The sequence below is a fragment of the Castor canadensis genome, chromosome 7 (genome assembly GCF_047511655.1).
Source record: "Castor canadensis chromosome 7, mCasCan1.hap1v2, whole genome shotgun sequence".
In the NCBI taxonomy this organism is placed as follows: Eukaryota; Metazoa; Chordata; class Mammalia; order Rodentia; family Castoridae; genus Castor; species Castor canadensis.
In genome coordinates this window covers 160,403,757-160,475,354 of record NC_133392.1, presented here as the reverse complement: position 1 = coordinate 160,475,354, position 71,598 = coordinate 160,403,757, and the positions used below count along the sequence as shown (strand labels likewise).

Below are 71,598 nucleotides of genomic sequence, written 5' to 3'. Positions count from 1 at the left end.
AGTGGGTCCATGTGGGAGCTCCTCGTGTCCATGTACTCCCTGCTAGGCTGGGGTGACACCACAGGCTTACTGGGGAGTTAGATGGGTAGGCCCAGATGCTGAGTTAGAGAACTGAGCCCCCAGCCCCAAGTGAGGCCCAGCAGGCGGCTGGGAGAGTAGGGGTAGTGATGGGGTCAGTCAGGACTGGACAAAGAGGAACAGGGGTTGTCTGTGTACAGGGGTTGGACCATGGACTTGGCCCAGTGCGAGGCTCAGCAAAGACACCAGAAGAAGATGGAGGAGGGAACTCAAGGTGCTAGCCATAGTCCTCTCTGTTACCTTTCCTCACCCCTTTTTTTCTTAACCATATTGGTTTTGTTTTCTTTCCATTTTGAACAATTCATCTCCTTAGTTTCCTTCAATAAACTGTAATTTAGATAGAAACGCTACCAACAAAGGCTAAACACAAAAATCCACCTGACCTGACTGATAAATCACACGGGAGGGAGAACGTTGAGCACATGAGGAGCCTTGAACCCAGTGTGGCCTCAGCTGGCCGAGGAGGTTCGCGAACTACCTGAAGGGAGGACAGCAGCACACAGGTCCTGGAGGTGGGTCACAGTCAGGTCTGATGACTTCATTCTCTCCTTTCTCATGGGAGGAAGGGACTGGCCAGGGCCACAGGATATGCAGTGGCAGAAGCAGACCATGGAGCAGGTGTGGAATTTGGGGAGTACTTTTGGGTCATATGCTGTGCTCTCTTTAAAGGCCTGGCTGAATACACTTCGGGGGTCTTCAATGTTCTTGGCTAATTAATATAAGCAACCTCTGTTGAAACGGGCTAGACAAACAGAGAGAGACATGAAGGGTCAGATAAAATTTGCAAAGTGACAAGCACAGATCGGTAAGCAGCTGAGATCACCTGAATCCTGTCTCCATGGGACCTGCGTTTCTCTAGTTTCTCAATGAGAGCTAAAATATGCTACCCAAAGAGGTTCGGAAGCATCCTCTGCGGGGGCCTGGGGAGCCCCCTGCTCGCCCCTTTTGCTCCTCATCATTCCAGCTTCAACAGAATCTTGGGGTTAATTCTACAAATCCCAAAGCCAGGGCTGGGAGGGTGGCTGCTAGCCTCGCCTCGCCCCTCTTGGGACTTCTCAGTCCTCTTTTTGATTTCTGCGCAGTGACTAATGCTACTTGACTAGTTGCCAAATATTCTATTTTGGCTGCTGTGTGCATGTGACTGAGCTGTGACAACAAGTCTGCCTTCCTTCACACCAACAGAGGCGTGGAGGCATGAATAACGATCTCGTGGATATTTTTGGTGTGGGTCAGAATTCTGTTTCGTTTTTAAATGTTCTCTTTTTCCTGCTTTCAAAACCAGAGTGAGGCCTGAACAGAGCAGCTGAGATTTGTGAAGAAGGGTCATGGAGGGAGGCTTCGATGCCAGGGTCTGTGGGAAGGGACATGGGGACCTTCAGTATCCCTGTCTCCCTCCATCCCTTCATTCACACACAGACTTCCCACACAGTGATCTTGTGTGCCCAAAGAGGCAAACCCTGGTTTTTGAGTGACATTGATTGAAACACGTGAAGTCAGTCTCAGCGTTTATTAAGTATGAAGAGTGTTGTGCGACACCGAGGCTCCAACCTGCATATTGAAGATTGAACAGCACCGGATTAATAACTTCTGAGGCCTTGGGACCCCACAGTAGCCAGCAGGGAGGCCTCGGGGAAGAGCAAATAAATCAATGAGGCCAATTATATGTCATTTACAATTTAAATAAACCCCTGTGACCACATTAACATCTCAGTCAAAAGTGGAGGTGCGGCTCAGTGAGGGCCGGAGTTATTATTTGGGACCAGGTCAGCCTCCTTCCACTCCTTCACTCGACCCCAGGAAAGGAAGCAGGTGGGTGAGGATGTGGAATGGGCAGGGAGGCCCAGCTGACCTGAAGGAAGTCAGTGTTGGGCGGGCAGTGCATCTGTGTGAGGGTCAGAAATGAGGTGGACTGTGGAGCCCTTGCCACGGGATGGGGTGAAGGCAGATATTGGAACACACTCTATGGCCCCGAGGGTTCAGGTGTTCAGGAAAAATCATTAGAAAGTCTTGGGAGCCTTTCTTAGCTATTGTTTTTCCAGAACCAGCCTGGGATTGGCAACTACTAAAAGGACGGCTGAAAAACTGCCTAGTGTGACTGTCCACCTGTGTGCTGCTGGCCGGAAGTAGGAGTCAGCATTTCCATCACTGTAGAGTGGTGTTCTGCTCGTGTGTGTGCGTGTGTGAAACAGACAGAAAAGGAGAGAGAATGCATGTGTGTGAGAGAGAGTGTGTGTTTGTGTGAGAGACAGAGAGAGTGAATGTGAGAGAGAATGTGTGTGTGTGAGAGAGAGAGAAACAGAGAGAGAAAAGGAGAGAGAATGCATATGCGAGAGAGAGTGTGTGTGTATGTCTGTGTGACATACAGAGAGAGAGAGAGAGAGAGAGAGAGAGGGAGAGAGAGAGAGAGAGTGTGAGAAACAGAGAGACTACATCAGGACCCCTCCCTCTCCTCCAGCCTCCAGGACTGAGGAAGGACTATTTCTACAGACAGGTGGCCAAGAGGCTCAATCATCTCACCCTTTGGATGGATTTTGACTAGGTTCTTGTGAGCCCTGATGTCATCGCCACCATGCCTTTGCTTCTTCCCATACTTAGTTGAGAGCAGGCTGTTTCACCTCCTTGCTGTCTCTCCTGAGCTTGCACTCAGCTTGGAGCAGTGTGGGATCCAGGAAGAACGTCACACAGGCAATCCATGACCATCTTCCACTGGGGGGAGAACAGGAAAGGCCTGCCCTTCAGACCAGTCACTGGGCTCCAGCTTCTGGTCTGTCTTTCCCCCGTGAGGGCTGTTGAACTGAGGATGCTTCTCCAAGTCTACTGAAGAGTTGGCAAAAAGGAGCCTCACTCACCGAGGACCACAAGGGACCTCCCAGGTCCCCTGGACTTTTCTTAGGAATCTGACCTCTTTGTCCAAGGTAAGACTTTTCCAAAGCCTTGGATTCATGGATCTAAGGTCTCATGTATACTCAGGAGACATGAAGAGAGCACAAAGAGCCAGAAAAAGAACCAGCGCTTTTTATCCCAGTCGCCCCCAGGAAACGCATTTTCTTGGGGCGCTGAAGGAGGGAAGATGCTTCTCTTGTGAGTTTTCCTGGGTGATATGAGCGTCCTTGAAGGAAAAATATATTTTCCTAAGACATACTGCTCTACCAGCTTGTAACAAATCACCAGGGGACTTGATCATGAATGGTCACCCTGGTGTCTGGGCACAGAGTCAGGGTCAGCCATGGCCATGGCTGGGAGGCACCATCCACTCTTTAGAGTTGGTCTTTTCATTATACACCTGTCCCCAGGGAGTAGAACTTCTGGCCTGCCTCCCCCAGACCTTCCAAAGGTCTGCTCTAGGCAACACAGTCTTCCACCCCCTCCTGGGTAACTCGGTGTCTCTGCTCTTGAAGGTGCAGCCCTGAGAACCTGATGCAGATGGATGCCCTGTGGTGACCTTCCCCAGTGTAGCTCCTACTGCCTGGAGCCTCACCACCCAGCTCAGCCCCAAACCTCTAACGTTGACTTGGACCTCTCTACCTCTGTGGGGTCTTTGGACTCCAATCTGACACTACTGGAGAGTCCTGAGCCTTTTACTGTGGTCAGAATATCTTCTGGATAGAAGGCACCTGAAGTCCCCCCAGAGTTCATCTTTGTGTCTCCAGCCCTAGGGAACCCCTTCCACTTGCTCTGGGCTTGTGTGTCTCTCCCACAAGGATGGTCAATTCTTCTCTGTCCTGCATCTCTTGCTAGGAGCAGCAGCCTTTCAAAATGGGCGAGGTTGTTGGGGGCAGCAGAGGGTACTTAAGGCCACTGGGAAAGGGAGGTAGAGAGACCTGAAGGCCCAAGGTCCAGCTCCATCTATGGGCAAGCCCCTCCCCTGGAAAAGCTGAAGAATCGATCTGCCAAACTGTGTCCTGTTGTGCATTGAAAAGACACCCAGTCTGCGCTGCCCCTTGACCTTCTTTTTTTGCACACGTGTTCAGAGTGGCAGAAATTTCTTCTTCATTTCTGTGTCCCCCCATAAAGATTCCTCACAAGTCAGTGCCTGCCCATCCTTGAGCGAGGGTCACCCTCGTGTTTATTGCTCATCTTATCTCAGCAAAACCCTTTTGGTCCTTGCACGTCCTGCTGTTTGTGTGTGTGTGTGTGTGTGTGTGTGTGTGTGTGTGTGTGTGTGTGTCAGGGTGGCAGGGAGCAGGGCTCAGCTGACCTCCTCTTTGGGGAAGGGAGTAGAAGATTGTGGAAGTGGGTGTGATTTAATTAAATTCTAATTTTAGTCACCAAAATTTTTGTTGGAATAATCTAGATCTTCCATGAGCTCAGCCTGAAGACAAGCAGTCGACCAGCTGCTGACAGGTGTATGCAGTCTCCTTCAGCTGCTGCCAGCGCTCTGCAGAGGGGCTGAGGACTGGCTGTATTGTGCCCACAAATGGCAAGGGCTCTCCCTCCCTTTTCTTTCCCTCTAAGACCATGTAGCTTGGTGGGGAGCCAAGGTCAAGTGAAATAAGTAAATGCAGAACCATGCATTGACCAAAGGTGGGATGAAGTGCACGTCTTTCCCAGAGTAGGGTATATCCTCCACCACTGGGACATCCTGTCTGAGTGGGGTATGGCTGCAGCAAGACAGTTAATATGGTCTAGAGACTGTGGGAGACCCCTCACCTGGGGCCTGCACCCAGTGACGGCTCAGCCCTGGTCCCAGGGTCAGGGTCCCATCCCGCAGCTGGCTCATGGAGTGCTGTACACTGTCTATGGTTCTAGCCCCTAGGCTGACCTTTCTGGCTCTGTGAAATCCTATTCAGCTTGGCATTTGTGCAGTGTGAATAGGACACGAGTCTTGCAATTCAGTGACTAGGAAAGAGAAGAAGGAAAAAGAGAAATCAAATCCCTCCTCAGAATTCCCACTCTGTAGCGTGGGCTGTGGATCGTGACTTCTTCCATAGAGGAGAAAAGAGGCACTTTATGGTGGTGACGCCTGACAAACTCCTTTGGCAGGTGACCAAGGTCAACTTCAGCAGTGAGGAGCCCTGTGGAGAGCACAGAGCTGTGGGTGTGATGGGTGAAGTGGCACGTCACCTCTACGGTCTGCCCCAAAACCCAGAGGCTAGTCTAATCATGAGAAAACAATCAGAAAAATCCCAAGAGAGGGACCTTCTACAGACACCTGAGCAGCCCTCCTCAAAACTGTCAAGGTCCTAACAAACAGAAGCTGAGAAACTGAAAGGTGACATGATGAGTGAATGTCACATGCGAGCCCAGAAAGCACCTTGGAGGAGAAAATGGATAATAGGCAAAAGCTAAGGAGACCCCAAAGCAGTGTGGGCTTTGGTTATTAATATGTCTGTAGAGTCATTGATTATCACTAGCGGATCACGTTAACATAGCATGCCAATAAAAGGGGAGCAGGGTATGGGGCAGATGGAGCTCTGGGAACTACTTGTGCAGTTTTTTTGTGTATCCAAAACTGTTCTAAAATAAAAAGCTATTTAAAAATTTCCTTCCATCTACCCAGAGTGGTCAAATTCACAGAGACAGTAGAATGCTGGTTGCCAGGAACTGGAGGTGGGGTGGGGTGGGGGTAGTGTTTACTGAGTGCACAGTTTAAATTTTGCAAAATGAAAAGTGTTCCGTGGGTGGGTGGTAGTGATGGCTGCACGACAATATGAACAGGCTCAATGCCACTGAACTGTGCACAAAAAATGGGTAAGGTACCCAAATCTTCATCTTGCCACTGTAGCCCTTTCTGCTTGCCCACTTTTGTGTGTGTCAGGAGTGTCATGAAAACCTGCCCGCATATGTACTCCATGGTGTGGGGGTCCTGGCTCAGGAACAAGAGTCACAACCCCACCTTGCACTGGAAAAGCACGTGTTGACCTTCTGTGTAGCTGCCACAGCCCTGTGGGTCCAGCCAGGGTGAGCTGCTTTTAGCTGCATTTTCCATAAGACTCCCAGACTCCTACAGGCATCTCACGGGAGAATGTGTGGCCATCTACAGTCAATCTGAAAAGCTTCCTTTAACACAATGGAGGAGAGTTGGTCTATCGCTGTCATAAACACTTCTGATTCCTCTACAAACGTGTAACGGGGAGGACACGTGAGGGCTGAGATGAGCCGTGAGTGCTGGGCACCCCCAGCCTGGAGTGGAGAACATGCAACACAGTCTTTGCCCCATTGCCCTTCCCCACTCTCTCGTGGTGACTGTTTTCACCTGATGGTGTCCTGCTCCCTGCCATCCCCTCCAGGGTGACAGCTTTTCACTGGTTCTGCGGAAGATTTCCTTTGTGTATGATAAATAGTCCTCATTTTCTTTCCAACAATCCCACGGCCAATAAAAAGCAATAAAAAAGCGAACTAACACACAAATTGTATCCCCAAAGAGCTGTAAAGACCTAAGATATTGCTGCACGTGACGATCAGATAAGATTCTTTGCCTTTAAACAAATAACCCTCATTAACAAAGAAGAGTATTCAAATGAGGAGGCCGTGGGGCCTGGCAGGCGGCCAGCAGGGTGGTTGAGGAAGCTGGCTCTCTCAGGCTCTGACCCTCACATGCATTTAGAGTGGCCAGAGATGCTTGTTGGGGGGTGGCATAGGACACAGGGACTCACCTGGCAGATTTGTGCTATAGTGATGGCAATGTCACTGTGTTGGTTTTAGATTGGTGAGGGTGACATTTCTGCAGCTTTTTAGACTCCTGGGCATGGGAGCATGTGACTTTCCTGATTAACCAGAGAAGCACCAGGCAGAGAAAGCAGGAGCTATGTCTTCTTCGGTCGTCCTCACTCAGCCCTTGTGAGGGATAAATTGCTCTTGATACATATGAGGAGTCAGAGTAGCAGCATAGCCAAGGTCTCTCCCCAGTTGCAGACCACATCTCCTGGGCTGGAGTTAAGGTCAACAGACGGCCATGAATGGGAGATGAGGGAGAAGCTGGAGCAGTTTACAAGCTGAGTGTTGAGTGGCAGAGAAGGCTGCCAATGAGAGGCATCTTGGAGGCGGGACTTGAAGATTCTGAGTCTGGAGATCAGGTGGGCAGAGGGAAGAGGTGGGAGAAGAAGTGGGGCTTGGGAGAAGAGTTGGATCAAATGGGGAATGCAAGTGCGATGGCTTACTGTAGGTGTCAGCTTGACTGGATGGAGGAACACCTAGAGTGTGGTGAAGAGGTACTTCTGAGTGTGTCTGTGTCCGTGTGTCCAGAAGAAGTTGGTGTGAGTGGGTGGTCCTGGGGAGATCTGCCCTCAGTAATGATAGTCACCATCCAGTGAGCTGGGAATCTGGACCAAATGAAATGTCCTCTCTTTCCTGGAGCTGGGACACTCTTCCTCTCCTGACCTTGGACACCAAGAGCCACAGTGTCTGCCTTCACTGGACATGGCGGCCAGCACATCAGAGGTCATCTAGTCCAGAGCCCATCACTCACTCTCTGGCTTATATAACTGTGTCTCATGTGTCCAGGGCTGCAACCTGGACAAGTTCATTTTCCCAGGGAGGTCCTGAATACCACTTCCTTGCACTCCAGTAGGGCTTCTGAGGGACAAGAGGTGTGCGAGGCTGTGTGGCAGGGCTAACAGAACCCAATGGATGGCATCAGATGCAAAGGCAAAGTCTAACACCAGCCCAAAAGAAAGTCTGCAGGCAAAGGCTGCCTGGCTGCAACTAAGGGAGGTGTGACCACACATTCTGCACCTCTGTGCCGCTGCCCTCTGACCTGCCCAGGCCCCTAGCCAGCTGTTCTGACTAAGACAGCATTGCAAGACACACCACGCCCATCCACGTAATTCTGGTGTCAGGAGTGGGCTGGAACTTTGAAAAATTCTAAGCACAAACTTCATTTTGGCACAAAAAGACATTTCTGGATAGTTCAGCTAAGTAAGAACCCATTTCACAGGGGCCCTCAGCCCAGGAGTCCTGGATGAGCGAGGACCTAGTCTTCGATGGGGCATTCTGGAAAGGTGAGAAGCCAGGAAACACAAGATACTGCAGAGTCAAGCAAACATGGGCAGCCTCTAATTAGTTTCAGCCTTATCACAAAAGCTGGACTTCGGGCTGTGTCAGGCTACCTTGGGGGGTGATATCAAAGCAGATGAGAGGACTGTGGGTGCAAACAAGGAAAGCAGTGCTGACACCCATGTGCTGTGTTGGGTCGGGATCTCCCATCGGAGTGATCTTTGAAGTCCTCTTGTGACATGACCAGCCATGGCACAGGGATTCTATCGAACACAGGGTGGCACCCAACATCAAGGCCCAGCTCTGAGGATCAGCAACGGGAGGCTATTTCTGGGGCAGGCTCTGCTACCTCTCCTGAGATGTGTCAGCAGAGTGTTTGTTTAATTCTGTCCTCCATTCCTCCATGTTTACATACTGAGTTGATTTAAACCACTGCACGCTGTCATGTGCACTGGGCGGGGTGGGGGGGGGGTGAGGAGGTGCAAATGCAGACCCTGCCTCATTTTACAGCCAGCGGGAAGGAGGATCCACGACAGGGACAGAAGTTGACTACTCATGGTGGGACTAAGTACCCTGCATTCTCACGGGCACGCGGCACATGGTTTGATCATTTGCCTCCCTTCTACATGGTGGGTGTTGCTTCTTTTCATACAGGTGGGGGTTATGAGGATCTGAAAACAGTATACCCATTGTCAAGACTCTGACCTTGGCCGTCTGTCTTCCATCCCATGGGGCTGACTTTGTGCAGTGTTACCTTGTGAAACGAGGCAACACTTGAACAGGAGTGTGGGACAAAAGAGCTCCCTGAGGCTGCCTCCCCTATACCTGTCAGACATAGTGTGAGTCACACAGAGAGCACAGACAGGGTGGGCTTATACAGGAGGACTGCCCCTGGGAAAAGAATTCCTAGTGGATAGAATGGCAACAAGAGCCCACAAGTGAAGCTGGGAGAGGCTCTGGCCATGGTCACAGAATTGTATGTGGCCTGCAGTCCAGCCACATGTAGGGGAAGCACAAAGAACAAGACCAAAGAGCTATGGGGGAGCTGGGTCATACCATGCATGCCCTTGGGGAGCTGGTCCCGTGCCATGGACAGCAGATCACCATCCATCCATCCATCCATGTCATGAATGTCCAGAAATGGCAGGGCTGTGGAGTGAGAGTGGGAGACCAGGCACTGTGTCCTGGTGGGGGCCAATAGCACGGGGCCTGCCCATCTCTGCCCTTTAGTTAATGGACACTCCTTGGAACATCCCACAGAGATGGGAGTCTCCTTGACTCAGACCCAGGACTTGGTGCTTGCTTTACCCGTGTGCTCTTTCTCTCTTTTAGCCTCAACTTGACAGGGACCTCAGATAGGACTTGCCTGCCCACTCCAATCTGTGCCTCACTCTCTCTGTCATAGACTGCTTATCATCATACCTTTGCCTGAAGCAGGAAATTTAGGGAAAGTACCCAAACTAAGTCATGGGGAACAGGTGGTTTCTTCACAGATTGTCTAATGGGGAACAGGTGGTCTAACTCCACTCAGCACTGCCCCAAAATGCCTCTTTTGAAATGGCATTTTCATCTGGACCATACTGGGCATGGATATAAGGGCTTGTAATTATAGCTCCCTGAATTCACATGTGCAGTCAATTACCAAACATCTAGGTACCACCCAAACCTTCTCCTCGTGCTCACTTGTTGTAGCATATCAATACCCATCCAACCAAGGCACTGGTGTACTTGAGCCACAAGAGCTGCTCTTAAGCCCCTTGCTCAGAGCCCACTCCCCGCTTCCTTGGGAGCATACTTTCCTGCTTTCTCAAGAAAACCTGGCTGCTATTTTGCAATCTGTGTCTCTGCTTAATTCTTTGTTTGGGATGGGAAGGACCTAAGAACTTCTGGACCAGGGTCTTCTGAGACCACCCACTAGTAACAGGTCCAGTCTGGTGCGTATTTCATTATTGTTTTAACTAACATTCCGGGTATCTAGGATGCAGGGCGTCTGGGCATGTATGTTCATGGCTACCTGGACCCCATCTGTGGCTTGACTCCTGACAAATCTTTGCCCCATTTTAATGTTCACTATTTCTTAAGATTTGCACAAGTTCTTCATGTGTTACAGTACACCTTGTCCTGTAATTTTCAGACCTGTCTCTATTCTCTGTGTTGTCGTTTGCCTCTGATCACCTGATGTACAATGGTTATAATTCGAGATGGTCAAAGGTATGGACCATTTCCTGCATCGTTTCTGCTTTAGTTTCCTGGTTGTTCCATCTGAGGGGCTGGGGACATGGACCAAGCGGTAGAGCACTTACCTAGAAAGAGCAAGGCACTGAGTTTGAACCCCAGTACCTCCAAAAAAAAGTTTCATGTTATCCTGATGTACTAAGGGTGGGCTATGATTTCACTCACATATTTTCAAGTTTTATTTTTCAGATCTGCCTGGGTTTTTTGGTTTTTTTTTCTGTATATGTTGTACTTTCCTCTGAGATGGCTAGACATGACTTAGCAGGTGTCCCACAGATTCTGAATGCTTCTGTGTCACTTAGGATGAAAATCTATGGTGGGAAACCCAATGACCTAGGAGAAGAGACTGGAACAGGACAAGCGTCTTGTGAGGAGCTGGGGCAACCGTTCCACGCTGTTCCAGATTCTGCAGAGACTCAGGCTCCTCATTCCTAGGGTGTGAGCCGAGCCCTCGTGACTCCAGATGAAGCTCGAGTGTCCAGCCAGATTCCCGGTAGCATGGCGGAGCAGATAACGGAGAGGAGGTTCTGATGCTTTCTGAGCCACCCTTGGCATTCTGCTCCATCCTTTGGCTAGACCCCATCATAAAGGACTTACGAATGCCATGTAGTTCAGGCAAAACCCAGATATCAGAGTGGACATCTGGCAGGCTTTGCCACACTACCTCTTGCTAGTTGTGCATATGCACACATATTTCTGGGATTTAAATTTTGTTCTGTACATCCAGTTGTGTATCCAAACAGCCCCCATTACCATGGATACGTCTTGATATCCAGCAGGGCGAGGCATGCACTATCTTCTACTTCCTGGCTTCTTCTTGGTGATTCTTTGACTTCTATTCTTCCCGATGAATTTTAGATAGACTTAGTGTATCAAATGTGACAGCATTTCTGACTGTGAATTTTACTGAAATGAGAGCTCAATTTGAGGAAGGGTTAACTTGCCACATTATTGCTTTCCCACCTAGGAACACAGTATTCCCTTCCATTTAGTCAGCTCTTTTATGTCCTACAGCCATTTTTATAACTAGTTTTCCTAGCTCATCTTTCCTTAGGCTTATGTCTGAGTATCCTGTAGCTTTTGTGGTTTTGGTAAATCTTTTTCTCCTATGGCACTTTTTAGCTGGACATACAGAAATACTTTTGCATTTTTATATTAATCCACACACTAAATCACCTGTTAGTTTTAACAGGTAGTTGGTAGAATCTCCTGGAATTTCTCTGCAGTCCATTCATCTGTTAACCAGAATGGCAGTTCTGGTTTTTGTCCCGATGATCCTCGTAGTCTGTTAATCCTGTGTTTCACATGGATTTGCCCAACACCTCCAGAAAAGCTTCAGGAAGGCGCAATGGAGCAGTAGAACTTCATTCTGGAACATTCTGGAGATGCCCCATTTCATGACCCTAAAGCTGTGCCATGAAATTCAATGCTTTGGACTCCTCGCCCGCCTTCCTTTCCCCTCCTCCTCCTTTCCCGTTTCTCCTGTCTCTGAGACCTCCTCCTTAGCAAGAACAAGATGTTTTTCTCTTGTGTTGTGGATTTGCCAGAGGCTCTGGTTCATTGTTGCCTTGTTCCCTTCCATCTCTTTTCACAAGCGCTGGGTGCTGAACTCCGCAGGGTGGGGGAGGCCTCCTTCTGACCTGGCCACCTGTCCTGTATGCAGGTGAATCCACTTCAGTCAGAGCCCTAGACACCTCTGCTGCCGCTCACTCCCCACAATGAATAAACTGAATAAACGCATCTGACCAGGATGTACTTATGGCTAGACACTGTGAGATGGGATTTTCAAATATTTTCAAAAATTTTGCATCTGTGTTCTTTGTGAGACTAGCCTGCAATTTTCTTCTCTCACAATGTCCTTGCCCAGTTTTGATATCAAATTATGCTGGTGTCAAAATGAGTCAGGTATTTTATTTGCTTCGTCTATTTTCTGGAACAATTTGTATAGGAAAATAATTTTCTGTTCCTTGAAGCTTTTGTAAAACTCTCCTTGAAAAAATAAAATCACCTGAACCTGGTGTCTGAATGAGTTTTATAAATTTTGTTTTGCCGAAAATGCTATTTCTTCTAGATTTTCAAATTTATGGGCAGAGCGATTGTTCATATTATGCTTAGGGTTTTAAACATCTGCTGCGTCTGTGGTTACGAGCTCCCAAGTTCGTAGTGCTGTTCTAATGACCTCTTTTTTTAACCTTGATTTTGCCAGTCTGTTGACTCTCCCATTTATTTCCAAAGAGACAACTTTGATTTTTATCGGTCATCCACATTTTGTTTGTCATTGGGCTTTGCTGAATTCTGTGCTCACCTGATATTTCCTTTCTCGTTCTCTCTGTGGACTTTACCTCCTCTTTAGCAGGTTCTTGAGTGATTAGGTTATTTATTTTACAGCTTTATTTTTAAAATGCAGTAAGAGCTACAAGTCTATTTCTAGGTATTGCTTTATCTGTGTTCTGAGTTCTGAGACCAAGGGGTGTTTCTTTCGAGCAGTTCTAAACATTTTGTTATTGCTTCTTTAATCCACGAGTTATCGTACACACACATATTTTAGTGCATCTTTTTCTGCTTATTGCTAATGTCTCTCTCTTATTTGGCTTTTAGCATACTTCCTTTAAATGGCAGATAGAAGGATTTTTTATTATCTAATTAGGTGGTCCCTGACTTTCATAGGTAGTTTTAATTAAGTCACATTTATTGTAGCGACATCTTTATCTTCTGTTTTCTCCTTGTGCTGATTCTGGTTGTTTAGATGAAGTGTTTTTTTATATTTTTCCCCTTCAGTTTGGAAATTATTATATCTCTCCATATATTTTAGCTAATTGTTAACACAATGACTTTATTTTTTATAACAAACCCTGAAGTTATTTGATATTTCCTTCCTTCTTCAGTTGCCCCCACCCCGCAGACATCATTACCTGGCATTTTAATTCAATATTCCCACATACAAATTTCTAATTGGTGGTGAAATACATTCAGCAAAATACTTTTCAGTTTCTTGGCTCAGGCTACTCCTTTCCTTTTGTTCACTTTTCTTCTTGCTGAACTAAATCCTTTAATAGCTTTCTCTCAATAATCTGAAGGAGGCAAAGCACGTACATTCTGTACTCTGAAAGTATTTTCACTTTCTTCTGCCCAGGGACTTTCCCTTGATCCCGGTTTCATCCATGAGCCTGGATGGGGTTACCTGGGTACATCTCAACCTCAGGTAGACTCTTGTCCCACAGTCCTTGTCCCCTTCCTACTTCAGGCTTCTGTTTTAGGACCGTGGAGACATGGAGAGCCTTCTTTGCTTTTTGAACATTGATACCTATCTATCTATCCATCTATCTGTGCTCTGTTGGAGAAGGGGGAGTGGTTAAAGTCTGAACTCAGATGCAAAGCTGCCTGAAAGTCCAGCCCCATATCCCTCCAGAGCCTGGCTCACTGGAGGTGTCCATGAATGGATATACAAAGTAGACTCCATCTCTCCAATCCCATGTGCTGTAGTGGGCTGTGAGTTCCCTTCTTCTGAGGGTGCAGAGTGGAGCCTTCCAGATCCTCTTCCTCTTCCTCTTGCTCCTCCTCATTCTCTCCCTCCCCTTCTCAGTCCCCCTCCCCCTCCTCCTCATTAACAGACATTATTTATTTGGCAGTACTGGTGACTGAACTCAGGGCCTTGCTAGGCAAGTGCTCTACCGTGTGAGCTGGGCCCCAGTCCCACGCTGGCTTCTTTATCCAGCACAGCAGCCTGATGAGAGCAGGGCACCCTGGCAGAGCAGGGGTGTGAGGCAAGTGCTGCAGAGGGAGCCACAGGCTGCTCCAGATGGGACGATGGTACTGCTTTCCTATGGGACATTCAGGGAAGCCATGGCAGACCCAGGGAAAGATGGCCACTTTGGTGATGCTGACTTGTGACCCCGCTGGGGCTGAGTGGACGTCTGTGCCACATGGCAGGACAAGACAGTGAGCACGTGCATTTCCTGGAACAACATTTCAACAGATTCTCAGACAGGCGGGTCCCCAATGAAATGTGTCCTAGCTGGTGTTTCTGGCCACTGCCCCATCTGTCTGGGGTCTTCTCTGAGAGGCCAGGGCTGCACTGAAGCCTCTCTTGGAGTTGCACCAACTTTTCACACCTAGCGACCAACATGTTGCCAAAAAGCAATCTGGGTTTTGGTGGTGTCATGTCGTGCCAGGGAAAGAGATCTGGAATCCCCCAACCTGGAACACTGCAAGCCACTATTAAAAAATGTCATTTATAGATCAATTTGCCCCATCGACTCAAATCCAAACAGCCTAGGACTGCAACTGCATGAAATCTGAAAATATTTGTGTTAAAAGCTCTTTGGTAAACGCCCCCCGTGGTGCTTTTAGGGCATGGGATGAGAAAAGCTGGTTCGTTTCAGTGCGCCCCTGTATGATTTGGGGAGGGCAGGGGATGTGCCCAGCGGAGCACATCCAGGTCTCCGTGCAAGTGTTCAGCCACGGCAGAACATCCGTGCCACGTGCTAAGGGGAATGACAAGGACCCAACGTGCAACACAATTCACGTCCGGGCAATTGAAAAAGTGCTCAGACTTTGTCCCTGCAAGAATTCATTGACTTCGCCTCATTGTTTTTTGGTATGTGGGGGGTGGTCCTGTGCTGGCACGCCGAAAACCAAAGTACTCAGACACCAGTTTGATGCCCAGCGACCTGCAGGGCCCTCTCCAGAGGAGAGCAGCCCCCAAAGTCCTTCGCTGTCGTCTTTTAGGCAAACTACTATCTGTTCGCTCTGCACAGGGCAGAAAGGCAAGTTCAGTACGAAAGGCTTTTCAGAAGTAAATACAGCGAGGACGTTTGTCAGGACAGCGCCGGAGTTTCTTGAGGGACTTTCCGTGGCATTTGCTGCTAGGCCACAGGGGAATGACATGTTTTAGAACATGTGTGCATCCCATGGACAAGGAACATACATGGCTGACTTTTCGGCTTCTCCTGCCAACCTTCCCCTGAGCCTGCCGGTCCTCCGCGCAGACCCCAGCAGTCCTGGTCTTGTGCTTGCTTGGCCAACTGCTCTTCCTCCTGAGCAGGCCAGGAGGCCCCCCAGTCTTTCGGCCTCTCTCTGGCCTTCCAGATAGGGTCTTGCACCTCTACCCAGGCTGGCCTGAGACTGTAACCTCCTACCTCTGCCTCCTGAGTAGAATGGATTATAGATGTGCATTACCATGCCGACTCAATCTCATTTTCTTGATTTTATTATTCATATGTGCATACAAAGCTTGAGTCATTTCTCCCCCCTGCCCCCACCCCCTCCCTTACCACCCACTCCGCCCCCTCCCTCTCCCCTCCCCACCCCCTTGATACCCAGCAGAAACTATTTTGCCCTTATCTCTAATTTTGTTGTAGAGAGAGTATAAGCAATAATAGGAAGGAACAAGGGGTTTTGCTGGTTGAGATAAGGATAGCTATACAGGGCATTGACTCACATTGATTTCCTGTGCGTGGGTGTTACCTTCTAGGTTAATTCTTTTTCATCCAACCTTTTCTCTAGTTCCTGGTCCCCTTCTCCTATTGGCCTCAGTTGCTTTTAAGGTATCTGCTTTAGTTTCTCTGCGTTAAGGGCAACAAATACTAGCTAGATTTTTAGGTGTCTTACCTATCCTCACCCCTCCCTTGTGTGCTCTCGCTTTTATCATGTGCTCATAGTCCAATCCCCTTGCTGTGTTTGCCCTTGATCTAATGTCCACATATGAGGGAGAACATACGATTTTTGGTCTTTTGGGCCAGGCTAACCTCACTCAGAATGATGTTCTCCCATTCCATCCATTTACCAGCGAATGATAACAGTTCGTTCTTCTTCACGGCTGCATAGAATTCCATTGTGTATAGATACCACATTTTCTTTCAATCTCATTTTTAACACAGCCCAAACCCTTCAGTGAAGACAGCCTGAAAATTTGAATGGCATTAGGCTGTTTGGAGGCAAGAGCTGTCAATTTTAAAAAAACAGTAGAAACTGCTGTGAGCCAAAGTCCAAGCAAACAACCACAGCAGCCAGAAGTCAGCCATGTTGACATCTCTCTCACCACAGGATGTAGCCCATTATTTACTACATACCTCGGAATCGTACTCCCCATTCATTCATGAAATAATTTCGGGCTTGGGTAAAGTGTTTCTGAACTGTGCCAGAAGTGAGGAGACTGTGGAGAACATTCCAGAAAAGACACTTACCATAATTCAATATGCACTCTTGTGAAGGGGGCAGTGACTTCAAGAAACAAGTCGACAGGGAAGAAGATAATGACATTGGCTATGAAATAAACAAAAAGGGCAGTGAGGCGACTGGACGCGGGGCGGGAGAGGGCACTAAACCCTGCGTCCCCTGTGGTGGGTTTTCCCTGGGGACCCCTCCTCTCTTCAGCCATGGTTCCTATTGCATGCTTGTTTCCTGCGTCCACGTCAGTCCATGGCCCCCTGACAGCCAGCCTGTCCTGCAGTAGTTCCCATTTCTGAGGGAACGAATCAATGTATCCTGGAGACCTTTGCTGGCTGGCCCTGTTTCCTGCCGGCATTGGGATAACCTTAATCGCCTTTCCTCTCTGATTTCCACGTGCAGCCATAGGCAGTTTCTGTTACAATTTCACATCGCAGAATAAATCTTTAATTGTCCTTTACCCACGCCCAGGGAACAACAGGAACCTTCGCTCCCAACTAAATTACTTCCCAAGGGGGGAGTCTGTCTTCACCTTCTTTATCCATTCTGACGATCAATGTACTTGAGTGCCTGAGTCTAGCCTGTACTCCACAAACGCTGGCCACTATCTTGGGGTCACTGCTATTCCCCCCACAGCAGGAGACAGTGTGGCTCTGTCAGAAGATGCCTGGAAATTCCCCATCCCAGACATGGCTGACCAGGGTTTGGTGAACGCAGGCCAGGAGACCTTTGCATTTTGGGGTTTCCTTCCTTGGTGGTCCTTGTTCACATTCAGGCAGAACATCGAGAAAGGAGAAGTACGGGCCACAGACAGAACAGGAAAGAGAAGAGAGTCTCAAAGGGTTCTTGGGAAGCTGGAAGGCTGCCAAGGACCTTCCAGGACCCAAAGGTCTGCTCCCCCTTCCTTCCCTCTCCCTCCTCCTCTCTTCCTTCTCCCTCCCTCCAGTGTCCTTCTCATGGAGAGAATTGGCACAATGAAAGAAAATGAAGTCTCCACAGTTCCCACACCGGGATGAAGGACCTACTTCCTGCCTGCCAGTAACCACCATGTGCTGGAAGCTCAGGGTGGGCCAGGCTTTGGGGAGCACCTTTCCGTGGGGCTCTGCCAGCAGGGGAGTGGGGACAGAGGATGAGCTGTCTCAGTGGTGCAGGGCAAGGTGGGGCAGGAAGCACCTGTTGGCTGGGCAGAGATGACTTAGGAAGGGCAGCAGGTGGAGGACAGGGCCCTGTGGAAATGGAAACGGCTCCCTGTTCTCACATCTGCTCTGTCATGCCATTTCTCAAATGCCTGATGACTGCTGGTCTCACCTGCAGCCTTCTTAGGCCATACTGTGCAACACACAGCTGGCTGATGTCCCATCTCCTCTTAGTTTGGAGGGAGGCAGGGAGGCAGGGAAGGACTGGCTGTTGCTGTGGATCAATGTGACATGCCTTGGCATTTACAACTGGGCTTCTTCTATTAGCACATACAATTGTGCAAAATAATGTCACCATGGCACTTCCATGCAGGCACATACATACTTTAATCGTATTTGCTCTCTCTGTTGCCCTCTCTTACTCCCCCTCCTTCCCTTTCCCCTTCCACATCCTTAACAGCCTCCCTTTCACTTTTATGTCTTTTTCTTCCCCAGATCCTACATGTGAGAGAAAATATCTGACATCTGTCTTTCTGAGTCGGGCTTGTTTCACTTAACATGACGATCTCCAGTGCCATCCATTTTCCTGCAATCAATACAATTTCATTCATCTGTGTGGCTGAACCATATTTCACCGTGTATTCATACCACATTTTCTTTAATCATTCATGGGTTGATGGGCAGCTAGGCTGATTCCATAACTCAGCTATTGGGCATAGTCCCATGCTCAACATGAGTGCGCAGGTGTCTCCAAAGTAAGCTGACTTTGACTCAGCCAGAAGTGGTATAGCAGGACCATATGGTGGTTCTATTTTTAGTTTTTTGAGGAATCTCCATACTGATTTCCATGGTGGCTGCACTAATTTGCATTCCCACCAACAGTGTATAAGGGTTCCTTTCCCCCACATTCTCACCAGCGCTTGTTTCTTTTCTTGGTGAATCTTGACGAAGTTACTCAATATTTTTGAACTCACATTTCCCCATCTGTGAAAGGAAAGCTGTAATTAACCTCTACCTGGTGGGGACATAGACCCAGTGAGCTAGGGTTTTCGAAGACCCTGCAGACTTGAAGGTGCTCTTTAATGCTCGCTGGTGATGGTGACTGTGTGCTGGTGACTGTTACATGTTTAAATGTAAACACAGAGGTGCTGTCATATTTTGCCTTTCCTTTGTATCCTAGTGAGTCTTTGTCCTATTAGGAACACAGGTCAGGGGGTCATTTTTGATAGGTGAGCATAGAGTATGAATCTATTTATCAAATACCTGCTAAATGTTCCCTCCACTTGTCTCTGTGGACAACACAAAAATGAACAAGACACTGTCTTGATAGAGCCACCTCCTTTTTCTTCCAACAACTCCATTTTTCTGATGATAGTTGGTTTCCAGAATAATCGTCCTCAACGATAGCCATGTCCTAATTCTTGGAATGTGTGAAGGTGCTACCTCACAGAGAAAAGCAGAATTAAGACTGCAGGTCGGTGGTCAGCTCACCTTCAGGTGCGGAGATTATCCTGAATTATTGGAGTGGTCCAGTGTACTCACAGGGTTCTTACAAGTGGAAGAAGGTGTTAGGAGAAATGAGAGAGAGAGAGAGAGAGAGAGAGAGAGAGAGAGAATCATGAAAACGGTCACTGATGATGCTGTCCTTGAAGGTGGAGGGGCGCTAGCCAAGGAACGTGGGTAGCCTCCACAAGTTGGGAGACGTAAGGAGCTGGACGCCCCCCTGAAGCCTCCAGAAGGGATCAGCTCTACCTACACCTTGACTTGAACCTTCAGAGCTATGAGTAAATAAATCTACGTTGCTTTGTGCTACTATTTTGTGGTGGCTTGCTGTGTCAGCCGTAGACACTAACATGTTGGTAATCATGCCTTTCTTCCTTCAAAGCATTTATTTACTCAGCAAGTGTTTATTGAGGGCTCAGCTGGTATCAACCACGGAATCAGTACTAACTAGGAAATGCTGGGGGCGGGAGGAGATGCAATCAGTCCCTGCCCTGGTGAGCTCCCAGTCTTTTTGGGAGACAGTGCTTGTCGCGTAGTGTAAGGTCACAAAGAAATGCATGCTGAACAGGACAAGGTCATGGCATGTGGCTTCTGTGATCCTGGCAATTGAAGAGTTGTCAGAAAGTCACCCTACCCCACCCAACATGTCCTCCCCCCAGAGTCAGAGCACAGTGGGGCTAGACTTGGAGGTAGAAGCTGCCTGGTCCCCAAGGAGCTGGGTGCTAAGTAGGGGCCTACTACATCAGAGCAAAGCACTTGGTCAGTCACCCTTGAAATTCTACTTCTGGCCTTTCTAGGCTGGCTGGATGGGCAGGATGCTCCCTTCTGTCTTCCATCAATCAGTAGAAAAGCCATCTGAGACATTTACCAGCACAGCTAATCAGTTAAGCATTCAATTAATGAGGCAATCATTCCTTGCACTTGATTTTCCTTACAGTGAGTTTATTTTAGTTTCTGATGTAGGAAAAAAACAGGTGCTTACATTTAGCCTCATCAACTTCCTGTTGCTGTTTGATTCATGTATTATTTTTAAAATAGGTCTATTTTGGGGGAAAATGTGACCTGAAAAAAACCCACTGGTATTTACTCCCTAGCAGTGCTGTTTTTGTTGTTGTAATGATGGTGTTTTTTTTCCCCCAGCACAGGAAAGACTTAAACCGTAAATGAAGCCACAGCAAATCACACCCACCACTGTTGTTCACCTCTTTGTTTCTTCTCAGGAGTTCTTTTTCCTTTCTGACAGGGAAGGAATCTAAATTCAAATTTACTAGGAGTTTCTGAACTAGGTTGGCCTCCAGTGGAAGGCCAGGTTTTAAATGGTGACTCTTACTTGATATTCATGTGCAGGTGACTTGGAGACCCCTCCTCGTGGGCTCAGGACCACTGGAATCCCAGACCTGGTAACAGGAGGCCAGGAAGGAGCCCCAGCAAACTAGGATAGGAACTGCTGACCTACTGGTCTCTACCTCCAGGACCACAGTCTTCGGGTCCCCACACTGAAATGCTGCCTGGTGAACTGGAGTTGTCCTCAGAGTGCATGTAAACTGACCTAACGACGTTCAAGCTCGCCAAACTCCAGAATCTTACTCTAAAAGGAAGAAATGTGTGCTCTCTCTCCTTCTCCAGGTAAATGCTGGGGGTCTCCGCCAATCACATTGCACTTCTATTTTCTCCTCCAATCACATTTCATTTCTTCTGTCTCCTCCAATCACATTGCATTCCCTGTCTCCTCCACTTGCAGTGGATTTTGGCTGTCTGCTGGCCAGAGAGGACCCCTCCACCCTCCCTGTCTGTTTTCCTTTGTCCTTTGCATATGAACAGTTGATGTAAGGGGATGCTCTCTAAGCCATGGTGGAGTTCCTCTGTGTGTTCCCATAGAAACCAAACAGTGAAATATGTGAAGAATTTTTTAAAGTTAGCCCAAGATTTATCCTTCAAAGATTTAGGGTTTTTCTAGCTTGTGCTTTGGAACAACACTTTTGGAAAAGGAATCAATAAGATCTCCTTATCTATCCTCCACTCTCTCCCACACATTCACAGATTGGTTTTATTTTATTTATTTTTTTAAAGTATCAACAAAAATGTTACTTTTGTGGCATTTCCCACACAAACCCTTGAGGGCTGAAAAAAAAGTCATTTAAAAACAAAGTTCTTTTCCCCAGCCTCAGAAGGTGGAAACAAAAAGAGATATTTCTTTCTTTCGATGTAAAGCAATTTAGAATTGCTCCTGGGGCTAGATTATTTGGAATTTGTCCGCCAAGGAAACAAGCTTGGTCACCACCCTTGGATGCTGCGATGACATCCCATGGGGATGCAGAAGACAAATAAATACTTGAAGAGGCAGAGGCTTTGCACACGGCACCCTGAGTAGCCGCTGCTTTTTCGGCCTCTTTCCAATTCAAATAAATTACCCTTGGTCCACAGAAACCTCTTAAGGGCATGGTGGCTGCAGCTGGAGAATCAAGAAGACATAAAATTAGGGCCTTTGTCACTGTCGCTTGATTTCATTAATGGGCATTAGTTCTGGGCAGTGTGTATGGATGGCTCAGGCAGATGCACAGGACAGAGCCAGACAGCTCCCAACATAGCAGCGAGGCCAGGAGAGGTGAAGACTTCCAGTGTCATTTTGGCATCCTTGGGAGGCCCTGCGTGTCCTACCCCACCCCAGGGACTGGCCCCCAGTGGGTGTTGTGGCTATGGGCGCCTCAGCTGCCTCCCTCCCTTGGGAGATCTGCTTTTAACTGCAGGGAGATATCTGATGGCGGGGGAGGTTGCACCCCAAAACGGACTGCCACAGGTAAGAAAGGCCATCCCATGCAGCAGGGAAGAGTCCTCAGTCTTCACCCAAGGATCAGACTGGGCCATGCTCGGTCTGCACACTCCTTGTAGGACACAGGCAGAAAGTCTCTTCCTGCCAGCTCCCCCTCCTTCCCTTACGGGTGTCCCAGAACCGTTGTCCCTCCTGGAACTCAGCCCTGTCTCTGCTACTGGGAAGCCTGACCGGCAGATGGCCCTTCTAGCTGGATTTTGTAAAAATGCCTTCTGTTATGGGGTGAATTGTGCCCCCAAAGATCTTGAGGTCCTGACTCCTTGTACCTGTGCAGGTGACTTAGAAATAGTCTTTGGGATTGTCAGGTTAAGATGAGGCCACTGTGATGGCTGTACCCCATGACTGGTATCCTTTGAGAAGGACCCTGTCTTTGGCCAACCTCTGGTCCTGATTATAAATCCCTCAGTCCCTGTTATCCTGGTGTGGAGCTCCATCTCTCTCCCCTCTGCAACAGTCTAGAATAAAATCTTACTGTTTTTACGAGGGCCAGAATAAATGTTTCCTTAAACATCTTTAAAAAGGGGGAAATTGAGACACTGAGACAGATAGTCACAGGGAGGGAGACGGACACACACGCAGGGAGAAGGCGTGAAAGATGGGCTGCTGTGAGCCCAGAAGTACCAAGGATAGATAGCCAAACACCAGAAGCTGGGGAGAAGCCTGGGCCAGTCTCCTCTCCACCGTGACCTTGTACTTCTGGCCTCCAGAGCTGTGAGAAGATCCGTTCCTGTGGTTAAGCCCCCCAGGCTGTGGCACTTTCGATATGGAGTGAGGGCTTACTACCTGACTCCTACAGACGCCAATTCTATGGCATTGGGTTTTGGCAGAAGCCAAGACTTTCATTGAAGGCTGACTGACGAGGAGACTGGAGGCAGCTCACATCTGTGTCCTGCTCAGCCAGTAGTGATGGGATTTCAGCAGCCCGATTAAGTGAGGTGGTTGTAACCAGGAGTCTTAGCCAATAGTCCACATCTGGCGCTTTACAAGTCCAGGTGGAGCTTGGGGACAATCCCCATCCGTCTTGTGGCTGTTGAGGGCAGCCTCACTTCCCTCTAGATTCTCAAGGCCTGTTCTCATTCCTCAGGTTCTGAGACTTTTGGTCCCAGCAGACCCTCAAGGCCGTTTTAGGTCAGGTTCTGAGGTTCTGCACCTACATGCTGAAAGCCGTTAGACAGTTTTTACTAGCAGGGGGGTTACTGTTTTATGGCTTAGTGTCTCTTTGTTTCAGCAGCCCTAGGGGCTTCTGTTTTTAAGTTATACCTTTGCATCCCTGGGACTGTCCCCTGCCCTTTCCTCTGAACCTTTGCCTCTTCTTGGGTAAATCTGACAAGTCTCAGGAGGCTGAGACCCAGAAAACTTGTCCCAAGAGCTGAGGTCCAGCTGTACATGGGAGGGGATGGTGAGCAGAGCCCAGGGTGGGGGGTGAAGGATCCACTGGGCAGGAGGGACCACTGGCAGGGTGCAGAAGTGAGTCCCTGTGGAACTGGTTCTTTCTTCATTTGTGCATCTATATGGAGCTGTCACAACCGGGAGACGCGGTGTTCTGGGGACTTCGTGAGCCTGGCTGCAGCTCGAGTCTGTCAGGATGACGGGTGAGAGGAGTGCTGCCCAGCTAGCGCAGCCTGTTAGCACACTTTCCCCATCTGAAGGAGGCAGCTCTCTGCACACTAAATGATCTCAGGGCCTTTTGAACGCTTTCCCACGTGAATAGCGATGTTCACCCGGGTGTCAGCCATCAGGCAAACGTAATTGGCTCTGGAAAGTGTTACATTGTGAATTAAGCTGACTGATGGGGAAATGTCAGTTTATTAGCATTTTTCCTTTGGATGATAATTTTCCATCTATGAGGATGAGTTACAAAAGAGGTTCTGAAGGCGTCAGCTCAGGAGGATGGAGCTGTGTTAATAAAGGCTGCCTTTCCTTCCTCCTCTCTGTTTTTGAATATTTGATCTCTATATGGAGACTTGGTTCCATGCTGTTGGCCTGTGGTTGAGTGAGAAGTGGAGAGAACAGGTTGTTTGGCATCAGGCCAACTCAGGACCTCTTCTCACCAGGTCACCTGGGCTGGGCAGCAGCTCACTTAGCGGCAGCTGTGTTAAGGGAGGAAGTGGAGGAGATGTGGGGAAAGATGGGTAGGTGGTACCCAGATCTCAGTGAGGGGGGGTTGATGGACTCCAAACCACGCTGTTGGTGCTTTTATCTTACGTCCTAATTAGTGAGGATGTTTCAACATTTGCTTTGAATCCCCATTTGCCCAGGAACCAATCCTCAGTGGACATCCTGAAGGCTCCTTGTGCCCCATGACCTGGTCCCTGCAATGTCCACTGAGGAGACCCCACCTCCGTGTTTACTGCCACGAAGTCTCACTCTAGGCAGGGGCTGGCCCATGCTTTTGAACGTTAAGCCACATCACGACACTCTTTGGCTTGCTCCTCAGCTTTCAGCAGTTTCCAGACCATCCCTTGGCTCCCATGTTCCCTCCCACCCCCACCTTCTTCTTGGAGTATGGCCTCTAAGCCCTTGCTCGTGCCATTCCCTCCTCCAGGCACCGCATCTCCCAGAAGATCCTTTGGCTGTCTGTCTCCCACCTCTGGTGGTGTCATAAGTGTCCCTCACTCCCTCCACAGACCTCTCTGCTTACCTTGCTCTATTTTTCTGCCTGTAATGAATCACCACAGATGTATCTGGCATTTGTTTCATATGCATTGCAGCATCTCACACATGCTGGAAACTTCCACAGGAGGAACCCTGCCCTGTGCCTGGGCCATGGGTGGCGATGGCTCACGAGGGGGCAGCTCACTGAAGACCATCTATGGGCAAGTTGATCATGTCACAGCCACCACAGCAGATAGCACATTGCCCTAAAAACGCTTGTTGTGACGATAATACACCAACTCCTTCAGGAGGGCTCACTTCCTACAGAACGTCCCTCAGTTTCTTCCATAAGGAGCACAGATACGCCTGACATCTGGCAATGTGGCACCCTGCCCTCTGGTCCTGGGGATGATGGCATGGGGCCCTTTGCTCTGTACTCTTAAGCAAGAGGACATGGGCCTAAGTGGCCTCCAGCCCTGTGAGGCTGATGTTACTGCCCCATCAAACTGAAGGTCAGAGTGTGTGCATCAGTGTGGCGTATGTCACGCTTTGTAGAGTCTCAGATATCGGTCAGATCCATCTGTCCCTCCAGCTTCCAGAGCCTGGGCAACAGGCCATGGTCAGATTCTTCCTCCTCTTAAGTCAACGCGCGCATGCTTGGTTTGTCGTGTTTCCCTGTGAGACACTGTGTCTGTATGATTGTGTGTGAGAGCAGGTGTGCGTGTGTGCAAGTTCAAGAAGGGGTAGGAGTGCCTGCGGGAGCGTGAGTGTGTACAGTGGTTTGTGTGAATGTGTGTGAGCATATATGCTTCTGTGAGAGGCATCGTGAGACCGTGTGTGTGGGAGGGAGGTGTGGGGTATGTGTACATATGTGTGAATGTGTGCATGAGTTTGTAGATAAAATTGTGTATGAGATGTGTGGGTGTGCAAGTGTGAGTCAGTGTGTGCGTGAGTCTGTGTAACATGTACATGAGATGCATGTGGACCCAGATACAATGTGCATATGGTGTGTGTGTGGGGGGGGTTGTGCAGACACATTCATGTGGTCTGTGGGTAAACAAAGATTACACAGTGCATCTGTGCACGTACATGCATGTGGTTTGTGTGCAAACACTAGGCGATGCATATGTGCACATACACGGTGGTGTATGTGTAAACAGGCACATGATATAGGTGCATAGACTGATGCATGTGTATAAACAGATATATAGCTGTGCATAAGAAGTGTGTATTAACATGCATGTTATATATATATCTATGGATACATGGTAAGTTTACGTGTCCATAAGCACACATGTGGTTTGTGTGTGTGTGTAAGTGGAGTGTGTATAGACTTGTGTATTTTATATATGGTGTGTGTAATCATGATTAGATATGCACAGGCTGTGTGTGGTGTGTGTAAACATGTTTATGACATGTGGGGTGTGAATGTATGTGGGGGCATTGGGGAGAGGCCTGGCTGGTCAGCATGCAAACATGGACAGGTCTCCTCACCTGCAGGAGGACAAGCCCGTGCAGAGGACGGCATGTGTTGGGTGCCACCCCAGGGGGTGGAGAGCTGTGCTGTGCCCTCAGTCACAGGGTGGGCGTCAAGGGAACTCACACACACTTGGGGCCTAGCCTGTGTTGGTGATGGCTTTTAAGGTGACTGCCTGGCTCCTTTCTTTATACTTCCGTGTATGTGGGATTTCACAGCAGACACAGCCAGAGGCTCTCGCTGACAGTGGAACTGTCCACCTTGCCACAACTCTAAGTAGCTCGAGAAGATACAGCCCTTTTGTTGAAGACACTCACACAACTCAGCTCAGCTTTGATTTTTTTACCTTCTGTCTGAAATTTCTATTTTGCAGAGAACTGGTCGGCCCTTGAGGGCATTCAGGTGCCAGCAGAATCTTCCTTGTGTTGTTGCCGTGGCTCACAGAGATGTGGACACTTCTGCCCCTGTGACTGTCATGACCTCAGCCCAGGAGCAGGTTTCTGGCACAGGAGGGGCCTGGTGAAGATGGCTCAGGGATCATCCTCTGCCAGATAATTGTGACATGTGTGTGGGAGAGAACCTGAGTCTCTGAACTCTGGTATTTCATAGTACAGGGTCTTTGGCTTCTAATTACATAAAAACTCTCTGAAATAGTAAGAATAATCTGTTGGTCTGTGTCCCCAGTTCCTGACACAGAGTTCTGAAATCTTGTGAAATGTCCTGCATGACAGAGGGGGACACCTTTTGTTTTAATTAGGTGACTTTTGGTGGCTCTGAATGGGGGATGGTCACCAGAAAGACAGAGCCAGGATTAGAAGTTTGGAACTCTGAGCTCTACCCCACCCCTACCTCCCAAGGAGGGGAAGGTGGAGGTTGAGATAAAAACCCATCATGCCCACACAACAAATCCTCTGTAGAAATCCCTGAAATACGGGGTTCAGAGCTTCTGGATTGCTGAAGATGTCAGAGTGCATGGGTAGCAGTGCACCCAGAGGGGACATCAGGGATTTGTGCCCCTTTCCAGACCTTGCCCCATGCATCTCTCTACCTGTTTGTCAATATCCTTTATAACGTCCTCTATTAGCACAGTAAATTGATAAGCATGCATGTTTCCCTGAGCTCTGTGAGCTGGTCTAGCAGGAGAATATAACCTGAAGTTGGGGTGTCTAGGTGTGCTATCTGTAGTTAGTTGGACAGAAGCTGTAGATGGCCAGACTTGCAATCTGAAGTGGGGCAACCATGGGGCTGGCCCTCAGGTGATGGAACCTGACTCAGTCTCCAGGTAGTGTCAGGATTGAATTAAATTATGGGATACCTGTTGGAGCTGCTGGAGAATTGTCTGGTGTGTGTGGGAACCCCCACATCTGCTGTCAGGAGTGAAGTGCTGAGAGGGAGATGTGACGGGAGGAGAGAGTCCGCTTGCTTCTCTGCCACTTTGTGCACAATCCCAGCAGGACACAGCCTGTGCAGAGAGCTCAGAGTCCAGGTCCCACACGAATTGCTGATGGGAATGATGAAAGATGCCTCCTCTGCCCCTAAATTGAAATCCTGACCCCACTAGTGATGGTTCTGGGGGGTGAGGGTGACTAGGACATGCAGATTAGATCCCAATGCATGGGATCATGTCTTTGTAAAAGGGGCTGGTGAGCTGCCCTGCCTGCCACCTTGTGAGGACACAGCAAATTGGCGCCATCTGTGAATCAAACACAGGACCTGCTCTGCCAGCACCTTGACCTTGGACTTGAAGCCACCATAACTGAGAAGGATGATGTTTTGTGGTTCATAAGTTCCTAGTTGTGGCTCTGGTTGTGGCATCCATCCCTGGTGATGAACACCCTCCACCATGAATTTTTCTCCACCAAGGAGCTAAATTTCTGCCCGTCAAGTTTGACAGCCACTGTCTTCCTCATGTCAGCCCCCCATGTTCCGGGGGGCCTGCAGGTTTGCTGGCTTCTGGGAGTGTGCAGACTGTTGACTTCTTCCCTTCTGACCCATTGCCGAGAGACCATGGCCTTCCTGACAGAGGAGCCACCTCCACCACCGTGGCCAGGGAACGTGGCCACATGACATGGTAGGCCAAGGGACCAAGAGCACATTCAGGCATTCTCTCAGCTGAGAAGTTTTCTGATGCAGCACAAGTTCCAATCTGGCCTTGCTAGTCCCAGTGCCATGAGGAAGTCTCATCAGAGAATGAAATACACGTGGAACAGAGCCATGCTGGCCCTGGGTGAGAGGAGAAACTGGAACTTCGTGAGCCTCTGAAATTTGGGCTTGTTTGTTACTGCAGCCATTTGAGCATGTGCTCAAATCCTCATCTGGAATGAAGTCAACCACCCTAGAGAGACAGCTTGGGATCCCTGTGGACCCCAGCACTGGAGGTTTTCTACAGAGGGACAGTGACCAGAATCTACACTTCCCGACAGGGACACCCATGCTGTTCAGTGACATAGGGATGGCTTTGGTACTTAAGTGCACATTTCCTCATCTGAAATACTTATTGAATATCACACACCCTGTAAAGAAGCTGACACAATTGGTGGCACATATATTGGAATGTTAGCAAGACAGAATGATCAGACAAAAAGTCTAGAAACAACAGGATCACTAGCTCTGCTCCTGGTGAGTTCTGGGGACCAGTCCAGCCCAACATTTCCTCTTCAAACCCTGGGCACCTTGTCTCTCATTTTGGTGACAGACATGCCCAATCACTCTGCCATTGCCAGGGTACTCATACTTGTCATCTCAGCTCATATCCCTCCCAACCTTACAGGTGGGTAGGACAGATCTCATCCTCTAGTAGGGGCTGCGGGGGTGGAGAGAGGTCAGTGGCTTCACAGACCAGGAAGCAATGAAGTTCTGATGGAGGTAGGGGAACTTGTTACAAATTCTCCCTCATCTAGGTCATGCCCATTTCTCTCAATGTGTGTTCTGCAGAAACTACTCATGTGGATGATAACAGGTGTTCTCGGAATATGGGAATGCTGGGATGTGTGAAGCAGGCTTTATCACTGTGGGGTGTCTTAGAGATTTTGCCATTCAGTGGTGCATTGTGGGTCTCTAAGGAGCCACTGAGATTCTGTTACCAATTGAATTTGAGTCTCAACTGGTCATCCCTTTGCAGTAGTGTCCTGTTTCAATATGGCAGCTGCTCTGTGACTTCTGCTTTATTGGTGGTGGCCAGATGGCTTGCTCTAGGGATAGAATGGTTGAGGACATGACCAAACAAGATCTGAAATGTGTTGTGATTGGCTTTTCTCTGTTTCACCAGGAAGCCATGTAGATCAGACCAGGTTCCTAGCCCTGTTTAGGACAGCCTGGGCCAGCCAATCCCCCAACTGGCCCGTAGATATATGGGAAGTAGCTTTCACAAGCTGTATAACTCTGTGGTAGCAGCTGACCTAAGTGTACAGGACCGTGGGGGGCCCTTTGTTCATTTAGTAGCTGCAGAACACACTGGGGGAAATCCAGAGCCTGATCCAAGACCCTTCCAGAAAACATGGCCACAGCACGGCAGAGGCATTTCCTGTTGATACGTATGCTGACGGAGCAGGGTAGGGACAGGGGGGAGTACCCCTCCCCATGTACCCATGTTTTAGGTACATTCTAGTCCTGCAGTCGTCCTCTGGAATTTCCATGGGAAAGGAGCTTGGGCTGGAGTTGGGCATCTTTCCTTGCCTGCGTGCCACAGGTGCATCTTTGTGTGAGTTCAGGTCTGTTGGACAGAGGTCACCACTGCCCATCCGCTGAGAGGCGCCCTCAGGGTCACAGCTTTGCAGAGTTACAGTGTGTGACCCTTGCTGTGGGCCACAGGAAGCACTTAGCAGTCCATTTGGAGCACCTCCACCTACAGGGGATGTAATCACAACTTTTGTTGTGATCCTTTGGGCTCTGAGGTTGGCCATGTAGCTTGTTCCTTGGGATACGAATTCCCATTCATGAGATGATGGCATCTCTCCTGAGCCCTTGTTACTTAATGTAAGAAAGAACTTGAGCTGTGTCCTAGCCTCTGGACTCTTGCCCAGACCCTGAATTTGAATGAAATAGAGAAGACCATTTTCATGGCTAGTATGTTCTGCATTTCCACAATGAGAGGCACCAGCTGTTCCCCAAAGTGACCTGTCTGGCACAGAGTGGAGCATGTTGGTGGCTTCTCAGATAGTGGATCTCAAGGGTGAGGTGTTGATGGAGCCACTGCTTCCTTTGGGAATGTTGGAGGATGGGCCACTTCTTACCTTGTCTCCAGGGCCCCCCTCATGTCTTCCCTACCAGAAGCCATCCATGGGATGTGTCTCCAGGATAGTGGAAGGGAGAAGGTACCAGCAAGTGCAGAGCCCGAGTCCTGGTGGAATAGGACCACACATTCAGCATCATCCAACTTTGTGAGGTCTTCATCTGCAGAAAAAACTCTCACTTCTCCCATGGCAAGAAATCATAGCAGAAGCGGCTGATAACTCACAACAGATGAAGGGTGACCTATCTGAAATTTGTAATCCGTCAACCCTGCCACTCCCCTGGCATTTTCTTTCCTTCTGGCTCCAAGGGAGGTCGTTTTTCAACCATTGCAAGCCCTATCAGACAACAGGGAGGAAGAGAGACAACTTGGCTGCCTTTTAGCCCCAGCCCTTAAAGGGGTAGTGAGGGTTGACCCCACCATCACAGCTTCCATCTCCCATCATTATTTGTGCCATGTGACAGTGCAGGCTCTGTGTTGGAAAGGGGTTGGGAGTCCCAGGTCTCTGTACTGAAAAGAATTCTGTAATATGGCAAGCCAGTACCTATATTGGCTTTTCCTTGTCCTCCCAGGACCTCAGAGTGTGCTGGTGTTTGGAGATAAGGTTTTTAAAGAGGTGATTAAGTTAAAATGAGGTCAGCAGAGTGGCCCCTAATCCAATTAGACTGCTGTCCTGACAAGAAGATAAGGGTAGGACGGTCACACTGGGGAAAGATGGCATGAGGAGACAGGGAGAAGAGGTACCTACAAGCCAAGGAGAGAGGCCTTAGGAGGAACCAGCCCCAAGACATCTCCATCCCAAACTTCTAGCCTTGAGCACCGTGAGAAATTAATGTCCATTGTTTAAACCACTTGGTCTATGATATTTATTATAGTGGACACAGGATGCTAATACTGTGTTAGTCAGTCTTTGCCTTACTGTAACCAAATACTGACATAAACAACTTAAGTGAAGGCAAGATTTATTTTGTCTCATGGTCACACGGTGTCAATCCATCAAGGCAAAGATGTCATGGTAGAGTAAAGCATTTCAGATCGTGGTGACCAGGAAGCAGAGAAAGAGAAAAGGACTGCAGACCAGGTCTCTAACCTTAAATGTCATACCCACTGTGACCTACTTCCTCCAGGTAGGTCCCACCTGGCAAAATAACACCACCGGCTGGGCACCAAGACTTCAACACATTAGCCTGTTGGGGATATTTCATAGCAAAACCACAACAAACACCCTAGTCATAACTAGACTATGCAGAGAAGAGGCTGTGATTACAGAATCTGTCCCATCAGGGCAAACTAAAGCCATCCCCAACACAACTTCCTCTTGATTGTGTCCCTGAGGCTAATGGCCATTCTACCAGTACTTGAACCAAGAGTCAAGAGTCTGTGTGACAGAGGACTCAAGTCAAAGGTGACAGTTTGAGGAGCCCAAAGGTTTATTTCCATGGGCTTTCTGGTGAGTCCTTCAGCCATCTCATCACAGAGTCCACCATGGCTGCCATGTTTTTATGAGGCCCTAGTGACTTCAAAGGACTGGTTCTAAGCAGATTGCCACCATGGGAGGTCCTTGCTTCTTTCTCAAGGCATCTAGGCAGCCAGATACCAAAGGTAACATAACCGTGCTCCTCAATCTGCTGGTGACATCCTAGGTCTAATCACCTCTGGCCATCCACTTGCTCCAAACACTCCAGGAGACTCCCTCAGTCTCCTATTCACATGGTATGTAAGATACATGAAAAAAATAACGGGCGTGTGGAAGCTATGGTAGAATTACAGGAATACTTCATGTAGTGTCTATAAATGAGGCAAAAGGAAAGGCTGATGTTTATACAATGATATGAAAGAGAGGTCAGATATCTGAGAACACAGAAATGAAAACGATAACAACTCACATATCTGCATCCTACAAAGTATTTTTGCAGGCTGAGGGTATAAACAGATTTCAAAAAGCTTTGCTTGACTTCATTAAGCTTGTGGGGAACTGTTAGAATAGCTTCGTTATGTAATCTTCACTTTTCAGGCTCAGAGAGATTTGTAAGTGCCCACCCTCAATGCAGCTCATGGAGATCCAGAGCCTGGATACCAATGGTGATCATTTTGCTCCAAATTCTCTTGCACCTATTCTCAGCAGTGCTCCAGGGAATCCATGGAGCAGGTAAAAAAGAGGGAAAGGCAGGTGGGGCAAGTGGCACCTGGAAACAAGCCTTAGTGGACAGAGGGCTGAGTCCTAGAGAGGCCACACATGGAGCATGGGGCCCGGGGAAGAGCCCTGAAAAGAGCCAGAGCCCAGGAGGTTGACCTCAGAGGGACTCCTCAGTGATCAGTTGTTAAATGATTTGTTGAGTGAGGGATTCATGGCAGCTGCCTGAGCCACAGAACCCACTGCATGCCTGCTCAGGATGGTCTCATGTACCTACACACCTGCATTACCAAAACCAGGTTTCAACTTATGTTGGGAAATGGAACTGTAACCTAGCCAGTGGCTCATTCCAGGTGTATGGGAGTTACCCTTCACTTGTTATCTTCCTTATCCCACACACCTAGTCATGGACAGGTCTTGCTGATTTTACTTCCCATCTTGTCTCTGTCATGTTTTAACTGTTCTTTATCTTCATAGCCAACCACCATAATGAGTTCAACAGCATCATGAAGTAAACATAAATTCTTGTACACATCATCGTTGACTCACACTCTGCAAATTCCCTTTGGCTCTTTACTCTCCCCCACTGTTAGTAGTAATGATCTGTCATTGCTGGGTGTATGCCTTGTCCATTGCCTGTGGCTGGGACCATCCCCCACCTTTCCACCTTTCATGCCTCTAAATCCCACTACCATAAACAATTTCTTAGTGAGAGACTTCCTAAGCATCGCAGACAGGTCTGTGACCAAACTTCTGAGATCTCATCCCTGGTGTTGGAGGATGCCTGGGCCAGACATCAGTTCATCTTTCTGATCTGTAGAAATCGACAGTCTGGACATTGGTTGTTTAATGGCTATGTGTGTCACGAGCTGAACACTTGTGCACCCTCAAATTCATTTGTTGAACTCCAAACCTCCAGTGTTTATATTTGGAAATAAGGTCTCTACTGAAGTATTAAAGTGAAATGAGGTCATTACAGTGAAGCCCTGGTTTTGGTGAGGTTAGTGCACTTATAAGAAGAGACACCAGAGAGCTCTCTGGCCCAACTTTCTCTACATGGGACTGTGCTGAGAAAAGGACACTGTGAGATGGCAACCAAGCAGAGCCAGCAAGAGAGTTTTTACCAAAACTGACCCCACTGGAATCCTGATCCCAGACTTCCAGATTCCTGAGCCGTGAGAAAATACATTTCTGCAGTTTAAGTCTCCAATCTGAGATACTTCACTGTGGCAGCTAGAGCAGACTGAAGCATATGAATTATAAACACTTTGCATTCTTACTTTGATTATGGTGTCTCATAAGACAATCTTAGAAGAAAGCTCTTGTTCTAATGTAATCAAGATATCAAGTCCTTTAAAATGACTTTTCTTTCACGTTTTGTTTAAAAAAATACCTCTTGCTCTGAAGGTGGGGTTTCCTGTGTTTTATTTGGAAAGAAATTGCATTATTGGTTTTTCACGTTTAAACATTTAATCCACTCGATATGTATTTATGTGTGTGACAGAGGAGTGATTCTTCCTGGATCCCAGTGTTTCTACCCCTGGGAGAGAGCCCCGTGTGGGCGATCTGCAGTCTTCTCCATGCCTCTTTCCCAACACAGGGAACTTGAAAGTCCATCATATTGGTAACTTTGGGAAGTAGCTGTGGCTCTCTGAATACTCTATGGTCTTTCTGGGGTGGTCCATGAGCTCCCAGAGGGAGGCCTGCCCCTTCTGGAGTTTATGGAACTGGATGAGAAGGCCTGGCCATTTCTTGGATGTAGCTCGCAGATCTACATGCTCCTTTCTATGTTTCATCAGTCTGTTTTCTGTTGTTGTAATAAAATACCTAAACCTAGGTACTTTACAAAGAAAAGAAATGTATTTATCTCACACTTTTGGAGGCAGTAGCCCCACCGGTTTGGCCTCTAGCAAGGGTCTTCTAGCTACATTACAATATGGTGGGAGAGATCACATGGCAGAAGCATTCAGGACCAACTTTGTTCTTTTATAACGACCTGCTCTCATGGAAGCTGTCTGGGGTCCTGCAAGAAATACATTAACTTCTGAGGGCAGCACCCCAATGACCTAATTAACTGCTGAGGGCAGCACCCCAATGACCTAACCACCTCCCAGTAGACTCCTCCTCATCAAAGTTCCACACTACCCCTCACATCAGCACAGTGAGGACCGAGCTCCCAACACGTGGACCTTGGTGACACACTCAAAGCCTGTTCGCACGTTCTAACTACAGTGTATGCAAACCCACATCCTCAGCTCGTAGCAAAGGCGGTGCCTGGGCCCTTGAGATGACCTGGTTCTGTAGTTGTTTCTGTATCTCAATGTATCAGAGGTAGGGGAGCTCAGGGTGGCACTTATTCTGTCCTCAGTTGGATGACATGAAGCAGTGAAGTGTCAACCCAATCTCTTCTCTTTCTCCACTGACTCCCAGTTACCCTGACCTCATGATGACACTACAGTCACCCTGCTGGTCTGTAATGGTGTCCCTGTCCTGTCCCAGGTGGTGGAGGTAGGATGTAGCTAGCACTGACTTTGGGGCAGGAGGTTTAGTTTTCTTCCACGGTTCCAAGATCCAAGCTTCTGCCCCAGCCTGAGGTAAGCAATGCCTCAGTCTCTTCTTTTTCTGCTTCTTCAAAGTATCCTTGACTTTCCTCAACTGTTCACTCTTTCACATTAGCTTCACAGGTTTGTTAAATTTTGTGAAAACTCCCACCCGAATTTTTATTGAAATTGCATTAGGTTTACAGATTAGTTGGGGAGGATTGCCAGGTTTTATGACACCGTGTCTTTCTTCTGGATTTCTCTAGTCGGCTTTCATTACCTTTACTGACAACAGGTAGTTATCTTTGGGAAGGTCCTGCGCATTTTGGGTTGGACTTATTCTCAGTATTTGCTTTTTTTCTCTGTTGTAAATGTGTATTTTTAAAGTGATATATTTTGATATGTTTGTTGCTGGACTGAGGCATGCTGCCAATTTGAGGGGTTGGACCTTGTATCTAGAAATGCTGTCTTATTTATACTGCAAGTTGACCTCTGTACTTCGGGGTTCTGTGTTGCCAGTCAGAAGAGCTGTGAATAATGATGGCTTTACTTCTTCTTTTTCAGTCCTTGTAAGGTTTATTTATGTTTTTCTTGTCTTACTGTGCTGGTCGGGACCTCCTGCACAATGCTGCATACAAATGCACGCCTTGTCTTGTTCTGATTTTAAAGGGACCATTTCTGGCATGTCTTCATAAAACATAGTGCTCCCTACATGTGTTCTGATCGACACATGTGATCACAGTGACCTCCATGACCACAAGAAAAAAACAAAGCAGCCAGGTTCTGGTGGCTCACGCCTGGCAGCCTAGCTACTCAGGTGACAACTATCAGGAGGATCGTGGTTCAAAGCCAGCCTGGGCAAATAGTTTGCAAGACCCTATCTCAAAAAACCCAACACAATAAAGGGCTGGTGGAGTGGCTCAAGTAGTAGAATACCTGCCTAGCAAGTGTGAGGACCTAAGTTCAAATCCCAGTGCTGAATAAAAAACACCAACACCACAACAAAGCAACATTTTGGTCCTAAGACCAAGTGGAATAGGCTGACAATATGGCGATGGAAGCAGATGGCACCCCAGATGTCACTCATTCTGACAGACCCTACTCCATCCCATCCCACCCTCTTCCATCCTGTCCCATTCCTTCCTGTTCTTTCATGGAATGTGCTAACACCTCTATTCTCTTTCATCAGCTCTAAAATGCGAGGCATGCATAGCCTGAAAACCACAATGGCATTGCTTTAGGGGGATTACAAGGTGGGAGATTTCCTTCTGCTGGTAGGAAATTTGTTTAGTGTGCAGTGAGAGAAAGCGAGGGCTCGAGTGATGTAGGATCTGGAGACTTGGGAAGGGGGCACTGTTGCTTCCTGAGATGCACTGCAAGGAGGGTCCAGGAGTTTGAATGGCCGCTTAGGTCTCCAGGGGACGTGAGTGGGCAGGTGGGTGGGTGGAGAAGAGTACAGGCTGACACAGGTGCTGCTCTGTTCCTTTCAGGTCTTCATCCTGACAGGGGAATCATTTTAACCACACGTGGCTCGTGTGTGCTGTCCCTCTCAGCAGTCCTTGCCCCTTCAAAGGAACTGGGTTCTCACATGTCTTGTGTTTGTTGACTTGCCATGGGCTCTGACTCCCTGTGAGGTTCCTGACTGGCTAGGGTACGGTCCTTCCAAATGGGTCTGAGTCTGTGGCTGCCCACATTCCAGAGGAGCCACTGTACCACATGGTTGACATACCCTCCACCTCCAGGTGGAGGCCCAATGGGCACTCACTGCCCAGGCAGCTCCTGACCCTTCAAATGCCAGGCAGAGGAGCCCAAGCTTCCTTAACTCCCCCATGCGGACAGAGTCTGCAGCACCACTGAAGTCACAGCAAAAAATGATTGGGGTCCTGCCTCTGATGCCCTAGTGAGGTGGATTCTTCGTTCCACCTGCTGCTGATACTCAGTGCTAAAGCACAGCTTTATAACACCCTCACCTACTTCACCTGCCACCTCACCTGTCCACTTCACTCACCACCTCACCTGCCACCTCACCCTTCCCACCTCACCTGCCACCTCACCTGCCCACCTCACCTTCCTACCTCACCTGCACTCACCTGTCCGCCTCACCTGTCCACTTCACTCACCACCTCACCTGCCACCTCACCTTCCCACCTCACTTATCACCTCACCTGCCCAATTCACTCACCACTTCACCTGTTAACCTCACTCATCCACCTCACCTGTGTACTTTACCTTTCCATCTCACTTGCTACCTCACCTGCCCACCTCACCCACCACCTCACCTGCCCACCTTACCCACCACCCCACCCACCTGCCTTACTCACCTCAACTGCCACCTCACCTGCCCACCTCACCTGTCCACCTCACTCACCACTTCACCTTTCCACTTCACTCATCCACTTCACCTGCCCACTTTACTGGCCTACCTCACTTACCACCTCTGTATCTTCTATGAAGCCCTCACACACAGTATTGCTAACAATTTAAAGAGCGGAAGCTGGCATTTCGATGTCTGGGACAACATACGAGTGTCAAGTCTGTCTACAAACTCCAGAAGCATGGTTCACCCTGCAGTCCCATGCCCAGTGCTGTGTCCGCTGCTTGGCAGGTGGGCAACATATGACGTGTGTGTGTTTGTGTGTTTGTGTGCATGTGTGTGCAAAGCAATGAATAAAATGCTAGCCTCAGTGTGTCTTTTCTTATGTAAAAGCTCTCCTGGATCATCACGCACAGTAGCACATTGAAGACACTTAGTGTGGAAGGCATGTCGGAGTTTAATTGAGGTGTGGATCACATGCCATACAGCTCTTCCTTTTAAAGTGGATTTTGGTATATTCAGTGGGGTCTAGTACACGCACAGAGCTGTGCAACCATCACCACTAATTCTAGAGTATTTTCATCGTCACAAAAGAGTCCCGTGCCTCCCGCTCCAATGCAATCGCCCCCTGCTCCCTCTGGCAGCCGCCCCCTCTGCTTCCCATGTGTGGATTTGCCAGTTCTGGACATTTCCTATAAGCGGTATTACACACCTGGACTTTTGTGCCTGGATTGCTTCCACTTAGCATAAGATTTTCAAAGATCACGTTGTGTTTCACACCAGGGCTTTATTCCTTTTTTGTGTCTGAGCAATGCTCTGCTGTGTGGCTGTGACCTGTTTTATTTATGCAGTAATGGGCTGGGTCATATCTACTCATGGCTCATGAATCATGCTGCATAGACACTGGAGAGCTGTGAGTTTGAACCCAGATCCTACTGCTGGTGCCTGTGTCTCCAGCTTTTCCCTCTTGCAGAGCTGCAGCTAAAATGTAAAACTCTGTGTTTGTGAGCTCCAGACCCTTACAGGGTAAGTTCTGTTAGGATTCCACGTGGCATTACGAATCTGATTTTTTCAGAACACGTCAACTGGGAGTGTAAGAAGGCACACATTCAGAAAGTTAGTTTCAAACTGAATAGTAAAATACTGCCCTGCACATAAGCAATGTGCATTTCCTGTCATACAACTGCTTTTGTCATGGGCTCTTCTGAAAGCCAGGAGTCCTTCAGCAGAACTTGCTGTGGAAGTCCCATGGAGCCTGCCCGCTCCATGGCTGATGCTACTGGATGTCGGCATGCTACATGTGCCTGAATATAGACAGAGGTGGACAGCAGGCTAAGCCACTCCCGAGGTGGCCTCCCTGCTAATTCAAACACTAATTGGGGTTCCACTGAGAAGGGCTGTGGCAGGTACACTTGAGGGCTCCCAAGAGACTGCCCTGCATTTTCTAGGAGGCCCAATGGAACCACGTGAGCCCTCGCAGCAGAAGTGTAAGCAGAGAGATCTGAAGGGGAGTGTGATTTACTCTGGCTGGGGGGTAGGGGAGGAGGGTGTGAAAAACACCAGAAGGCATCAGTCAGCATCTAGGGGCAAAGACCAGTACCTGCTGACACCAGCAGGGGAACTGCCAGGAGCTACACGTGGCCAACAACCTGAGGGAGCTTGGACTCAGACCTCGCCCTGAAACTCCAAACAGGAGCCCAGCCGTGCCTCATCTCAGCAGAGGGCCCCACCCTGGACTTCTGACACAAGGAACTATAAGACAGTGAGTGTGGCTACAACCAAGTGTGGGGTACTTTGTTACAGCAGTGGTAAGAAAGGGAGTATGCTATGAGCTTTGTGTTGGAGTTGGGTGCTGCAGTGCCCTGTGCTGGTAGTAAAATGTATATGTATTTATTATTGAGTTTTTGGCAGTATTGGGAGTTGAACTTGGGGTTTTGTGCTTGCTAGGAAGGTGCTCTACCAATTGAACCATGCTCCTAGCCTGTTTTTGCTTTTTTGCCTGGAGCTGGCCTCAGATTGTGATCCTCCTGCCTATGCCTCTTCCATAGCTGGGACCATGGGTGCATGCCACTATGCCAGCTTATTTGTTGAGATGGGGGTTTTGCTAACTTTTTGCCCAGGCGATCCTTGAACCACAATCCTGCTGACCTCTGCCTCCCGAGTAGCTGGGATTTCAGGCATGAACCGCTGTGCCCTGCCCAGCCCTCACACGCATTCCATAAAAAAACACTTTTCATATAAATGATTCACACATACACACACATACAGAGTTGTGCTTCTCAAATGTTCCCTTGGCCATCTGGGTCCCCTCCACGTCCTCCTGGTCATCTTGGTCTTGGCTGGAGGGAGGTAGGAGTGCATGAGAAGGAGGCAAAGCTGCAGGGTGCAAACCGAGTCTCTTGGTAAAGGGGAAGGCAATTTCATCCCCAAGGTCTCCTTCAATAAAACAAATAAGCACACGGCAAGGGGCAGAGGACATTGGGTTCCTTCCCTGTTTTGTTGTGGAACATTGTCATGAGCTCCGAGTTAGGAAATTAAATGGCGTATATCTTTTGCCTGCTCAGTTGTACAAAGGAGCTATGTTTGGTGTAGGACAAAGAGTTAATTAGAGGTTTGCAATTAGATATTAAACTACTGATAAATTAGATGCAAATAATGAGGTCCATTATTAACAAGGAGGAATGCAGGAGGGGACGGAAGAAGTGTTTATTTGATAAATACATTTTCCCTGAAAGGGCTCTGCTCTCCAGCAAGCCTGGACCTGATGGTCCACAAACGATGCTTTCCCGCCCTGTGGCTTTGGCATTGCTGCCCTGAAGTTTGTAAAGTCTTGTCTTGACTGTTCCTTTGCTTGGCCAACTCCTGTGCATCCAAGTCTCTGTCGTGGCGTGGACAGAGCTTCTTCCAGAAGCCTACTCTGCTGGCTCCCATGGCATGGGGACCTCCCCAGAAGATGCTGCACTCTCTGCCCTCCTCCCCCACTGGGCTGTGGGTGATACCAGGCAGAGGCCACTGGACCTACACGCAATGTAGTTGGTGAGAGACGGTTGATATGGTCGATCTCTGTCTCTCCAGAACCTGGCGCTGTGGGGTGGCACATGGCTGGCATAGTCAGGGAGCAGGTACCTCGTTGATCGTCCCCACCAGGCCTGCTGAGGAAGGGCCTGCTTTTGGGGATGAAGGATTTATCGTAGTGCTCTGTGATCTACCAGATGCTCACATCTTTGAGTCACCCTATAGAGCAGAGTTTGGTGACCTGCTTACTGCTCGTGGACCAAATCCATCCATCATCTGCCCCACTGCCTGCTTTTGTGAATAAAGTTTTATTGGAACTATGTCTGTCTGTTTACGGATGCCGCATGGTCGTTCCTAAATCACAGTGGAGAGCTCAGTCCTTGCGCTAGGCGCTTGCGTGGTCCACAAAGTTGAAAATATTTGTTATGTGACGCTTTGCAGGAAAAGGTCATTGTCCTGTGGAGCTAGACTAGTAACAGGGAAAGAAAAAAGCCACCATGGGACTCAACCCTCCTCAGCAAAAGGTCAACCTCCCCCTCAATGCTGAGCTCCTCCTTGTCCCCACCCAGTGCCTCCCTCCCATGTCCCCTCTGTTGTAAATTCCTTTTCAAGTGTAAATTCCTCCTCAGTTGTAAGTTCCCCAAAAGACAAGGGAGTCTCTTCCAGGGTTCAGACTGGAAAATGGCACATGCCCAGTAAAGGGAAATCTGTCCTCAGCCTGATCTCTCTCGGGTAAATCCCGCTACTTAAGACCTTATGAATATTGGTCGCCTCTCATAATACAATTAAAAACAATTGCATGGGCAGAACATGCCCTGTTTTATGGCAAGACCTTGTCAATCACACCTGTCAATCATCTTAGCCCCTCCTGCAAACACCACCCAAACTTTCCTTTCTTTCAATAAAACTTTACTACTGCTTTGCAATCTGTGTCTATCCAGGTCTTTGTTTGAGAGATGAAAAGACCTGAGGTCTTATCAGCCAGGGTATCCTGAGCTGCCCTTGGTGACAGGTGGCACAAACCTCTGTACATAAGAAAAGTCACCTCCTACATCTCATCAGCCACAGTGGCTGAACTCAAGGTGAGCAAGTGTGGGCAGGTGCATTGCCAGTCTAGTTGTGCTGAGGAGGGTCGAGTCCCATGGAGGCTTTTTTCTTTCCTGGAGCTGCTGGAAAGTGTCCTTAGTTTCCTCATGTGTCAAACACATGTCACTCCATGCTCTGTGTCTACCACAGAGCCAACTCCAACTGCTCACCTCTTGAAAACGAATACTCCAGGAGTGAGAGTTGGTGGGAAGGAAGTCGGGCTTATTATAGGGTCACCAGCATTCTGAGAATAGACAAGAGTTGACCATTCTGGAACACTTGGGTTCACGGAGGGCTTTTCTAGGGAAGGAGAGGAGACCTGCTAAGCGGGGTCTTCGTTATCCAGGACATATGTGCCCCATTTCTCCTCTGGCCAGAATGGTGCATCTTGGCCTCCTGGGACTGGTTCCTGTAATACTTTTCTGCAAGCTGGACCTCATAGCAAGTTCAGACTTTTTGTGTTATCTGACGCACAGGACTAGGAAGAGGCGGGCGCTGCACATTCTGATGCTACCTGAGGGTCGCCAGCTGTTCCTGTTGTCTTTGATAAACAGAAATCCAGATTCTTCTGCTCCACGTGTGAGGGTTAAAGTGTGTAAATCTTAGAGCAAAGAGCTACAAAAAGCCATGATGGGTCAGACATGAGGTGGAAGCAGAGAGAGTTCTCTCTTATGGGAGATATATATATATATATATATATATATAGAGAGAGAGAGAGGGAGAGAGAGAGAGAGAGAGAGAAAGAGAGAGGAAGAAGGAGAAGGAGAAGAAGGAGAAGAAGAAGGAGGAAGAAGGAGGAAGAAGAATAAGAAGAAGAAGGAAGAAGAAAAGGAACTCTTACACTGTTGGTGGGAATGTAGACTAGTACAACCACTCTGGAAAAAAATTTGGAGGCTACTTAAAAAGCTAAACATTGATCTACCATTTGATCCAGCAATACCACTCTTGGGGCTATACCCAAAAGACTGTTACTCCAGAGGCACCTGCACACCCATGTTTATTGCGGCACTATTCACAATAGCCAAGTTATGGAAACAGCCAAGATGCCCCACCACTGACGAATGGATTAAGAAAATGTGGTATCTATACACAATGGAATTTTATGCAGCCATGAAGAAGAACGAAATGTTATCATTCGCTGGTAAATGGATGGAATTGGAGAACATCATTCTGAGTGAGGTTAGCCTGGCCCAAAAGACCAAAAATCGTATGTTCTCCCTCATATGTGGACATGAGGTCAAGGGCAAACACAACAAGGGGATTGGACTTTGAGCACATGATAAAAGCGAGAGCACACAAGGAAGGGGTGAGGATAGGTAAGACACCTAAAAAACTAGCTAGCATTTGTTGCCCTCAACGCAGAGAAACTAAAGCAGATACCTTAAAAGCAACTGAGGCCAATAGGAAAAGGGGACCAAGAACTAGAGAAAAGGTTAGATCAAGAAGAATTAACCTAGAAGGTAACACCCACGCACAGGAAATCAATGTGAGTCAACTCCCTGTATAGCTATCCTTATCTCAACCAGCAAAAACCCTTGTCCCTTCCTGTTATTGCTTATACTCTCTCTACAACAAAATTAGAAATAAGGGCAAAATAGTTTCTGCCAGGTATTGAGGTGGGGGGAGAGAGGGAGGGGGCGGAGTGGGTGGTAAGGGAGGGGGTGGGGGCAGGGGGGAGAAATGAACCAAGCCTTGTATGCACATATGAATAATAAAAGAAAAAGAAAAAACAAAGAGGAAGGAAGAAGGAAGAAGAAGAAGAAAGAAGAAGAAGAAATAATAGACAAGAAGGAGGAGGAGGAGGAGGAGGGAGAGGAAAGGGAGGGAGAGGGAGAGAGAGAAATGTTTAATCTAAGTCAGAAGAGTCCCATCTCTCTCATCTTAGCCTGCCTCATTCTGGGTTCTGTAACCCTGAAGAAAGATTAGTTAGTGGTTAACACCTGAGTCATTTAGGAGCTGCATTTCTTTAGAAAGCTGGGCAAAGAAACAGGATTTCTAAGGGCAGCTGGCATCGGGTCAGCCACTTTTCCGCGCTGGGCGGTTCCATGAGATAAAACCCTAAACGCAGCCAGGTCAGGTACAATGTGACGTGCTGCCCTGGGTTCTGGAACACTGCCTCTGCATGGGCCTCAGGCAGGAAGAGCTGAAGCCTCCAGAGTTCAGTCCAAATGGGAAATCATACAACTGCACTTAAGAGCCCTGTGAGCCCAAAAGCCCTGCTAAAAGGCAAGTTTTCTGGAATCCTTTGTTCAAGTCTGGTGCTTGAATTTACTAATGGCTGAATCTCTCTGCAAGAAACAGGGCTAATTGTGGAGTGGCTTTGGAGTTAAATGCAAGAAAGAGGCAGGATTTGCACTTGAAATGCAGCGGCCACTGTGACTGAACACTCACAGGGATGGTTTTAAGCTCTTACTAACCACCATCTCCATAACCTTCCACCCCTGCCATCCTTGTCCTGCTGGGGCTGCAGAGAAAGTGGCTCTGGCAGCCCTTGCTGGTGGGTCTAAAGAGAATTCTTGATTCAGAAATGGAAAAAGGAAAGCCAGACCAAAAGTCTTTTGAGGTAGAAATCAATTTATGAAGACGCAATGTCTAGCCACAAAACGCTGCTGGCTGTATTCGCTCCTGGTCCTGTTTGTGTAGAAAGCAAGCTTCCCAATAATGCCTTGTGAAGATGGCAGATTAAAGCTGAATTTGCATCCTTTTGTGCATTCACTTTCTAGAGATGTTGAAATGAATTGCTTGATTACACCTTAGTCAATCTAGTTCTTAATTTGTTAAATTTTTTTCAAGTCACTAAATATTGTTAAGGTGGAGCGTATCTCAACCTTGGAATGGACTCGCAACCATGGAGGACATAGTTTCGTCTGTTTCTATAACCAAGTGTGTCAACAGAAGGACATTTAAAATAGGTACCTACAGCTGGGCACTGGTGGCTTGTGCCTGTGATCCTAGCTACTTGGGAGGCTGAGATCAGGAGGATCGCTGTTTGAGGCTAGCCTGTGCAAATAGTTGGAGAGACCCTGTCTCCAAAATAACCATAGCAAAATGGATGGGAGATGTGGCTGAAGCAGTAGAGTACAAGCACGAAACCCTGAGTTCAAATCCCAGTATCACCAAAAACAAAAAGTAGGTATCTTCAGATATTTTCAAACTGTGAAGCCCCATGAGGTGATTCATGCCTGTAATTTCAGGTACTCAAGAGGTGGAGATCAGGGAGGATCATGGCTCAAGACCAACATGGGCAAAAGTTCTCAAGACCCCATCTTAATGTAATCTGGGTGTGGTGGGGCACACCTATGATCCCCGATATGTGGGACAATAGATTTTTACTTCTAAACAAAGACCCAAGCCCGTAAGCCATATTGTAGGGGCCAGATGGACCCAATAATAGGTGGTATTTTGTAAACCTGTAGACCTACCCCAGCTCATGACCTTAACTGTGACTTTAGCCTTGTGGACTGGTCCTAGGGGAGGGACTTGACCCCCCAAGCCCTCACTTCAGTGAATGCTTGTGCGAGGGGAAAAGTAATTGTCGTTCTTTTCTCACTCTGGAGATGACCACATTCGGTCTATGGAAAGTGACCATCACTTTCACTGCATTTCCATGTTGTGCCAGAATTATTCTCTCACCAAATGCAAGGACCGAGGTAGATAGGTGTGCTGACTTTCCGGTAACAGGATTGAATTGGCACAGCCTACAATGTGCTGGCCTCCTCTTCATTCCTTTGAACATTCCCAAATCCCTGATGGAGGAGACACGAGAGGGGGTGTGTGTGTGCGGAATGTGTTCTTGTAGCCCTGAAGCCTGGCACACAGTAGGTCTTCAATACATTCAGTGACCTTGAAGGGCTGGGGGTCAGCTGGGGGCTGACTACTCTGTAGTCACAGCATTTGCTGTGAGGCTACTTTTGTCAAAAGTCTCCCTGGTATCAAGACTACTTTGGGGAGACATTGTTTCCTTCCTACAAAGCCTAGTGTCGTGAATTCTTTTCTCTTTTAATGTATTCTTCAAAATTGAGGAAGTAAAGATCATGTATATTTATGGTGTTCAAAATGATGTTTTGAAGTCTGCATATGTCATGGATCAGCTCAAGCTAGCTAAGGACCACACGCCTTATTTCATGCACTTGGCCTTTCAGGCCGGGGGAGCACGTAGTTTTCAACACACATGATGCATTGCTATAATCCCAATCTCCATGTCCAACTTATTCTTCCCAACTCGTGCTGTATCTCCCCAACCTCCACCCCCATCACAGTACACAGTGGCATCAGTTCTTAACCCCAGAACGAATGGCCCTGGAAATGATACTTCGGATGTCTTTGGACAAGTTTTCTCTAATCAAAAATGGCTCGATTTAGTGCTGTCCATGATAGGGGCTGCAGAACATTTACCACCAATGAAGAAAGGACTTGGCCTCCCTCTTCTTTTGTCCCTGTGTTTTTTGGTGTCCTTGTAACTTGTCCTGCAGTGGGGCTGGGTACAGAGCACACACTTGCAACCTGATTATTTAGCTGGGCTCTGCTTTGTCAACAAGTAGGAGAAGAAGATGGGGGAGACAGTGGTGGGCAGAGGACGGGGGAGCTCTCCTAGCTCATTCCTAGGGCTCTCACTTATCCCTTGGGAGGCTCCACCCCTCAAGGACCTCCCTTGGCCCTTTGCTCCGGGATCCCAGGAGATGGCATGGGATGACCCCATTGTAAAGTTCACCTGCCCTGGCCCCGGGTAAGTCTTCTTATTAATGGTGCTGGTGCAGTCTGTGGTCAGAAGACTTTCAAATTCTTTGTATCCCACCAGAAAGCATCCATGGCAGGACAAGTGTGTGTAAAGGGAGTTTATGAAAAGTTAGGGAAGAGAAATACAAATGGAAGCACAGTGGGGCCCAGGTGGAAGCCGGAAGCTGAGAGAGTGTCTTTCTGGTCTTTAGGAGTTTGTAAAACCTATGCTAACCTATGGGAAGGGAGAACCAGGTGATTCTCATTCAATAACCAATGACTGGGGAGGGGCACAGGTGGTTCTGACTAGGTGAAGGTGGCTTCTGAGCCAAAGCATGCTTCAATCTAAGATGTAGCATTTTTTTTTCTATTCCCTACTTTAGCCTGCCTCATTCTCACCTCCGAAGCCCCACACCTGTGCGTGTGTCTGCACTGCAACCATAGTAACTGCCCAGTGATGGTTTGTTGAACAAATGCACCTGTTCTCCAGTCTCCACGTACTGGTGTTCCGGCCAGGTCTGGAGGAGTATCAGGGCCAAGCAGCACATCACTGTCAATGATGAGCTGGGGTCACAGCGGAGCTCCCCACGTCACAATAAACCTGAGTGTATGGCCAGATGACCCTCATCTCTCTGCAGCTTCCTGAGCAGCCACTGGGTGCCAACAGGGAGCATGGCCCAGAGAGAGGAAGGGACAGTGGCTGGAGGAAGGGAGAGCATTGGTTAGAGATTAGAGACCAGCTGGGTCCAGCCCTGTCTGTGCCATTGTGACCAGGAGTAAGAAGACAAACTTGCAAGGCAGGATGACATCCACCCTACCGATGGGGTCAGGGTGCTCTCTGTTGAAGGCTGTGTGAGCCCTCGATGGGCATCGGCCCCTGCCTGTGTTTTGCCGCCATCATTATTGTGTTTTGGATTGTTGTACGCAGGTACACAATCCACGCAACTTTAACTGTTTCCCAGTGTGTGATTCAGTGGTCCTCCATACACGCAACTTTAACTGTTTCCCAGTGTGTGATTCAGTGGTCCTCCATACATACTCAGGACTCTCTCAGGTTCCAACACATTTGCATCAGCCCCCCAAAGCCCCATCTCATTAGCGGTCTCTCTCTCTACCCTATCCCCCTGGCCTCTCCCAGATGCCGATCACTTTCTGTCTCTAAGTAATTTCCTTATTCTGGACATCTCATCCGAACAGAATCCTACAACACATGTCCATTTGTGTTGGGCCTGTTCCACTGGGCATAAGTGTTCAAGGTCATCCTTGTGGTAACATGAATCGGGGTTTTGTTGCTTGTATGGCTGAGTGGTGACCACTGTATGCTGGGACTTGACTTGCTTCTCCAATATTCACCTAGTGATGGCGTTCTGGGTGTTTCCACCTTTCAGCCAACCTGTGGAGTGTTGCAGGTTGCTTTTGTGATATGACAAAGATTAACAGGAGGGCTTGCAGGCTCTCTCAGAGGCCCCTTGGTATCTGGGTACACACGAGAGGAAGCAGGGATGCCCTGGGTGCCTGTCCTCCCTGTCCTCCTTGTCCTCCCTGTCCTCCTTGTCCTCTCTGTCCTCCCTGGAGCATCTTCTTTTGTTTGTTTGCACACTGGTCTGCATCAGGTGATATTTAAGTAAAGGGTCACCTGATTTCCAAGGTGACCAAGACCTGTGGCTTCTCCCCAAATCTCCTTTTACAGCAGGGACTGGCTCTAGGTCACCTGTTCTGCAGTGGCAGAGCAGGCCAGTGTTGAGGACCAACTGGTCAGTCACTACATTTGGGGTTTCCTGTTTGGAAACTGCTCTAGGTCTCTGTTCAGTTCTGTTTCCATGACTAAGCTATTCTGAAGTCTGCCCTTAGCCAGTGTCGGTGGGGCCAAGGGTGACCAATGACCAGCATTGGACCCTAGGCCAGTCCACAGATGGTTCCATAAAAAATTATCATGAAATTCATGGGATCCAGAAAAGAAACTGAGTCCCTACTACAGCCATACTTATCCATCAGTTGTCAGTGTCCTTTTATTCCTAGTAGAGTCTCAAATATGAGGGCACAAGGTCAAGAAGTGTTCCACTCACGACCACATGGCTGACCACTGCGTCATTACTGCTGTGGAGTTTCAGAGGGCAGCCGGGACTTGCACTGCAGGTGTCTGGATAGACAGGGTTGGAGGGCATCCATGCCAGGTGGGCTGTGCAGGAACAAGGCAGCAGGGCTTTGCCTGTGCCCCCTGAGGAGAGTTTTATCAGAATCCACATTTTGCAAAGGAGGAAACTGAGGCACAGCTCCTAGGTTCTGTGCAGGGCTGAGGCAGGATTCAAGCCTCTTTGCTTGCAGTCCACATTACTCACAGACAGTGGTTATCCCCAACCCCCCCAAAAACCCCGAGATTATAATTTCACACACTGTTTTGAAATCTGTGTTTTCATTTAACAAATATACCATGAATATTTTTCCATATATTTGAATATTCTTTGACAACATAACTTTTAAAGGCCACACAGTATTTTATCATCCGGGTGTAGTAGGATTTATTTTACCAACCCTCTAATCTTCAACATTGAGGCTGTTCCCAATGTTTCAGTGGCTATAAATACCACTGAGAGAAACATTCCCAGCAGATAAATCTTTTTACTTCTCTCTGGTTATTTCCTTTGTAGAAAAACTCTAAAGCAAAGTTGCCGGGTCAAAGAGTCTACCATTATAAAATGATACACATATCCGCAAGTCCACGGTGAAGGCCTTAGAATCAAAACTGTTTTTAGAAGCTGCAAGAATTATCATATCAAGATAGCATTCCCTGGGTCAGACGTAATGGTGTTAGTTTTCCACTTGCACCTGAACTCTGAAAGCAAATGCTGACAACAACAATTAGTGAAACACAGTGTTAGCTAGGGAGCTAATGGAAGGTCAGCTCTTGTCATTGCTGGAGGGTGACAGACTTTACCCCCGAGTAAGACTGCAAAGGTGGTGGTGAAGGTGTGGACGGTCTTAAATTCACTCAGGTGGTTTTAGCAACTCCAGCCTTGCATGCTCAAAGCTTGTTCCTCTCAGAAAACAAGCGGAGTCCAGGATTACTAGCGCCTTTGGCAGAGATGCCAACCCCCTCGGTGTGGATTCTCCCGGTAGAAATCTGCCTTTGCTGAGTTGCACCAGGGCTCTGGGCTGCCTGGTTAGAGATTCCATTCCTTCCTCCCTTGCTGCTAGGCATGGCCGCTGGACTAAGCTGTCACCATCAGAAAGGGACAGAGAATGAGGAAGAAAAGTTCCTTGCCCTCTTCCCGGTTCCCTTCCCTCCCACCATCTGCATTGTGAGGTAGGCCTTGGGGGCCCTTCTACCATGCAGAGGGGACAGACTGGGGACTGTTGGGTACTAGTGTGTGACAAAGCCTGGTCCCTGACTGAGCTTACAGAATAAGGAAATCTACCATGGGTAGGCATTCGTTTTGTAGAAGCATCAGAACTTAGGGTCTTCTTGTGAGAGCAGGTGAACCCATCTTAGGGATGAAGTAACTGAGGCCTGGTGAAGAGCTTGTAACTTAGGAGCAAAGGGACAGGGTTAGACCCAAATGGCTTGACTCTGGGGCAGTCTCTAAGGGCTTCCTCAACCGTGCTACCTTACACAGGGTACCAGTGGTCACCTCCAGGAGAAATGGGTGGAACAGTTTGGCAAATCCTAACCATTTTAGAAGTTATTCTGGAATATCCATGAGACCTCCTTAGGGGAGGGAGCCAGGGGACAGATGGCTTGACAGGAGACAAAAAAAGGACACAGACTCGAAGCCTGTGTTTGAGTTCTGCTGCCACCACCCACTTGGGGACTTTGTCGGGTCTCTCGGAGCACCCTTCTTTTCTCTTCTTTAAAATGTTATTTCAAAAGAACCCTGCGAGGGTTTAGAAAATAATGTAGCTGGAGGATTCAGAGCAAATCCTAGAGAAACCATTCAATAAAGGAGGCTTTTATTTTCATGAATACAGCTGTCTCGTGGTCTCTGCAGGGGGGTTGCTTCTAGGACCCCCAGAGATTGCAAAATCTGTGCATCCTCAAGTCCCTTCTGTAAGATGGCATTGTGTTTGCACAGAACGTATGCACAGCCTTCTGGACACTTTAAATCATGGCTAGATTAGTTACAATGCAGAGCAAATGTAATGTAAGTAGTCACACTGTATCATTTGGAGACTATTGATAAGCAAAAAGTCTGCATGTGCTCAGTACAGTAGAAGTTTTTAAAATATTTTTGATCCAGGGTTTGTGAAGGCACAGAGGTGATGAGGGCTCCATCTGTACCATGTTTCCATATCCCCACACGTCTACCCTGGGTGCTGCCCTCAGAACAGACTGACCGGGCCCCTCTGCATCTCCCATGGTGGATGGTGGAGTTTGACCCTTGGCCCAGGCTGGCTGGCACAGGCAGGAAGCTGGCTCTGGGGCTGCTCTGCCCTGCTCTGGAGAAGTGTGAGGGTCCCAGGTGGTCAGACAACAGGTGTTGGCCAGCAGGAGCCAGAGCCCGGGCAGTTGGCCCAGTGTTTCCCTCCCAAACTCCAGCCACCCTGACGGGGACAGGCGGAGCTCAGAAGCCAGGGCCAAGGCTGCACAAGCCTGGGTCCACAGCAGTTCCATCACGGAGAGATTCGGACCTCCTGAGTCGGCGCTCTCTGCTCTCTCTAGCCTGGGCTCAGAGCCAGCCGACAGAGCAGGGGCCCGGTCAAGGCCCCTCAGCCTTGCATCAAGCATCAAGCTTGGGGTCCGAGCCTTCAGGACACTCAGGGAAGGAGGTGCAGAGACATGGAGGTAGGCGAGGTCAGGCTGAAGAGGGAGGAGGTCACCCTATTACCCTATCAGTAATCATGATCGGGTGTAAAACAGGGAAGTTAAAATGTGCACATTTCAGATGTGAATCTTTCAGAGCAGTGAAACTGAGGCCAGGGGCAGTGAGCGAAGCTTTTTAGAGACCACTGAGTAGCAGGGGTCATCTCCAGCTCCCATGAGAGAGCTGCTCGCCTGTGTGCATCTGAACTTCCTCTGGTACAGGCAGGGCACTGTGAACCTGCAGCCAGGAGATGCTGCCGACCAGCCCATGGGTTGCCTTCCATCCTGTCTCCGAGCAGTGGCCGGGTGAACTCCCAGGATGCGTGGGAGGCAAACCAGACACAGAAAGCAGCAAGGCATGTTCCAGTAAGGGCAGAATGTTCTGTAGGACAGGGACCAGATGCCAGGAAGTTCTGTTGCTGTGAGCCAGCCCTGCCAAGTCAGCTGACCTCAGAGGAAGGAAGCGGGGCAAGTGGAGGCTGTGGGTCAGCCAGGCCGTGGCCACAGAGGGCACAGCCTAGGCTGTGCAAAGTTGCATTACTCCTAGGAACAAAATCGTCAGCTTCAAAACAGACAGAGAATATGGTCAGCGTGATATTGATGCTTTCAAAACCAGTGAGAACTTTTTCCCCTAAGAAAAAGCAAAAGGCAACCCCAATGAGTGGGAGGCATGGACTTGTCACAGGCTTGACAATGTGGACTGGAGCTGGGACAGCAAGAGTGGTCTGGGCCAGAAGGAGCCCTGGGCTGCAGCAAAGAAGTCATTTCAAGATAGGACACCTGTGAAGGGGTGTCACTGCTTGTTTTAACAGCTGCTGATTAAAAAAAAAATATTGCTTTGAAGTGGAATAGATGAGGCGAGGCTCTAGTTCTTTGTGTCATCATCAAACGCTAGCCCTGTGCTCTGCCCTGGGCACTTCAGAGCCCTGGTGCTGCCCCTACAGGTTCCCACCACAGGGGATGTTCTACCTACCTCCCCCAGAACCTTCTGGATGTTCTTTGATGACTGGACAAACCCAACTTGTCAGCTTAGACACCCCTTGCTGGGATATGGTCCCTTACTGAGCTGTTTGAAGTGGCACCTCCCCCTCCACAGCACTCCACAGCTCCCAGGCCCACTTACCTTCCTCCCTGGCACTTTTTAAACATAACATAGTCCAGTTACTGCTCTGTTATAGCCTGTCTCCTTAATAAAATGTCAGCTCCATGAGAACAAAGGTTTTTGTCTCCTCCCCTTCCAACACCCCCCACACCGTTCTGTTTTTTGGGCCATTGATTTCCTAGGATTTACGACATGCATGGCACATGCTAGGTGCTTAAAGACCACTTATGGAAGGATGGACACCTGGACTTGTGTGCACAGTACAGATCCTGTTCTCGTTCCCAGGGGAATGAGTTGCAGGATGGCAGTGCACCGAAGGCTTTGCTCCTGCACAGAAAGGGTTCTTCATGTCAGGGATGGAGAAGCCGAAGCCAGCCCAGCCCAGCCCTCGATGTTGAGCCTCTGTGGCAGCCAGTGCACTGTCCTTGTTAGGCTGTGTGGGAGAGACCTCTGGCCTCCTCTTTTCTGGAGCTTTCTGTTATGGGCAAGGGACCAGCTCAGCTCTAGGTCACAGAGAAGAACCATGTCAGCAGCAGACAATTTAGGATGGGCCTGGGGACCAGCACCCAGACTGAGGGGAGAGGGAAGTCCCCACTTCCCTCTGACCAGCTCCCTGGGACTCATTCCAATATCTACCCACACCCAGAGGGCAAATGATATTAAGGCCAGATGGAGGGATGGGGCAAGAAGGGCAGAGCCTGCCCCATGCATGGAGTGGTCAGAGCAGGGCCTCCATGTTTAGTGATCACAGGGTGAGAGGCCACAGGAGGCTCAGGGATTGGGGAAAGACATGCAGGGCCACCGAGGCACCTTCCAAGTGCGGAATGAGTGAGAATTTTTGTCAGAAGAAGAGAGTGCCTGGGGAAGGGTCCCAGAAGACCTGGGGTGCAAGTTCTCCCGGTTTTGTCCTCTCCGGGCCCCCTGTGTTCCACCCATCACCTCCCAGCCAGCTCACCCTCCCCAGGGGCTGGTCATGGGGAAGCCAAAGTTCCCAGCACGGCCGCACTCCTCTGTTAGCAACTGCTGTGTGGTAAGGCCGGAAATTTGATGTATGGCCTTGGTTCTGAGCTCCCGGTCCCCAAGGCCTCAGCTGGAGGTCCCTGCTCACCTAGTAGCCAAGGCCTCACCTGGCCAGCACCCTCACTGGCCTCACCCAAGGCAATCCCCTTCCTGCCAGCCCATGGAATCATTCAGTAACCATTCACATCCCACACAGGACCAGGATTACCCCACATTTCTGTACTACGAGGCCTGCCTCTCTGTGCCTGAGTGCACTCCTGCGTGGCCCTATGTGGCTCGCCACACCCTCCTCCCCACCTTGTGTGACTTATAAACCGCTAAGCTCAATGTCCCATGTGGGTGGGAGTCCCTCCCCCACTAGCAGGATGGAGAGGAGGAGGTCAGAACAGTGGCTTAGGAAGAAAGTGTCCGTCGGAAATGAAAGCCTGGCAGGGAGAGGCTTCCGACCAGCTGTCTTCCAGGAGGGGACAGGGCTGGGGCGAGGCAAGGACCTGAGGCTCCTCACAGAAGCCAAGGACCCCACCCACATTCCTACTCTCACTGAGGTTCTGATCACATCTGTGTCCTTAATCCTGGGCTGGGGTCTGATCCAGAACTGTTTGTTGAATGAATTAGTGAACAAATGATGAGTTGGGAGGAAAAGTCTAAGTTGCTGGGCAAAACCCATCAACAGTGGGTAGAACAGGTTTGGGTCACCTTCCCTCTCCCTCATCTTTATGCTTTACAAACACAAATAAAATGCATTGAATAGGCTCTGTGCCTGGGCTGAGCAGCGGGAGACATGGAGGTTCAGATGTCACACAGCCCCCTAGGTGTGGTGACCTGGGGGTGAAGAGTGAGAATCTGTGCTTGCCCTGAGACTCAGGCGGGATGAAGAGGGAGGTTAGGGAGGTGGCCAGGCTTCCTGAATCAGCAGCTTGTAAGAACAAACGGCAGGTGGAGGGAATGTGAGGGAAACTCTGAGCATCCATCGCTCTCCTGTTCCACTAATGGCAAAGACCCAGGATAATCACGACGGAAAACGGCCGGGGGACTGCAGATGCATCTGTGGCTTAGCTGTTGAGGAGGCGCCTCTAGCAACGCGGACTATTTTGGATGCTGAAACCTAAATAGTGCATGTCTTTGGGGACACGCAAATAAAATCCACCAGTAGATTCACCCACAGGCAAACAGCCGTGGGGAAAGAGGGTGCATGTCCACAGGTAGGCAGTCACAGCAGCGGGAAGGTGGAAGCCACCCAAACGCTTATCAACTGAGGAATGATGGATGGACGTGGCTGAATCCGTGCTCTGGCTTTTATTTGGCCATAGAGTGAAGAACTGACACAACCCACAACAGATGACCCCTGGGGAAATGTTTCGCTCAGTGAAAGGAGCTGGATGTAGAAGGATGCATAAAGTATGCCTCTATTTGTGTGAAGTGTCAGAACAGGCACGTCTACACAGGGAGAAATAGATGGGTGGTCCTTGGGGCTGGGGTGAGGTTGGGGGATGGTGATGAGGAGTGATAAATCCTTATGACTTATCACCCTCCCTCTTTGTTCTTGGAGGTGGGCCTGTTGGAGTGAGACTGGGGGGTCCCGGGAGGCAGAAACACACACACCTGCTGGGGACTCTCTCCCCAGGGTTTTGGTAGGACAGATGAATGCTTTGAGGACAATGGCAGGGAAAGGCAGCAATGTGCAAAGCTGGTCCTGGCCTTTGTGCTCCCTCTCCCCTTCCTCCGCCAGCATTGTAGTCCTGCTGTCTGTGTGAGCCAAATGGGAGGACATGGCAGAGAGGTGGCTACCAAGTAACCACACATGGACTGAAGAAGGAGAAGTGGATGGCATGGCCAGGTGTCCTGCCCCACTGGCCAAGGGCAGTGAGTAGGGAGCCACACTGCCCCAGCTTCCCTAGCCGAGTAGGAGGGAGTGAGAGAAGAGGCCCTGGTTTATGGGCCACTCTTTCTTATGCATTGTCTGTGTCCGCTGGCTTGGGCTGGTTCATCTGCTACAATCTCCATCCTTCCCATGAGGCCACAGTGCAGAGGCCATAGTTGGTTGTGGTCATTCCTCTCTCTTCCTGTGAAAAGAGAGATGAGAATGTGAGGAGTCAGCTCACAGACCTGTTGGAGGCTGGATGACCTGAGGTAAGGTCTTCAGCAGCCTGACACATGCTGTCCCTGCAACCCTGAGCTAATGTGAGTGCACCTGCAGCCTGGCCAGTGCTTTAATTTTTGCAGCTCTTTGGGCGTTGGTGGTCTCAGATGAAGGCCAGGACCTGATCAAGAAGAGAGAGGCAGAGGCCTGTACCTGGGAATCAGGGCTTCGCTTCCATTCGCAATGGTGTCCCCCTGGGAGGAGTCCCTTCTTTAGGACATGGGTCCTTACTCCCAGCCTCGGTGTGGCTTCATTAACATATAAGAATTAGAATGGGATTAAGTCATTAGAATGGGCTCTAATTCAATCTCACTACTGTCCTGTAAGAAGAGGAGATCCGGATACAGAAGGATGGTCAAGTAAGGACACAAGGAGAAGAGGCTACCTCTAAGCCAAGGAGGGGCCTCAGGAAGAAGCAACCTTGGTCTCAAACTCACAACATCCAGACCCAAGGGAGAACGGATTTCAGTTACAGCTGCGTCTATGCTGTTGTGCTGTGAGCTCTCACCAGACTACACAGACAGTGACCCTACACTGGGCAGAGTGCATCTGTGGTGCCCCAGCTGGCCATGTGGAAAGTCATTACACAGAACGGAGGGACTCCTGTCACACCATGCAGATAGAGATGGGGAGGACCCTGCTCCAGGAACGACCTTGTGAACCAACCCAGCTATGCTGCCTTTAAGTCTCTCCTTCACTCCGCAGCCAATGGCAGAGTTGTCAGCCAGGACCTCAAGACCCACGTTTGCAGCACTGTGGTCATTACCAGTCAGAGCTGTCCAGCTCTGACAGCTAAAGAGTGAGGTCTCTGGGCTGTGCATGCCTGGATGCCAACCCTACTCTGTTTATTCCCTATTTTTGTTTGACTTTGTCCCATATTTGTGTCAAAAGTGTGTCACCAACCACAGTTGGCAGCTGCTTTGCTGTTGATCATTCACAACGTCACCTGAGAAGGAAACAGGATCCCTGACTTCTGGCACATGAAATTATGAATCTCCTAGGACTGCTATGACAAAGCACCAGGAGCTGGGTGGCTTCACCAGCATTTATTCTCTCCCTGTCTAGAGGCCAGAAGTTCAAAGCCAACGTGTCAGTAGGGCCATGCTCCCTTCTAGGGAGAGAGGGTTCTTCCTTGTCTCTTCCAGCCTCTGGTGGTTCTGGTCATCCTGAAATTCCTTGACTGTGGCTGCATCATTCCTGTCTCTTCCTCTGTGTTATCAGCTTTCAGTCACTGTGACAAAATACCTGAGGTTTTGGGTCATGGTTTCAGAGGTTTCCATCATGGTCCCTTGGCCCTGTCACTTTGGGTCTGTGTGAGGCAGAACATCATGGCTGGGACGGTGTGGTAAAGCAAAGCTTCTCACCTCGTGGTGACCCAGAAGCAAAGAGAGAGAAGGAGGAAGGGATGGTGTTTCAATATTCCCTTCCAGGATACAACTGACTTCCTCCAACCTAGGCCCCACCTCCTGAAGCACCTCTAAATAGCACCATCAGTTGGGGATCAAGGTTTTAACATGTGAGCTTGTGGGGAACATTTAAAATCCAAACCATAACAACCTCCATTCTCACGTGGACCCCTCCCCTCTGTGTTTGTCTCCTCTTCTTATAAGGACACCAGCTGCTGGATTTGGGGCCCACCCTAACCCACAACAGCCTTATCTGCTCTGGACCACATCTGCCGAGATCCTGTTTCTAAATGAAGTCACATTCGCAGGTATGGGAGATAGGGATTGAGCATGTCTTTCAGGGGACACAATTGAACCCCTCACAATGGCCAGGTGATCCTGCCAGCCCCTGGAGCAGGAGTTCACCTGGCTCAGCAGGTCACCAGCCAGAGTCAGGTCACTGCTGGAGGTCTGCAATGTCCGAGGGCTCAGGAGTTTGGAGATTTGTCTGTCACCTCGCCCTTCAAGACAGGAGGCTCTTCCTGTGTTTGAATTACTGATCCAATTAGGCTAACAGAAGTGCTATGTAGTCTGGAAGATATCCTTGGGATGGTGACTCTTAATGAGTAGATAAGAATGATTTGTAATAAATACATGAGTTACGGGTTTGCAAATGGTGCTCCTGAGACAGTAGGAGAGAGCTGTCTCTGACAATAGTATCTTCTACTCCTTGGTTTAGAGGACTCTCCCTGCTGACCAGGTGTGAGCCGATCTTAGACTGGGTCCCGTGCAAACGAGCTGACAGTGTCCCTTGGCCACAGGCTACACTCCATCGGTTCCAAAATCTCATCTTCCCACCAAGTGTGGCTGCAGAGTTAATAAAGGGACGATGTTGCCACTGGAGGCAAACAGGGACCCCTCCTTAGTGCAGAGACAATCCTCAAATTCCATTCCTCACAGACCTCCGAATAGAAACACATCCCACAGGGCATCACACTGTCCTTGCATGTGGCCTGTGTGCTGTTTCCACCCACACTGATATTTACAGAGACTGTGTAGTTAGTGGGTCACCTGCAGGGTTTGCTGCCCTCAGGAAACCAAGGTGCTGGGCAGGTGGTGAAGCCTGCAGGGTGAGGATGGGCCCTTTCATGTCTTCTCCACCCTCTAAGTAGGGCTCAGTTCCAGGATGGGTGCAACTTTCTTAGTGCCGCTGTGAACGTTGGAATGGAGGTCGCTTGCTGTATGTTTAATTTATAGCCCAAGCAGTGGATTCATAATTCAGAGGGTGCTGCCCTAAATAACATGTGCACTTTGAGCTAGGTAAAGATGGGAGATTGGGCCCTTTAAAGAAACCCATAAAGCCCCGTTTCTCTCCCATCCTATGAGTTCTGCTCTCCTGAGCAACTTTTCAGCTCCCTGAGAATAGCTTGTTTTGAGCAAAGAGAGATGGTAAAAATGAAAGAAGAAAATTAAAATGAAAATTTAATTAAATCCCTCTTTGATCATTCTCCCCAGAACCAGAGGAGGATCTGCCACCATTCAGTCACAAATAGGATAACCTGTCCGGTTAATTACGGTAAGGAATCAGCCAGCCAGGTGGGAGGGAACTGAACCCATAAACGCTCAATGGGAGTGAGTCTAACCTTCCATTGTTTGCTGTTTCTCCTTTGTCAAGGCTCGGGGAGAAAGGGCTCTTTGTCCTTCCTTCCAGGTCTCCAGCCTCCCTCCATGAAGCCCCTCAAAGAGGGCTAGGGCTGACCATGGGTTGAAGGACCCCAAAAACCCTGGTCTGTATTTTCCAGGCCAGGGAGGTTGGTGGTAGGATTTTTCCAAATTTTTCAAAACTATTTTAGTTGGCACGAAATGGTTGTCTGTGCTAGCGGGGGTACAGTGTGAGAGCCTGAAGCGTGCATGAAGGTTAGTGATCGGATGGCTAAGCAGGAGCTTTCCTTTTTAAACCTGCTCCCTCCGTCCTGCTCCTGGAAGCTGCATTCTTAAAGTGAGATGACACAAATGACAAACAACTAGTCACACTGCCTGTCTAGTGGTGTTAGCTCAACCTCTGTGATGTCACTTCACCTGGGTCTGAGTCACCTTCTGACAGAACACAGAACAGTTTAAAAAGTGAGTGCACACATTCACAGTGTGCACACCCCTGTGCAGACGCACTCATAAGTACACACAAACAGGCGCACATACAGATACACCGAGACCGTACAAAGAGACACACGGATATGCACACACAGATGCACACGCTTGTGCACACACACGGGTGCACACACATGCACACGCAGATGCACAGACGTGCACACAGAAAGATGCACACACTTGTGCACAGGCACACAGATGCACAGACTCATAGTAGATAGATACACGCACACGTAGTGGGATTTGGTGCCCCAGAGCTTCTTCATGCAGTGCTCCCAACCTCTGGCTTTTGTGCTGTGACAAATTCAGGAGTCTGGTTGTGAGCCCTACACTGTGGGAAATCTTCCACTTTGTCCGCACACAGGAAGAGAAAACAAAGCAAAGCAGTGATGTGGAACTCATGGTGGTAGGATTTATGGGGAACGAACATCTTCTTTTAAACAATTTAGGAGAAAGTATTTTGCTAAGCAAATGGTGTTTTAAAGAATTTCAGAGGCATTGTTTAAATTATTAAAAGGATCAATTGTTTCCCAGCATTTTGGGAGCATCGTTTGCATATGATTAATATAACTATTTTAAACCATCGCTTCAGGGCCCTGTGTCTCTGAACAATTTTATTAGACGTCTTTGTTTCATTAGTTTGAAAAAAAGCATGCAAGTAATATGTTTTTGATTCCTCAAAGTCCAGTTTTCTTCAGATTCAGACTGACGTTCCTACAGAAGAGAAGCCTCCCCTTATCTGTCTATGTGTTAGTCAGCTTTCTGTTGCTGTGACAAAATGTCTGAGACAAACAGCTTATGAGGAGGAAAGGTTTATTTTGGCTCATGGTTCCAAAGGTTTCATTCCATGGATTTTTGGCCCTGTTGCTTTGGGGCCTGTGGGAAGGTGGTACATGTGATAGGAGTGTGTGAAGAAGCTGGGAAGCAGAGGGAGGGGAAAGGGCCCAGGCCCTAACATCCCCTTCAAGAGCACGTCTCCAGTGACCTCACCTCCTCCCACAAAGCTGCACATCCTAACAGCACCACAACCTGGCAACCAAGCCTTCATCACATGGCCTGTGAGGGACCCTCCAGATCCAAACCATCCTGGTCTACAAAATAACCCACCTGCAAACCAGGGGCATGAGGCAAAAGGGACTCCATACTCCTTGCGGTTCTTGGGCTGGCCAAGCAGTTCTGAGGCTGACCTCACCAGGCTGCCTCAGAGGAGTGTTGCAAATGGGGCCAGGCTCCGTGGGGACAACTCCACGTGGCTTTCCATCCCTGGCTTCCTCCTGGTGGGGTGTCTCAGGAAGCATTTCAAGAAGGCAATGACCATGTCATGTGTCCACTTGACGGGGCCACAGGGTGCCATGATGTTTGGTGAAACACTATTTCTTGGTGTCCTTGTGGGCGTGTTTCCGGATGCAGAATTGGTGCAGATGGCTCTGCTCAATGTGGGTGGAGGAAGGGAGAACTCGCTCTGTCTGACTGCTTGAGTTGGGACGTTCATCTTCTCCTGCTCTTGGATGGGGACATACACCATGAGCTCCCTTGGTTCTCGAGCCTCTGAACTCACACTGGAGCTCTACCACCAGCCCCTCCTGGGTCTCCAGCCTGCAGACAGCAGATGGTGTGACTTCTCAACCTCAATTCCCTCTCTCTCTCTCTCTCTCTCCCCCTCTCCCTCTGTCTACCCCTCTCCCTTCCCCTCTCTCTCCCCTATTTGTTCTGTTTCTCTGACTTACATAGCTGCCAGACTCACATGTGTCATTTCTACATTCTGTTGGTTAAGGCGAGCCTCCTCCCCCATTCAAGCACTGCAGCTCTTAACCAGGGGAGAGTTTGGGGCCATATTTGACACACCACAGGAGAATTAGTAAAGGATGGAGGATCTTTGCTGGAGAGGGAACCAGGTGGCCATGGCCCTCTCTCTGGGACACAGATTCTAAGGTCCTGTTCAGACTCTTCTTTACCAGCAGCTCAGAGAATGGTTTGGGTAAGTTCCCCCCAAAAGACAGAATGTGGAGGTTTAGTGAAAAACCACATGTGAAGTAATTTAAAAGAAAACAAAATGTCCTTTGTGCATGATATGAGCCTCTTTGTCAGCTCTTGCCCCAAGCCCCTTCCCTGAGTGCTGTCAGATGCCTGAGGATGGACAGTTGTGCCCTTGGACCTTTGCTCCTAAAATCCCATTTTGAGAAGCTGGTGATAGCCCGAGAGGGCTTGGACACTGCCTTCCTTTCCTTGGATGGCCACGGCAAAGCACCACAGACAGGGTGATTCTACCAGCAGACACTGATGTCTGCACAGCTCTGGACGTCAGAAGTCCAAGACCAAGGCACTGGCAGGTTGGCTTTTTCTGGGCCCTCCCAGTCCCATCTTCTTGGTCCACATATGGTCTTTCCCCTGTGCTTGTATCCCTGGAGTCTCTCTATGTCCAAATCTCTTACATGACACCATTCCTGTCACATTAGGCTCCACCTTAATGACCTCATTGTAAGTTCATCACCCTGTGAAGACCTTATTTCCAAATGTGAGGTTCTGAGTTAAGGGGAGAGGGTACAATTCTGTTCCTTGCAGATGTGGTATCCTCTGTAGGAAGAACTGAATTTGTCCTCAGCACACCTCTCTGTCCTTGGAACACAGAGGATGCTCACACATCAGGCCGATGCAGCATGGTGACCGTTATTTTAGGGAGGTGAGAGCAGGTGGGCTCCACCACTCCCACTGATGGCAAGATGGAGCCCACAGCTGCAGGTAGGTTTCTGGTTGACAGGAAACAGAAATTTACCTCCCGTCTTTAATTTGCAAGAAAGTTCTTTTTTTTTTTTTAACAACTTAATTTTGGATGGCTTCATCAAAGAAATGACATTGACATGAATGCATTTAACTTGGAAAAAAAACACCTCAAAGAACTTTGTGAAATGTCAAAACTGGATGGATGAGAACCAAAGTGAACATAGAACGGATTGTTTTCTGTTTCCCTCTTCAATCCATCGCACCCACACTTCCATCCTCAACATCAAAGGCACCACGGGATGGCAACACCTTTCTGGAGCATTAATTATTCTTGAAGCCCTCCTGTGAAGCGTGGGGCCATTCATTTCCCTCTCTTAAACAGGGGTCCTGAACCCAGGAGGCAAGATGACTAACCCGGATGGAAATCACTGGGGAGGGTTAGGAAATTGGGTTTGGTTTGAATTTGGGGGTGGAAAATAAGGGACGTGTTCAGGAAGTCAGGGAAGAAGAATGGGTCTTTCTCCAGGTAAGGTGCTGGTTGACAGCATCAGGGTGGAGCAAATACTGTACATGAGACTTGGGGATAAGATGAATCAAGTCTGAATCACCCTAGGGAACTCACCTTACACTGTAGTCAGCTCTGCCATGACCAGCCTCCCAGGGGCATCTGGCCAGAAGAGACCCCACCACCTTCCACTCATCATTTGGAAACATCGCTCAAGACGGTGCTGCTCTGGGTAATGTAAGAAACCACAGTGAGAAAGACAGGCAGCTCTGCAGGACTTACTGTAGGGTTTGCTCACACTCCAGTGCTTCCACAGCAGGTTTAGGGAATGTCCTCGCCATACAGCAGATTCTGTCTCCACTGGAGGGCCAGGGCTACAGGACAGCTGCTGCCAAGTCCCCCTCCAGGTCAAGTTCTTCTGTCAGTGACCAGGATTCTCAGCCAGTGCACGTGCCTGGGAGTGAAGGTCTAGCTCAACGCCTGGGCTCGTGCATCTGGGAAGTCCCTGGTGTGGTCTTGAGACTCAGGATGCTGTTAGAACAGTGGCCTGGCTTGGCTCTGGTGCCTTGTTCTCTGCAACCTTGTGAGCACAATGCCCGCTGTTTCCCTGGAACTTTCTTATCTTCTCATTTTAGCACAAGGGAGAGGAAACTGATCCCAAACCACTACTTGAAAGCTGTGTGGCTCTGGGCAAGTAATTCAGCCTCTCTGTGCCTCAGTTTGCTTATCAGTATAAAGAGGAATGGAGGGTCTTCCTCTCGGCACTGCTGGGAGGATGACTGAGTGAAGTGCAAGTGGGCGGAGGCCAGCACTACTCTAGGAAGCACTCAATGTGGCTGGCTGTTCTCACCAGTGTTGCTGCAGGCCAGGTCTTCTGCTAGTCGTTTGCTAGTAATGGAGATGGCAGGGGGTCTACTGGGACCCTCAAATGCTACTCTTGCATAGAATGGACGTGGTCAACATGGTGGACGGAGTGTGGCTTCCAGGGCAGGCTCTCTGCCATCACCATGGCCCCTGCCCAGCATTTCCCACTCCGTGGCTCCAGGTTCCCCTGCTCTGAGTACCTAGCTGATGAGGTGTGAAAAATTTAGTGAGAGGTTTCAGCCTGCTCCTCGTCTGTGGTAAAGCCCAACTGTCTTTTTAGTGACTGTTTATACCTTTCCTGTTGTACAGATTCGTGTGTGACTGGAAGAAATTCCTTCTGCCACTCTGCAGAGCCTGTGACTGCCCCTTCCCACACGTCTGGCTGTGGGATTACTATGAGTCCAGTCCCGGGCTGAATGCTGGGCCCATGATGGAGGATGTTAATAGACACTGCCCTGTCCTCCAAAATGATAACAATTGACTGCTAAGAGTTTGAATCTTCAATATCCCCCAAAAGTCCATGTGTTCAAGTGTGGTCCCCAGAATAGGGCTGTTGGGAAGTGGCTGGAACTTGAAGAGGTGGGGCCAAATGGGAGACCTTTAGGTCACCAGGGGCTGCCCCATCCCCTCCTCACTCTCTTTCGCTTCTCGGCCAGTGAGGAACACCATATGCTCCCATTGTGGTGTGCTGCCTCTCCAAGAGCCCAAAAGCAGTAGGGCAAATGGATCAAGGACTTGGACCTCTAAAACTGTGAGACAAAATAAACCTTCCCTCTTTATAAGTTGATTCTCCCAGTTATTTGTTATAGGGGCAGAAAGCCAACTGACACATTGAGAAAGACTGAGCACTCCCTGTACACCAGGCACCATCTAATTTCTTTATGTGGAAGATTTTCGTCTTGCATATTGTGGCGTTTCCATTTGACTCAGAGTTTCCACCTCTCTGCTGAAATCCCCATCTGTTCTTGTGTACCATTGGCCTTTACATCATGTTTTAAATATATTTTTAATGACAGTTACTTCAAAGGCCCTTAGCATTCTTAGAGTTCCACAGTTCAGGTCGTCTTTGGGTCTACTTCTGTTGACTCCTTTCTCTCTTGATAATAGTTTGTTTTATTCATACATTTGTGTGTATCAATTTTTTAAAAAAAAATTAAATGCCACACTCTGTGTAAAAGAGCAGTAGAATCTGAAATAAATAGGATTTATGTTAAAAAAGAGTATCCTTTTTTCTTTCTGTCAGGCCAGTAGTGTCAGGGACCAAGAAAATGTAGTCAGAATTTTGGATGTGACTATGATTACCTTCAGTGCACCAGAGACTCCAAACTGTGCATTCATGGCTGCAGCCTCAGCACTCTTGGCACAGAGTGTGTGTGTGTGGGGGGTGGCGGGGAAGGAGGTCCTTTCTGTGCTGTGGTCTCTCCCCCAGTGGTAGATGGCCATTGCTTCTTGAGCAAAAATGGGGAGGTGGGCAGAAGAATTCTTTCTTCCCCTGCTTTGGCCTTGGTGTTAGGCACTATGAGCCTGGCCCTGGGATGGGCAGTGCTCCTCCTGGATTCTGCAGTGCTCCCACCATAGTGTGTACTCTATCTTGCATACATGGGGGGACTTGGTGGGACTGCATCTCCCATCCCTCTCCAGGGATAGCAGATCTTGGTTTGCTATCAGGCCATGTTCTTGGGTCCAGTCCAATGTCATTTCTGCCTTGACCCCATAGGCAGATTGCTCGAGCTGCCACCTGAATTCAGCTGTGGTCCACTTTGGCTGGGGACTGGGCTAGGGTTCCTGCCCATCTCCCAGTGTCCAGAGTGTTTGATTCACCAAGAGTAGGGGTACCTCTCCTGATCTCTTGCCTGCTCCAGTGTTTCTTGTGACTCTCCCCCTTGAGGGCTTTGGAATGGAGATGACGGTGAGTATGGCCCTCCCATGTCTGGGCGCTCAGGGTCTTGCACCGTCCATAGCCCCCACAGTCTGAGAATTTGTTAAAACTTCAGCTCTTCCCTTGTCACCCACTTACATGGTGACCACCTTGTCCTCTTGTCCTTTGCCAAGATAAAACAGCTTGAGGGTCCCAACTCTCCTTAGAGGGACTGTTAACTCTTTGGGACCCAGTTGACCTGGGTGTCCTGCTGCATGAGGGGTGTGATTTTCCTGGTTCTGGGGTGAGAGGAGCACTCCCATGTTGCTGTCCTCCCTCGTGGAGAGCCAAGCTTCTCACGGGTGAGCGCTATCCATCTCACTAAAAATTCACGAGGTGCTTTGCTATTGCTTATGATTTTCGGATGAGAAACTGAGGCACACGAAGTATGCTCTCTGGCCCAAGGCAAGCACAGACCCTCCTGAGGCACAGCCTAGGCAGCTTGGCTCCAGAGGGCCACTCTACCACCACCATAGCACACTGCCTCTTTGGAGGCAGGAGACTGAACCAGCTAAAACCGGCTAGCAGCAGAGTGGTTAGAGACAAGATAGGAAGGCCACAGGGGAGGAGGCAGTGTGAGGCTGAGATAAGAGAGCAGGGTACAGACACCAGCTTCAGGACCATCAGCCCTTGTTTGAGTCCCATCTCCAATGGTTAATATCTGTGTGACACTGGGCAAATCTTGTCACACCATCTATGAAACAGAGATGATGTCAGTCTCCCTGGCCTTCAGTTGATTAACCTCTGAGGCAACAAACCTGGTAGATAAGCATCCAACAGCAAGAGAGGCTGTGCCTGTTGTGACTGCTGTTTGTATGCCTGTGTGTGCATGCATGTGTACATGTGTGTTTACGTGTGTGTACAAGCAATAGGACACTGCCTTCTGGGCCCAAAGATAATCATGCATGTACTTAAATTCTGCCCCACTGTCAGTCACTCTGATGACCTCTGTCTCTGTGTCTTACACAGCTGTCCCCTGCCCATGGAGTCAGTTCCCTGTAGTCACCTGTGATTCGTGCAGGTTGATAAGCAAGAGAGACCAAATTCACATACTGTTATTAGAGTTATAATTGTCCTACTTTACTAGTTATTGTTGTTAATCTCTTACCGAGCCTAGTTTATAGCTAAAACTTTATTATAATTAGGTATGTGAAGGGAAAAAAACCACTTAGCACTATCCATACTTCAGGCATTCAATGGGAGCTTGTAACAAAGTCCCCTGGGGGGGATGACCGTGGTTCCCAGCTGCTCATTCAGCAATTATGTCTTGAGCACACACTATGCACTCAGAGCTACATGAGGCACTGGAATATGGCAGTGAAAAGGCAGAAATAACCCTTTTCTGTGAGGTGACTCTCCCTCTCAACAAACACACATGTTATGGTGACTTAGATGCTGGTGAAAGTCACTACAAAAACAGAGAAAGGTAAGGAGATGGGGAGTTCCAGTTTGGGCCAGGAGGCATCTCTTTGCAGAGAGAGGTCAGGGGAAGCTGGTCTCAGGAAAAGTCTGATCTGAGCCTTCGATGACAAAAGATAACACCCCCCAGCCACACTGATGGCTTGCTGCTCCCCAAAAGCACTGAGGTCATTCTTGACTCTGCCCTTTGCACTTACTGCTCTTCACCAGCCCCTCCCCAGCCTGGATTTCTGGGTGCTCACGCTGCTGCAGTGCCTCCTCCTTTCTGTCATTTGGGACTCCCTGTCATCTGCCCAGCAAGCCTTCTCTGACCACCCCATGAGATGGTCTTGCCTACCCCAGGTACTCACGTCTTCTCTCTTCTGCTCTTCACAGCACCTGGCACTATGTCCACTTACTTGTGTGTGGACTGACTTGTTGGCTGGCTCTCCAGTCCCCCAGAACTCTTAGAGCTGAAGCCACACAGGGGGACGACGTTCTCTCTCCTTTTGCCACTGACCTCCCAAAACGGAGCTTGGTGCATCCCACATTGGGGATACTCAGCGGATCTCAGCTGGATGAAGAACCCTGCCCACAAGTGAGAAGCTGGTTGGGGCTGTGATGGATGCTGAGCCCAGGTGGATTTATTTCTTGTGGTTTCAATGGGTAAAGGGAGGCAGTGGCCAAATGAATCTGGAACATCAGAACCCTAGACATGTCCCCTCCAGTGAGGACACTGGGAGCTCAGTGTGGAGCTGGGCAAGATATTGGTCTGAGGAGTGCCCCTAGAGATGACAACAAAACCATGATAATGACCAGAGAGCCAGGCCTCAGAGGGCTGCAGCACATCCCACCTCTAGCTGGGAGCAAGGGTGACCCAATTCTCCAGTGAGGTGCTGATCCACACTCCCACTGCCAGGAGTCAGGGCTGACAGCTGGCACAATGGTGACACAAGAGTACCTTTCCTTGGGCTGAAGATGGCAGTCAAGACCTTGTCCATAGCTCCTCCTGTGCTCCTTGGTCAAAGCTATTCTAGCTACAAGAGAGACTAAGAGGGGGGGTGTCAGGGATGGCATGCGACAGAGGGGACAGCCCCCACTGACTTCCAGAGGAGTAATGTGACTGAGGAGGCAGCCTCTATTGGGCCCTGGAAGTGACACATGACTAAGACAACAGCTTCTCTTGGCTCCTAGAGGTGTCAAGTGACTGAGAAAACAAGCCCACTGCATTCTAGAGATCCTGAAGGAGATGGCCCACGCTTGCTGAGGGGCAGAAGTGGGGCTGTTCTGGTTCTTCTGACCATTGCCAAGGTTGCATTTCTGATGGGGCCAAGTTCTGACTGGGGAGACCCATTAGTGAGATGCTGTGTCCTGGAGATGGATATGTCAGCAGCATGACTCAACTTAGTGAAGGAGCAACTTAGATATTTGCATACTGGATGCGAATGAGAGCCCCAAAGAATGCACCTCAAAACACTTACAACAAAGCAAGTACATATACCCATCAGAACCTTCATCTTCAATTTCATGTCACGATAAAATGTCAAAAGGAAAAAAAGAGCAGATTTCTGATATTATAACTTTGAACTTTCCTTGGTTACCCTCCCTAGAAGCATGACATTTACTGGGGGGAAGAAAGAATTAAGGGGGTTAGACAGGGTGCATTGTTAATCATTTTTATCTTTGAGATTTTTATTTTAATTCTTTTAAACCCCTTACATGGTTGGAATTTGGGTCTGGTTCTGGCTCTGGTTACCTTTGACTGCAGAATAAACCAATCTGAAACTCAGGCTCAAACAGCCAGCTTACTGGGCTCACAATTTGACTGGTTTTGCACCGGAGACATCGGAGATGGGCTTGGTGGGGGGTTTGTCTCTGGTTGATGGACTTGGCAGAGGGTGGGTGCTCGGTCGTGGGGCTGTGCTCTTGGCCTTGCTTTCTATCTGTCTCTGCAGTGTCTGCATCCTCTGGACACACCAGGCTTGGGTCTCACCCCATGTACTGCCAGGGAAGTCAGCTCCATTCTAAGGGGCCTGGCTTCCCTCTGAGCCAGAACCCCAAGTGCAGGTCTTCCCGAAGGTCCAGGCAGCATCTGCGAAGCTCCTGATGCTTCCTGATGCCTGGCTCAGAATGCCACTTCTATTGCATTCTACCCATGGAACCAATCACTAGAGACTGCCACATCCAAGGGTGGAGACCTGGGCTCCACCTTTCAGTAGGAGGTACAGAGCCTGTGGCTGTCTTCAGTCTACCACAGTGTGGAAGCTCTGTCCCATCTGCAGAGGGATAGAGGGATAGCTCCCCATGTTTCCTCAAGACCACAGGGCACAGTGGGGGCTGTCCCCTCACCTGCTACTGTCAGTCACACAACACTTCTGGGAATCTGGGCATTGTCTCCTCAGCTGGTCTGCAGCTTTGAAATGATTCCTAAGGCTTCTGTTGGTTGCCACTTGGGGTTTTGTTTTGGACTGTTTCCCTCCCTTTGAGAGTGCTGCAGATGACAGAGCCCACACGTGAGAACTTGGACTGAACTCCCCTTAGGGAGCATCATGCAGACCTTATCAGAGCCCATGTGTGTTACTCACCTAGTTGCTGAGCTCACTACTGGACCTCAAAGTGAGCATAAACCTAGAGAGACTCCGTCAGCCATCTCTCCAAAGACAGAGGGCCACACCAGGGTATCCATGGGCCTAAGACTGAAATCCTTACACTCCCCTTCAGCATCGAGGGTTCTCACTGTTGTCCTTGTGGCAGTAGGGCCATTGCTCCTGAGAAGGAACCCTTTAGACTTCAGTTAGATTTGCTTCCACTCTCACCACTCTGTGTTCCCTGTGAGTTTGTTCCCTGAAATCACGTGAACCTAAAAAAAGAAAGAGAAAGAAAATCTCTTTGTACAGCAGTAAATTGAGTGATTGGGGAAATTTGAAAATCATACTTTGTTCATCTCTTTATTTCCATCATGTGCAAAGCATACCTCCTCCAGAAGCCAATAAGAGCTGTCCCCTCAGTCACAGGACACCTCCAGGAACCAATAGGAGCTGTCCTCTCAGTCACAGGTTCCTCCCTCCTCAGGAGCTATTCTTCAGCATGAGGGCCATCTGCTCCTTGTCCTCTCTGGCCAGTCCTATCCTTCCATGCCTGAGAACTCCAGTCAATGCAGGTGGCTTTTCCCCAGGAACCACTCCCAGGAGACCTGCCCCAGCCCAGCCATGGTGCTCCTCTCTGCTTTGGCCTTGCTAGGCATGGCCAGCATTGCCCAAGAGATGCACAATGCATGATGCTTCATCCTCCTGGGGGAGCTTCCTGCTGACCACAGTAAGGAGTAGAGGAACACGTGGTGTCTGGGTGTCCGGATCTGGCTCTGCTCCGAATGCTCCCCATCCTGACCTTAGGTGAGCAAGTCTCCTTAGTGTTTCAGTGTCTACACTTTCACAGCACACCTGGAGAGGTTTAGCTGAATACAATATCACATCTCTCATCAGACCCCAGCCTCACAGTGACAGAGAGCTCCTGGCCCTCTATCCTGCCTTTCATTTCCCCCTCTACCATTTCCTGGTGGCTTCTTGGACAGTGAGCCTTACTGTTGGACTATGTGGTTTGCTGTTGGGACACTCCCAGGTTCCCACCCAGAGAAATGGCTGCAGTGAACCCAGGGACTCAAGCACCACTCAGTTCAATGATTGCAAAGTGCAAGCAGATGCCCACCTTTTCCAGAAAGGCAAAGGGGCCTGGAGTGTAAGCCATGGAACTGTGAATGTGAGCACAGCCCGTGATCAAACTCACCTCTCTCCAAGGAGACAGGGTTGCTCTGGAAGTACAGAGAGATGGCGAGACTGAGAGATAGTCCTGCAAATTCATATTCATAGTTTCCCTGTGTACCAATCTGTGACCCTGAAGTAAGGCCCCCCTCTCTCTTTGTCTTGAGGGCTTGAAGCCCAGTGGGGGCGTAAGCAGGAAGACAGACCTTCTAAATGGTGACATAGGACACGAGGGGCTCCTTAAGCTCAGAAAAAGATTCCTAATCCAGTCCTAAGGGGATCTGGGAAGCAGTGTCCCAACTGAGCCCTGAAGGCTGGGTATATGGACTTGTGGAGGAGAGGTGAGTCCCAGGACAGGTGAACGCTGGCCCCGGTCAAGGCCCAGCATTTTGGGGTGAGCCTGCTCAGTCAGGGAGCAGCAGTTCAGGTGTCTGGAGCCCAGAGTGTAGAGTGGGCTCACAGGGAGAGGAATAGTGGTGGGACAGTGGTCGGGGACAGGAATGAGACACTTAGGTCCAAACCATATGTCAGAGGGTCTGGAAACCCAGTCAGCCTCACCCTTCAATTAGGAATGCCTCCTTGGCCTGGCTCTGCTCTGAGGAGGATCACAGGGGACAAGGGACACAGAAGCACACACGGTGAGGTCCTGGCCCAGAGTCAGGGAGGGATGACACGCACGGTGCCTACCCATGTCCCTAGTGAGGATGCTGCAGAACCCCTTGGCTTCACCCGGAGAACTCTCCTCGCTTTGCCATTGTTCACTGGACTCTTTTTCCCACCACCTGAACCATACAATAGCTACAAAAGCCATGCACATCCCAAACACTGGAAGAAGCCAGTTCCTCCAGGGCACTATTTGGGTCCCCATTCAACAGTGGGCTGCCGTCCTTGGGTTGCGATAAGTGCATTCAACGTAGCTGACTCATCTCTCCTGTTAATTTTGATGTTCACATCACAAGGTTACACAACTGAGAAATAGGGGCCGGGGATCACTCATAGGCGGCAGACATGGCGTAGAAGACACAGTCTGCAAAGACAAGTCCTCAGGCTGCGATTTCCTCTTCCAAGCCAGGAAGACTTTCACCTCTATTTAAACATAAAATCAAGGCTATTGGGATTTAGCAGTCTCTGTTTAAAGTCAGGATTGACTTGTGAATAAGACCCTGGCTTGGGCGGCAGGATTTCCCAGAAGAAATACATCATCCTGGCCTCATTGGTAGGCAAAGGAAAGATCACACATTCAGAAGAAGCTTAGTGAACAGAGATTTCTCTGCCTGTGGGGTTTTCCAGGATTAACCAACTTGAGCATGTGATTCTACAAAAAGGAAACCCATTTGTTGCTGGTTGTTTTGAGACCTTTGCAGCCACACTCTTCAGCCTGGGTCCTGCTCACAGAACAGGCCCAGCTTCTTCTCGCTTCTGAGTCTCCTCTGCAAGCAAGAGCCTGACCGTTGGGTTTTGGGGAGTCAGTCGCCTGCTGATTTGGAAGTGGCTAGTCAGGGTTGTGTTACTATAATGAGGCAGGCTAATGCATAACGAAGAGAGATTTATGGAGCTCACAGCTCTGGGAGTTCAAAGTCCCTATCCAGATCAGGCTGGATAGGGGTGTTGATTCCATCTCTGGTGAAGACCCTATCTTGGATGGCGTCACAACCATGGGTGCATGGGAGAAGAGAGATCACACCCAACAGGAAGACAGAGAGCCTTCCGTGGGCCATCTTGCTCTTACAACAACTCCTTAATTCTACAAGCAGCATCCTTAGTTGACCTAAGGACCTCCCAGAGGCCCCTCCATGGCCACACTGAGGTCCAGCTTCCAAGATGAGCCTTTGTGGGCATTCAAATCAC

At 49.1% G+C, this 71,598-nt stretch overlaps 1 long non-coding RNA gene across 2 annotated transcripts; it reads left to right on the top strand.

Annotated features, from left to right (window-relative positions):
- Positions 1–38,806: 38,806 nt before the first annotated feature.
- On the top strand, positions 38,807–67,777 carry LOC141424714 (uncharacterized). Of its 2 annotated transcripts, none has more exons than XR_012449563.1 (4): positions 38,807–38,938; positions 56,664–56,767; positions 57,954–58,014; positions 66,389–67,777. It is a non-coding gene; the product is annotated as an uncharacterized lncRNA (long non-coding RNA). The 2 variants fall into 2 exon arrangements; XR_012449564.1 differs by lacking the exon at positions 66,389–67,777 and adding an exon at positions 62,986–63,763.
- The last annotated feature ends 3,821 nt before the right edge of the window (positions 67,778–71,598 follow it).